The 72,089-nt window shown below is 40.7% G+C and overlaps 3 protein-coding genes across 7 annotated transcripts in view; all 3 read left to right on the forward strand.

The window, feature by feature from the left end:
- The first annotated feature begins 2,413 nt into the window (after window positions 1–2,413).
- Window positions 2,414–7,589, forward strand: wbp1la (WW domain binding protein 1-like a). The gene is made up of 4 exons (XM_086179743.1): window positions 2,414–2,637; window positions 4,695–4,797; window positions 6,084–6,245; window positions 6,522–7,589. The coding sequence occupies exons 1-4, from the start codon at window positions 2,584–2,586 to the stop codon at window positions 7,007–7,009; spliced, it is 807 nt and encodes a 268-aa protein (XP_086035869.1). The 5' UTR covers window positions 2,414–2,583; the 3' UTR covers window positions 7,010–7,589.
- A 186-nt stretch (window positions 7,590–7,775) lies between these two features.
- On the forward strand, window positions 7,776–37,071 carry nt5c2a (5'-nucleotidase, cytosolic IIa). Of its 4 annotated transcripts, none has more exons than XR_015109342.1 (19): window positions 7,776–8,386; window positions 11,620–11,734; window positions 18,184–18,222; window positions 21,581–21,654; window positions 23,708–23,825; window positions 23,937–24,032; window positions 24,837–24,928; window positions 26,646–26,703; window positions 26,901–26,994; window positions 27,086–27,139; window positions 27,997–28,080; window positions 28,237–28,278; window positions 28,381–28,488; window positions 30,013–30,079; window positions 31,175–31,345; window positions 32,076–32,127; window positions 32,481–32,541; window positions 33,415–33,716; window positions 33,949–34,092. XR_015109342.1 is itself a non-coding variant. In XM_086179739.1 (19 exons), exons 2-19 carry the CDS (start codon window positions 11,634–11,636, stop codon window positions 34,429–34,431), a joined length of 1,716 nt encoding a protein of 571 aa, XP_086035865.1. In that variant the 5' UTR covers window positions 7,776–8,386; window positions 11,620–11,633; the 3' UTR covers window positions 34,432–37,071. The 4 variants fall into 4 exon arrangements, 3 of the variants coding, with proteins under 3 accessions (XP_086035865.1, XP_086035866.1, XP_086035867.1); XM_086179739.1 differs by lacking the exon at window positions 33,415–33,716 and adding an exon at window positions 34,204–37,071 and having other exon boundaries at window positions 33,949–34,125; XM_086179740.1 differs by lacking the exons at window positions 18,184–18,222; window positions 33,415–33,716 and adding an exon at window positions 34,204–37,071 and having other exon boundaries at window positions 33,949–34,125.
- A 2,272-nt stretch (window positions 37,072–39,343) lies between these two features.
- LOC147247712 (ras and Rab interactor 2-like) overlaps window positions 39,344–72,089 on the forward strand; it is a 35,219-nt gene continuing 2,473 nt past the window's right edge. Inside the window, exons 1-12 of one of the 2 annotated variants that reach the window (XM_086180527.1) lie at window positions 39,344–39,602; window positions 43,253–43,344; window positions 45,439–45,536; window positions 46,976–47,186; window positions 48,022–48,133; window positions 51,825–51,897; window positions 52,229–52,320; window positions 59,844–61,403; window positions 68,110–68,418; window positions 69,534–69,665; window positions 71,029–71,192; window positions 71,398–71,772. In XM_086180527.1, coding sequence (XP_086036653.1) covers window positions 43,285–43,344; window positions 45,439–45,536; window positions 46,976–47,186; window positions 48,022–48,133; window positions 51,825–51,897; window positions 52,229–52,320; window positions 59,844–61,403; window positions 68,110–68,418; window positions 69,534–69,665; window positions 71,029–71,192; window positions 71,398–71,772 — 3,186 coding nt within the window. In that variant the 5' untranslated portion in view covers window positions 39,344–39,602; window positions 43,253–43,284. Of the gene's footprint in view, window positions 39,603–43,252; window positions 43,345–45,438; window positions 45,537–46,975; window positions 47,187–48,021; window positions 48,134–51,824; window positions 51,898–52,228; window positions 52,321–59,843; window positions 61,404–68,109; window positions 68,419–69,533; window positions 69,666–71,028; window positions 71,193–71,397 lie in introns of both variants that reach the window. The other variant, XM_086180528.1, reaches the window with a different exon arrangement.

Raw genomic sequence — 72,089 nt, forward strand, 5'->3', positions numbered from 1 at the left:
TCAATTAGATCTACTTTACTGTTTAAAAGCTTCATTATATCTTCAAGCGAAAATTTTAAAAAAGCTTTTTTACAACTAGAAGAGTGACTGCTACTACTCAATCATGACCACCTTTTTACAGCACTTTAAAATCACACAAATGTATAACCTTGAACCTTGAAGCCTTTATCTAAATATATTTGCCAAATATAAATTTGACTGTATTTTTCATATCTACAGCATTAATGCCTTTGAGTGCATAAAATGCTAGAATAATTAAAGTGGAAGTTAAAAAGGTAATTGATGAATTAAGAAAAAGGACTGGTAACCATCACCTTATCGTGGTGAAGGAGTTTGACTGCCCTAAGGACCCCGGGAGCTATGCTGTTGGGGGCTATTTTGCCCCGGGTAGGGTCACCCAAAGCAGACTGGTCCTCGGCGAAGGGCCAGACAAAGAATGGTTCAGAAGACCCTTCATGGGAAGAAAAACAAAGAGTCTGTGTCCCCAGCCGGTAGGGTTACCAGGGCCCCGCCCTGGAGCCAGGCCTTAGCATTACAAGAGTGCCATCATGTGTTACCTGACATAGAATATGACCCTGTGATGTGTCATCATAGAGAGATGAAAGAGCTTGAATACGAGAAAGAATGGCATCTACAACAGTTGCTAGCTCTTGGGATGAGAGCAATGCCAAATTTTTGAAAAACGTCAAAGTAATTCAACACTGTTCCATAATCACTGAATAGCTAATTGAATTACTATTTAATACTATTGACCCAGTTTTAAATAAAATAATTATTCTGAATGTAATAAAGTGATTTCAGATACTGCTCCTAGGTTGAGACAAATAATGTTTTTAGATCAACAAATTAAGAGCATTTGCTTGTGGGACTATAACAAAATTTGGAAAAGTCTCTCTATTTAATCATCACAAAAGCACACGTCCAAGGCCTCCCTCCATAAAGAAAATAGGAATGCATATTAAGTTCAAAAATGTGTGGGATTGGTTAGAAACCACTTTATCAAATTTATTTAAATGAATTATTTCAAGTAGTAAAATCTTGAAAATGTTGTTAACCATGATGAGGATGGGCAAACTTAATCATCCTTATTTATGCTTTATTCCATCGTCATCTTCCACTTATTCCTACACATTAAGGGTCGCGGGAGGCTGGAGTCTTTCCCAGCAGCTACGGGCGAGAGGCGGGGTTCACCCTGGACAGGTCGCCAGTCCATCACAGGGCCAACATAGAGAGACGAACAACCATTCACACTCACATTCATACCTACGGTCAATTTAGAGTATTCAATCAGCCTAGTCCCCAATTGCATGTTTTTGGACTGTGGGAGGAAGCCGGAGTACCCGGAGAGAACCCACGCAGACACGGGGAGAACATGCAAACTCCACACAGAAAGATCCCGTGCCCGAGCCGGGACTTGAACCCGGCACCTTCTTGCTGTGAGGCCACAGTGCTAACCACTGCACCACCGTGCAGCCCTATTTATGCTTTATTGAACATCCAAAATATTGTTACATGTAGAAACATCTTACTGAGATGGCGTAAACACATTTATGTCACAAAAAAACTAATTTAAATGTAAACAATGTATTCAATGTACCATAGAAAAAATTCAGATTTGTCAATTCAGATGGTGCAGCACTGCCAACATTCCCACAAATAGCATGCTGAGCCACCGAGTATGGAGGCATGAAGACATATAAGTAACTAAAGTGATTACCTATAAATGTAACAGGGACAATCACATTTCACAATCTTAATTTGTTCCAGAGGGGCGAATTAAGTTTCACACCCAATTACTTCATACAGATATCAAAGATATTCACAGTTATTATTGGTTGAACATAATAATGACACACATCAGAATTATACAAAGCGCATATACATTTGATTGTGTATGTACGCTGAACTTGAGCAGTCCATTGTCCAAATAGAGATTGAGTGAAATCCCGTTCTCAAAAACTTTATCCAAAATACTTTAAAAAAAGAAGATTCTTTGTTTATAATGTTCTTCTTCTCTTTTCTTGATATATTTTAATTGCTTTTTCTTCTTCCACTTGAAATTGAGCTGTGGTAACACACAGATTTCCCCATTGTGGGATCAATAGAGTTCTATCTATCTATCTATCTATCTATCTATCTATCTATCTATCTATCTATCTATCTATCTATCTATCTATTTCTGAATGATGAAAATGTTGTGATACAAACAATCATTATATTTTTTGTTTGTTCTTCGGAAATCATACATCCTTTTTCATTTCTTTCAGTAAAACTGGAAAGAGGAGTTTGCTATTTGAGAATTTACTCAAGGACGTGCAAACTGTTGTGAAATGAAAGAAAACTGTCGTAAGCGTCAAGGAAGACATCATTTTAGAGTGACAGCAGAAGGAGCCAATGGCCGCTCGGAGGCGGGTCCGTACTTGAGTGGACCAATAACAGAGAGCTGGAGAGTCAGAGTCAAGGCACAATTGTTGAAGTTAAGCTGTTATTGTTTTGATTTGGTTAGCCACCGAGGCCGACATTGTTGTGAACGATGTGACGGTTAATAACCCCTCGATATTATAAGTTTGTAGTTGTTTGGCTATGGAGTTCACCGCTGGGCAAGAAAATCCGGCGACGGCGGCGACAGTCGCAGAGGTAAGAGTCAAAGCTAACGTTAGCCGACATACTTTTGTAAGAGTCTGGTTGTTAGCTGACGCTGATTGAACTGCCAAAAAGACAAAAAACAAAACTATTTTCATGCTTCGCTGGCATGTAGCGGCTGATTATGAAAGCTAGCTTGTAATTTCTGTTGTTCCTAGGGTTGTTGTTCTGTGGTTTCAGTCAAAAGAATAGATAACAAAGTTTTCCCAGGGCTTTTGTTACATAGAAATTGAAGGTTAACCCAAATTGTACAACAGGAAACATCAGTAGAGATGCCCGGTCGGTAGCGCTTTTAACTTTCCTTTCATGTCATGGAGCGGATAGCACAATATCTAGTCAGTTGTGGCACTTCCTTTTTCTGTGTAATAATGAGTTATTTCTAATAGTTACTGTGATATTATTGTTGTGTTGATGTCACTGGTTTAAGAGAATCAACATTTGTGACCATATGGACACACGTCTACACAAGTTAGAGGGTGGGTTATCACGTGAAGTAACTTATCTGCACAAGTTGGGAATGAACATTACGATAAAGATGATTATCTCACTGTTATGGTTTCGAACCTGATAATGGTTGACATCTAGAGGCCACAAGTTTAAAATAACATCGAAGTAGTGATCCACTCTGTTGGCAATATAAGAAATTTTACTGCTCAATAATGTGAAGAAACAAATGCCCTTATCATATTAACACTGCCTTAAGAGGATTTACCCAATTAATTTAAATTATCTGATTTATATTAGCTAGGTGACAGGAGCTGTAATGAGTTAATGAAGGTTAAATGTGTATCAACATACATTTAAAGGAGCTGTGGAAGTACTGGCTTAAAAATCATACTGTAGACATAAGGGGTGGTGCTTCGCACACATGATCTATGGATGCTCATGATAGCAAGGTAATGAATATTGGTGTTGTGAAATTTTGTAACATTACAAAGTAACAACTTGTGATGCAGTCTCAACAGGAAGTGGTGCAATAAAAGCTGTTATCAACAGTCCCAATACCTATATCCCACTGAACCATGATGTAAAATTATGCAAACTGTCAGTGCCATCCAATCATCCATCCATCCATTTTTTCCCACTTATTCCTGTTAAGGTCCACGGGGGGGTGGGGGCTGGAGTCCATCCCAGCGGCGACGGACAGGTCGCCAGTCCCTCGCAGGGCCAACATATATAGACAAACAGCCATTCACACTTACAGTCATACCTACGGTCAATTTAGAGTATTCAATTAGCCTAGTCCCCAATTGCATGTCTTTGGACGGTGGGAAGAAGCCGGAGCAAGCACAGGGAGAACATGCAAACTCCACACAGAGAGAAAGATCCCATGCCTGAGCTGGGACTCGAACCCAGGACCTTCTTGCTGTGAGGCAACAGTGCTAACTACTGCACCACTGTGCTGCCCTTATGTCCAATCCGCACCCAACATTTCACAGTAATTCATACCAAACTGAGAATAAGAAGAAATGCATCACTTGTCCTCTAGTTGGAGCACCCATGGAATATCTGTTAATTTCAGTTCAGACAACTTTATTTATTCCATCCATCCATGCTGAAGGATACTTTGACATGATCACCAGGGGAAGTGAGGATCGGACCAGCAACCCTTCGTTGCTAGACGGCCACACTTCGTCTGAGCCATGCTGCCCCCCACTTAATTTGTTCTTAAATGGGCAATTCATTTATAGCTTTTCCCCATGCATACAAACATCAGTCAGTGTAATGATCAGTAAGGAGACATTAAGATGCATGTGGGCACATATAATCAATCAAATCAATAATTTAAATCCTAGAAATAAATCCTCTAAAAATAGATGAATTTCATCTAAAATGGATGGGATCTGTTTCTTGATCCAGGGCTATGACCCCACTCAACTCTCACAGTTCTGCTTTATATGTGTTTATCCTTAAAAATCCATCAAAATGGGAAGACATATGTCTGATAAAATAATGTCAGTATGGCTTTTACAAATGGTTGAACCCCCTGTGACAGACAATGTTTCGCGATCTATTGTGAGACATGGTGGAGTTTTTCTTTATGGTTTCAGGACAAGTTGGTGTGTATGGGAGTCAACAACCAAAGCTACATCTGTGAGTCGGGTCACTGCTGCGGAGAGACTCAGTGCTGCAGCTTCTACTATGAACTCTGGTGTGAGTTGTTGTGTGTGTGTGTGTGTGTGTGTGTGTGGTGTGTGTGCGCGCAAGCGCACTTGTGCATGTATATATATATGTATGTCTATGCGCACATGTGCAGGAGAAGCAGGGCTTGACAGCAAGACCAATCCAACAGCAAGAGACAAAAGTGTCTGGCATTCCATATAGCTTAATAAGAAGAATTTGACTACTCATATTCTCAGAATCTTTTCCCCTCCCCAGCCCCTGCCTCTACCCAAATATAAGGCAAGGGTGGTTGAGAAGAGACTGCAAACTGACAGAACTGGCTGGGCTGGGCTGGGCTGCGCTGTGAGAGCTGCTTACTCATCTCTCAATAAAGTTTTGGCCTCTGCTGTAAGATCAGTCGTCCTGTTGATGTCCCTGAGACTCTATTTCACTCCTTTTTTTTCTAACAATTTACATGTATATGATCTTACATGAATTAATCTATGCTTGGTAACTCCCACCAATCAGGGAACCCTAACATGAACTGCGCAAGTGCGACCGTGTTCATAAACAACTTGTATCTTCACATTTTTTTATCGATCATGGCAGCGAACTGGCAAGATAGTTAAGTCCGCGAGCTGCTCGCCATCCGCAGTGAAGAGGAGATTCAGCGGCAGATTTCTGGAAACGTACAGGACACTGTGATTTATGGGAACATCACCAGCATTTTGAGACATGGCGCACTTTTATGTGTAATGATGATGTTGTCAGCGGGATGAGGTACGAGAGAGAAAAACACAGGCACACACCCCGAGCTCAGACCCACATCTACTGGAAGCTTGAATCTGCCCGAATACCGAGCAAATGTGGGTACAAAAACCTGCTTTGACCCACGTGTTTCAGTGTGAAAGGGGTATTAGACAATGGAGTCCATCCTATCTTTATCTGCCTACCTTGACAGGTTTTTTTTACCCCTTTGCCAATGGTAACAGACTGAGGTGGATGTGAAGGGTTGACATTGTGATTTGAGTTCATATACTGTATATCACACTGGTCTTTGATCAGTTCATCCGTCAGAATTGGCTTTTGGATCAGAGTGTCGCTGAATAAACGTTTTTCTATTTTCTTTTGTACAGCTATTACTGTCTCAACAAGATTAAATGGTGATGCATGTAAGAAGTTTGGCTCATTTTTGTTACTCAGTGTTGGAAATATATACATTTATATTATGTAAGAAATGTAATTATATTCAGTAAATTCAGTCTCCAGTGACTGTGAATCTAACTTGGTAGCATTTGTCAGGATATGTATCCATGTGTTCTTTTGGCCTTCTGCAGGGTTCTGGTTGGTGTGGGCTCTCATCATTATCCTTACCTGCTGCTGTGTGTGTCAGCACTGGCGCTCCAAACAGCGTTTCCAGCAGCAGCGCCGGCAGAACGAGATCAACCTCATCGCCTATAGAGAGGCTCACAACAACTCTCAACTGCCCCTGTATCTCAGTAAGGAGCAGTGCCTCGACCCAAAATTATATGTTTGTACAGTTTTCGACTGTTCATTGCTAAAGTTCAGATTATTTAAGGTACCAGCAGGCAAGAACTAAAGAATATACGCAAGTCAAATTAAGTCATATCAGAAGTTCTTCATATAACTTCAGCTGGCCAATCAAAGTGTGCCTGCTGGAATAATAAACAAGAAGTACAAAAATAATCTTCATGAGGGCGCTGAGTCATACTGTGGCCACTCCTTCATACTTGGGTTGTGTTTGCATTTCGCAGGATTCTTACCCACCTATCTGCTACCCGACTATGAAGAGGTGGTTGACCGACCAGCCACACCTCCTCCTCCGTACACACCTCTCCAGGCAGCAGCTATACCCACTCACCCACCTGATGGAGCCACTTGCCCACATTCAGCTGTCTCCATGGCCAGTGAAGCTGATGACATGTGCCCAGCTATGCCAGAGACCACACTAACCCCACCACATAGTGCTTACAACCTCAACAAGGACTCAACGCCGGGCAGGTATCGGCGCTTCACAGGGGACTCTGGGATTGAAGTGTGTGATGGCCATGAACTTTGGGATCAGCATGGCTTTTTAGTGAGAGAGGAAGAGGTACAAGAGGAGGGGGTTGGGCAAATTGAGGACACTTGTGACCACTTCGGTCCCCAAACCTATGAACACGATGTTAGTGATGCAGTCGTCCTTCATGGAGACATGGATGGACACACCAGTATGGACACAGAGGCACAATCTCGTAGGTAGTCTACAGCTGTGGGTGACTGTGGGTGTGATCATAGCAGTATGTCAGTACACGTCTGGCCAGCCACTGTGTTTCATCTGGGATGTCAAACTTGTCTCTTGAGTAAAGCTTAGTTCAGCACTTCAGTTCAAACCCCTGCACCTCCCTGGGAGGTGCTGACGTTGATGGATCCCCTTCCACTGGGCCTCTGCTCCAGTTTCACCAGCTCATAGCTCCTGATCATTTGACGGTGTCCAAATAAACTTGTCAGTGTGATGTTTCCTGTCACTTGCCGGCTGACCTCTGAACTGCATGCTCTGACCTGAATATTTACCTAAATGTCATTGGTGGTAGGTGATGTGTATTTGCAATTGCCTAAATCAACTAACATCTTTATTGTATATTATTAAGTAATAATCTTGAAGAATTATATTTCAACAAATGTCTTTGTTCACAGACTGATGTTTGTCGTGGGTTCACTGATTACAGCTGCTGGTTTTGGTTTGATGAACATTACTGCTGATACAAACTCAACAGTAAAAGAAACTAATTCAGCACTGTCAACCTTGACTCTTGGTGCAGATGATTGTAGGAAGTCAGATGAGTTAAAAAAAATACAGTCATTGCACATTAGAGAGCTGAATCAGTTCCACTGTAATTCATCTTTATGAAAAACAAAAAAATAAAATCAGGTAGAATGAAGGATGTGTTTCACACATGGCTTCATCTGGTTTATTTTACAAAACATGCAGTACATTACTGAAAGTAATAAAAGCAATTCATCATGTAGTCTTACTGTCCCAGGTTGGGATGGCAGTTTTATTTCACTTCAAATGGAGCCAGCAAATCTACCATCGGAGATCATGTTTGAAGTACAAAAAGGATTCACTTCTTATTCAAAACTGAGAACTGGAGCTCTAATGTAACAACATTATGATAAAGAGTTTTTGCACATCCTCAACTGCTTAAAATACTTGAACAGTCACATTTTTTAACTCAGTCATTTACCTTGTTCATGTTTCACACACTTGCAATGCTGGGTTTTGAAATGTCGTTCTGGGATACAGTGGGACCGAGGGAGGTCATAAACTGCAGTCAAAGATGTGTGTATAGATAACTGGATGTAACGTCGGGGGCGGGTGCTCGGCTCATTCCTGTGGATGGTTGCTCAGACAGCTGCATAGACCTGCGCATGCTTCCTGGATCTTTCCCGTTCCAAAGGAATCTGCTGAGGGAGAGGACAAACACACACACACGCACGCACGCACACACGCACGCTGGCGTTCAGATTTGGAGTACCGCCTGAGGGAGGCAGTAATTCACCGACACATTGTTGTTAAACCCCCCACTGAACCTCAATAACAGAAGAAGAGTGTTTGGACATCGATCGCAACTGAAACGTGGGTAATTAGTTGTGTGCGTGTGTGTCCGTGTTTGTGTGTCAACCGCGCATGTTCATGTAACTGTTTATTAAACTGAAATGGCTGCAGTTGATGTCTTGTTCTCAAGCGTGAAATAAAGTTGTTTTCGCTATTACAGTCTGCTCGATAGCAGCTGTGCTAACATGTCATGTTCCAGCTGGCTGACGTCATAAAGCCAGCTGATAGACGCTAGAAGACGCTGATGTTAGCTGTTAGCTGACCACCGGGCGAACTGAAGCGCGGAAGCTTGACTGCTCCTGCGCTGGGATCTTAAGAGGCCCTAGCGAACAGTCACGTTAACAGACAGAAGTTGATTTGACCAACACGGATTAACTGTGTTGATGGGAGCAATAGCATGATTGAGATTGTAGGAAAGTGGACGTTGTAAATCAGTGTATCATCTGTTCTTTTTACATTAAATAAGAAATTCAAAATCTGAAAATTAACTTTGAATATTGACACGGAATCTGCTCCATTTGGGTAGCAAGGACGTTGTTTTCTTCCTGTATTACACTTCCTTGAACGCCAACAAAAGTCTGTGTGTGTGTGTCTGAATCTTATTCATTAGCAGTGATAAGAATCAAATCGAATTAACTCAGTACACCTTTTTTTCTAGTGCATCATTAAAAACATAGCAATAACATACTGACTTTAGATAGCAAAAACACATGGTATGGACACTTTTGTAGAAAGTGGACCTCATGCCTTTACTTTGTTGACCACACACACACACACACGCACACACACACACGCACACACACACACTCATATCCTTGTACTTATGCCTTTGTGAGGACTTTCATTGATGTAATACATTCCCTAGCCCCTCACCCTAAACCTAACCATTTCAACTGACAGCCTGATCCTAACCTTGACCCTAAACCTATCTAGAACCTAATTCTAACCTCAACCCTAAAGCCAAGTCTTGACCTTCAAATGGCCCTTTGAAGATGTGAGGACCGGCTAAAATGTCCTCACTTTCCAAAAATGTCCTGATTCTGTTGGTTAAATACGCATTCTAGTCCTCAATATGTAGCAAGTACAAGAACACACACACACCCACACACATACATATAAAAGTTAATACCATCACCCAAGAGTATTTGCTGTAGTGAGGTTTTCTTAAGATAACAGGTCTGAGACATGATAGGACACAACCAGCCAGTTTAGGATGTGCCTCTTTTACAGGAAGATGTGTTTTTTCAACAACTAGGTTTTTTTTTTCTTTCTGTCATTAGGGAGCTAATAACATGACATCCACTCTCATGCTTCATGATTCAAATTGAATTGTGCAATCTCAATGTCAGCCCATATAACTATATAACTGCAACGAAAGGCAATTATTTTGAGCAGTACTGTAAAGATGTTGCAGAAATGACTGTATTCATGTAAAAGATACTGTTTCATATTTGATTAATTTTGTAAAGCTTTATTGTTTTGGGAACAGCACTGCAAAAATCATCTCTTTATCCTATTTTAGGGGTTGCGGGTACTGCAAAAAAAATTTCTAATGCTAATTTAAATCTGTTTTATTTGGAAAATAAACATTTCAAAATGATGAGCCATTTGTGTGAATATTTCTCTAACTAAGGAAGTGGACTCACGATACCATTTATTTAATATGTCCGAGTGCAGTATTGTACTTAGACACTCATGACAACATTTGGCTGCTCTTTTTTCCTCAAATCATACAGTTTTCAGCATGACTGTCCCTGAACAGTGCCGGTCGGTCAGCGTCGCATATTTCCAATAACTAGCCGGTCACTTGCCTGCACACCACTTCATCAGGAATAGCTTTGAGTCTATTTTTGGTGGATGGCATATCATTGTACACCGAGCATATCAAACCAGACAAGAAATTTCCACGAGAATGGCATTGTATATCTGGTCAAGCGCTCGATGCTCAAAAGCAGACCTGAAAATCCTTCATTGGCTGTTGCATTCAACTGCTTTTGTTTGATAAGTAAAAGATATGTCAAACATGGCCGAAAATACAGCAACTGCGTTTTAGTCGAATTATATTTGTTCATTTTTCCAGGAGAGTACTTTATTTATGTATGTAATTTTTAGCATTGTTAAAGTAAGAAAAGATCCATTAACTAATGCAATTTGAGGGAAAACTCTGAGTAATATTTTCTGTAATTATGATAATAAAATTTTATGTTGAAGAAAAGCTGGTTTTTATGTTTTTTATACTGTATGCTGTCAAGTATAGTTCTAAGGCTGAATATCAGGGGAAAAAATTCTGTTAAGGCAGGTCACACCAGTTGAAATCAGTTTTGGAGTTGGCTAAGAAAAAAATACAGTGCATCTCTACTGTTAAGCCCATTCCCACTGGCCAAACAACCCTTTAACAGCCACTTACACCCAGGTTTTTTCTGCATCATGAACATCTTTAATCAGCATTCAGTCCCATGTTAAATAACCCTGCAATATGCATCGGTATTTATCGGCTAGACTCCAATTGGCATTGATTGGAACACTTTACCTGCCTTGAATGCATTAATTTTCAAGGCCAGCCTCCAGCATGTCTAATTGAAGCTATCCTCAATCAAAGATTGTCACCTCTAACAAAAATTTGAACGGCAGTGCTCTAACATTTTCCGGTCTGTGTTGAATTCGAAAAAAAGAGAGGAACCAAAAAACACCTTCACTGTCCTCCACTTTGATTTTTTACAGCTTCCCAAGATTGCATACAAACCCAAGTTGCTACCTCTTTTGGGGCTTTTTTGACAACACATTTCATTTCTTTCTGGTACACACCGGAAAGATGAGGAAGGTGTCTGCTACTGAGTATGTGATGTAGAAAATGACAGATTTTATTAGCAGGCTGGGTCCACAGGAATGTGCATTGATAATGGGGTCTCATGTAGCCAGTGTGTTTTAATGGAAAGTTATTCATCAGGAAGCAGACTCTGTTAAATCTGACAGAGGAGGAAACTAAAAATGATAAATGCTTAGGTTGGAAATCAGCACTAATTGTCGAGCTACTGCTTTGCCACGTCTATGCTTCTTCGTTGGTAACATAACTGCTATGCATAAAATGTTCATTATTTAAGTTCAGCTTATCTTTTTGCAGGTATTAAGTTTTAGCTGAGAGTTTTTGATTTTTTTGGCTGAGTGTAGTGCAGGTATGTTAGTAGAGGGTCTCATACAGACACTTTGAGTGTGGTTCAAGGTTTAATCAGCATCACTTTTTCTCCCGGAAACAGTTTCGCTGATTAATATGACGACTTCGTGGAGTGACCGACTACAGAACTATGCTGACTTCCCAGCCAACATGGACGGTGTGACCATGAAGAAATATCAGCGTGAAGCTCACCACAGGTACAGAGTAGGCTGCTGCAGAAATGGCAACAAATACCTTTTGCATTACTGGCACACATTTTAGTCAGGTTTGAATATTTACTGGATATTTGAGTTGTTCACGTTACAAATGATGAGTTCCTCATTTCCAGCCACTAGACACCAGCTGCCCTCGCTGGTTGAATTTGCTATTGTAGTCATCTGCCCGTGTTCAGTATTTAAGACAAATTCAGGTGCAGAGTGGAGCTGTATTGAAAACGTACTTGTCATTCTTGTTAATGGAGTTACTGCGTCGCTGCAGGGCAATGCTGCAGCAGAGAAAAGTTGAGCCTGACACAACTTGAGGGGAAATGAAGCCTGACATCACACTTTGAAAGCCACTTATGACAGATTCCATGGAGAATGTGGTGGTAGGGCACCAGAAAGCTTTTTTGCCATCTGCAATTAAACAACCAAAGAAATCCTCCCATAAAGCAAGTCGGAAGTACTCTGAGATTTATTTATATGGAGGAACAGAGAACATGACAGAGACTGATTCTGTTGTGATGCCTGTTCCTGATCCGTACTGCCTGCCCAGCGCGGGGACACAGATGTTAGTAGCCTTGCAATTGCTTGCATCGCTATTGAAGTAGGATTTCTAGTTAGTATTTCTACTTGTGATGATATCAGCATGGCTAGCCGATGCTAACATTAGCAGCATAAATGATGAAAACATTAGTTACTTTTCAGTCTGGGTGTACAGCACACAACTCACATAGTTTATCATTGACCATAATCAGTCATGATGTACACGAAGTAGAGATTAGTTGACTGTTGCAAATTGCTCAATTATATTTTGTCTGTGTACTAGCTGCATGACTCGGGGAACACAATGGACACTGTATTTAATGTCAAGTTTCATGTACTCACTCTCAGTTTGGGCTTGTGATGATGCTGATGACAGTATATACAGTTAATACATCATATTTAATGCTTAATATGCAACAGGCCCCCAATTTAGTTTGAGGAAATCTAGCTTGAATACATTTTATTTGATAAGAAAATTGATTATTAAACTGTGATTTAGTTTGTTATAAGTTCAGGTGACCAGTGCACTCCCCTATTTTGTTGTATTGCAATCATGGAGTACAATTGATTTTTTTTTTTCTTGGATTTCATATCATGGACCTACGCAAAAAAAGTCCAAATTGGTGATGTAAAATGAGAAAACAATGCAACAGCATTAAGTTTTTAAAAAGTAGTGTGTGCACACGTTTTCACCCCCTTTGCTATGAAGCCCATAAGTATGATCTCCTGCAACCCATTACCTGCAGAAATCCCATGATTAAAATAAAAAAAAAAACAAGTCCACCTTTGCACAATCTGTCACATGATGTCATCACATACACTTGTTCTGAAAGAGCTCAAGAGTCTGCAAAACCACTGGGTAAGGGGCACCACCAGGAAATTTACACCATGAAGACCAAGGAGCTCTCCAAACAGATCAGGGAAAAGTTTTTGAGAAGTACAGATTAGGATAGTTAATTTGAAAAAAAAAATAAATAAAAATTGGAACACCTCACAGAGTACCCTCTTTTAATTGATATAAAAATGGATAGCATATGGCAACCAAGAAAGGGCTGCCTACCAAAACTAATTGACTTGGCAAGGAGGGCATTCATCAAAGAGACCTGAAATAACCCTAAAGGGGCTGGATTGCACAAGAGCAGGGTGTGAAGCATTTGTACCTCGGACCACTTTGAGCTATACCCTTCACAGGGCTCGGTGTCATGGCCAGAAAAAAAAAAATCCAGTTCGTATGGGAAAAAAAGAAACACATTTTGAATTTGCCATAATCATGTGAGAGACTCCTCATACAAATGGAAAAAGGTGCTTTGGCCGGATAAAACTAAAATGAACTTTATGGCTGTCGAATAAAACGCTATGCTTGTTCACAAAGCCATGACCTCTCATCATCTTGAGGACACCATCTCCACAGTGGGGATGCTTTTTATCGCCAGGGGTCTGAACTGAAGGAAAGGTGGATAGCGCTAAAATAATGGAAGACTCTTTAGGCGGCATGGTGGTGCAGTGGTTAGAACTGTTGCCTCACAGCAAGATGGTTCCAGGTTTGAGCCCCGGCTCGAACGGCACATGTTTGCATGTTCTCCCTGTACCTGCGTGAGTTCTCTCCGGGTATTCCAGCTTCCTCCCACAGTCCAAAGACATACAAGAGGGGACAAGGTTAATCTGATACTCTAAATTGACCGTAGGTGTGGCTGTGAGAGCGTCCAGTTGTCTAGCCCCCCAAGACCCTTGACAGGATAAGGTGTAGAAAATGGATGGATGGATGGATGTTTGGATGGATGTTTCAGTCTTCCAAAGATTTGAGGCTGGTCCAGATTCTCCCTCTAGCAGGACAATGAGACATAGCATTCTACTAAAACAACGCTTTAATGGTTTAAGGAGAAGTATTCCAATGTGTCAAAAGGCTAGAACTCAATCCAGTTAAGAATATATAACTTCAAGGTTTTTGTACACAAGCAGAACCATGTCCAACTTGAAGTAAGGAGCAGTTTTGTGTCGAATAATGGTAAAGGTCCCCTTTGGCTGGATGTGGCAAGCTTATACAGACATACCCCTTGAGAACTCCTGCTGTAATTTCTGCAAAAGGTGGTAAAAGGTTTTGACTTAAGTGGGGTTGAATAGTTCTGAACCCTCAAGTTTTCAGTTATGTCTTGTTCATTACATAATACAAACTATTTTGTATCTTGAAAGTAGTTTTTTTGTTGGTTAAATCAAATGATACAAACCCTCAAATAAAACATTTTTCTTCCAGGTTGTAAGACAACAACTGCAAAATGCCAGAGAGGGGTGAATACTTTATACAGACACCACATATTAATTTCAGTCAGCCTGAAGATGGGTCTGTCTTCAGATGGTTATCAAGAACAGGTGTACATTGCAACTGTCCATCTCCCTGAATAGGACAGCAGAGGTGCAAATATGTGTAGCTCATGTCAATTTGAATTACACAACAACTTGAGGATGGTTTCCAATTAAAATACTATTATCTGATTAAAAACTACAGTCACAGCTTATTTCCGTAACCGTGTGGGCAAAATAGAAGATGTGTGAGATGTTCACCTTGTTAGGCATGAAAAGATCAGTATAAAGCTGAAACATATTCACAAATGTAGGTCTAAAAAGGTAACATGCTGAAGCAGTTGTCTGTTTAGATACTTAGAAATTGTACTTTTTTTTTTTTTTTGCTCAAACATCCAGATGCTGTTGGGACACCGCACCAACAGAGGAAAAATACTCTGCACACTTAAGTTGCAGATGGAGAGAGCCTCTGAAACTGGGTGCTTTCCAGGCAGAGTTCACAGACCAAATAATGACACTCTGTATGTCCTGTCAACACTTGGTTTCTGTCGCAACACCCATCTGGTAACAGTCAGTAATCAGTCATGTTCTTTGGTTTGTGTCCATTTGTTGTGAGATAGAGGATAGGAACAGGTTTGTCTTCTCATTTGTTGTTTAATGAGGGTTGATGTACTGGTTGTGTTGCTCGCCTCCTAATGATATCCACTTTAAGTGTTAAATGTATAAAAAGGAAAGCTTTTTTTGCAGGGTACCCCAGGGAACTTTTCTTCCTCTGGCCACGATGACAAGCTCTAACTGGGGGATTACAAAGCGCTCACAGGCCAGGCCAGCATAGAGATATAATCCCTCTACCTGGTACTTGGCCGTGGCCTTCGCCCAGTTGGAATGTGCCTGGAGCATCTCCCTAGGCAGCCATCCAGGTGGCATCCTTAGGAGATGCCTAAACACTTCAAGTGGCTACTTTGACACAAGAGAGTAGCGGCTCTACTCAGATAACTGAACTTCTCACCTAAACCCTAAGGGAGATGCCAGCCACCCACGTGACGAAAGCCATTTCAGCCACTTGAATCCCTGAGCTTGTTTTTATTTATTTATTTTTTGGTCATGATGCACAAAAATTGACCACTAGATCAAAAGCTTTTCCCTCTGTTCAAGCTCTCTATTTGTGACAATGATGTGAGAACAAGACTCCAAGATACTTGAAGTATTTTACTTGGTATGAGGGCTCCCTATGGATTCACTCATGGACAATCCATCATTTTTCTCCTGAGAACCATGGCCTAGGTTTCAGAGCTGCAGATCCTCATTCCAGTCGCTTCACACACCACTGCGAACCGATCCATGCTGAAGATCACTGCCAATCATGTCATCAGGACCGCATCATCTGCAGAAAGTAGTAATGCAATCCCAACCCACCGAACTGGAACCCCCACAACCATGAACATGCCTTGAGATCCTGTCCATGAAAATCAAAACAGCATAGGTGAGGAGCTGTAAGCAGAGTCTAATTGGTGTGAACAGTGCAGCCTTCCAAGCAGTCACAATGATCTGGAGAAATTTTGGATCTTGCTCTCAGTTTTGTATGGATTACACACAACTCTTATTTTCCCACCAAACGTAAATGGATGTCAAAAGTCATCAGCTCAAGACTTGGCTCGCTAAAATCCCCCACTTCAACAATTCCGTTAACAATGGCCAACCAGTTCATATCACCTCCCATTTTAAAAGCCTTGATCTTTCTTTGGCCCTTATGTTGACAGTGTTTTACAGATTGCCTTTTTCATTTATGCAGCATTTCAAGACTCTGCCCTCTCTTCACACAACACAGCACTCAGTTGACAACTGCCACTCCATCTGCACCAGTTTACCCAGTAAATTAATTAAATTACTGACACCTATTCTCAACCAGCTCCACCAGCTTCTGGTTCAACACAGTGTCAGATACAAAATTCTCCTTCTTACCTTCAAAGGTCTTCACACCCTGGCTCCTTCATGCCTGTCAGATCTTCTCCATCCCTACACCTAATCTCATGCCTTTTTTTTTCTTCTGGCCGCTCTACTCTGTCCCCACATTCAGACTTAGCATCCTGGGGGGCACAGAGCTTTTAGCTGCTCTGCATCACAACTCTGGAATTCTCTGCCTCCTCACAGCTACAAGCTTGACTATCAGACAGTTCAGATCTAAACTCAGGACACATCTTTATGGATCAGATTAGCCATCATAATCTCAGTTTATTCAATCTTTGTCTTTTCCCTTAATTTTTCACTTTAACTCACTTGATTTTTACCCTTTACTCACTTGTCCTTGGGTGCTTTGAAGGGGATCATATATAACAAACTATTACAATATCATAATTATGAAAGTGTCATATTGGAATAATTTCAATTCGGTTTTGGTGTTTATATTGCTCAGACTCTAAGAAAATCAGGTGAAGAACTGCGTTCCTGTGGTGTGTGCTCACCTTAAAAAATGGTTGCCATTGCTTTTGTCTGTTTCCTTTGATGCGTTTTGACATTGGGGAGCTGCCACACATCACAAAGTTTTCCATTTTGTAGTTTTCACCATGTTTATCTCCTTCTTCCTACATTTAATCCCCTGGTATTAAGCCATGCTTTTAAGCCTGGTCTCAATTGTAAGATTCTTTACAACCTGGTCTTTCAGAATATGTGTGCTGCTGTGGAAAGATGTATAATGACAGGTGTATAGTGGTCAAAGAAAAAAAATCAAGAGAAATGAAATCCAACAAAACTTCATTCAAGAAAACAATAACGAACATTGTTCATTGTGTTTGAGATCAGTGCTGCCATCCAGTCAAAACACAGCCTCTGATTGGTTGATAGACTCAAAAGAAGGCATTATGGGATTGCCAGTGGACAGCTGACTTTTGTATTTAGTAAAGACACCATATTTAACATGGAGAAATGGATCACTAATGACAGGGCGCATTTGGAATTGGATTTATCATGATGGTGGCATTTTGTTTGATCTAAGACAAAAAGTCCCAAGAGGGCCCATAGTGTCAAACTTACCAGCCCCAGATGCTTTTTAGCCATGCTCTGAGTTGGATAACATTTAGAGGTTTGATCTCAAGACTGATGGTACTGGCAAGTGGGATCTGTACTGTGAGCTGTCCATGTATAACAAGATCAGCTTGGTCACCTTTGGGCACTCCAAATCAGAGGCAGAAAGTGAAGTTCACTTCCTATTTGTTCAGAAACACGGCTAGGCATTGCTAGTAGAGCACAAGGTGACACAACATCATCCAAACATTACTTAAGCACCACAAGAGATATAAAAATCTAGATTATAGTCTTCCAGGTGAAAATGTCCAGCAAAGAGAAGAGAAGTGATTGATACACTCCAGCGGGCTTCCTCATGGTCACTAGATTTCTCAATCAAAGCACCAGTTTGTAAGAAGAGCACGATACATAATAGTTACTTGCCTCACCAGCTAATCAAGTAGTAAATGAAGCTGACGCAACACAAAAGTGTGTATGTCTTTTGTATGAGGGTCTGGAGGTGGAGTCAAACTGCTGACACCAGTAGCCCCAGGCTGTGCAGCAGGACACCACTGGTAACACCACATCTATTCTCTATTACAAAGCTTTCCAAGGGATCTGGCTCAAAACCATCCTGCAATGAGGTATGCCATCCTGTTGTTACTGTTGCTGTTGAAACACAAGTGCGACTACTCACTTAATGACTTCCCCATGTTGCTGTACATGATGTGACTTGAACCCCCATCCTACCCATTGAGCGCCAGTCATACTGACACCATAGAGACAACAGCTGCTGGTCTTTGTGATTTCTCCTCTTCCCTCCTGCATCTACCCATCCTCTCAGTAATGCCCATCCTTCCTGCCGCCATCCCTCACACTCTCATCTGAGTACAAGTGCAGTTTGAACAGACTCCGACTGTGTGCATGAAAGGAGTTGATGTGTATGAAAAGCAGACGGTACTAGCTAACAATTGTACATCTTGGTATGGCAAGTTACATGTCAGGATAGAAAATTAACCACAGATGGAGATTTAGCAGTGCTTTCTTCCACTGTCAGATCGACATTCTCGTATGATCTGGGGAATCCAGCTTGCTAAGTCACATAATTTGGGCAGACATGGAGGAGGAGAGTGAAATTCTAAATTTAGAGCAGGAAGGAGCCACCCAAACCAGGTTGAGGTAGAAGAACTTGATTTGTCCACATTGCAGTTCCAAAAACAGCAGAATGTACTGGTAATTGGTAAACCATACCTGAATTCTGATTTTTACAGTTGAATCTCAAATGATGTGGCCTACCCCTAAATGTTCATGTCATTTAGTGAGGGCAGCAATTCTGCAAAAATGTAAAATGAAAATTAAGTGCCATCCTTAGACTGGTGACCTGTCCAGGGTGAACCCCGCCTCTCGCCCGAAAGTCGCTGGGATAGGCTCCAGCCGCCCCGTGACCCTTAACAGGAATAAGCGGAAGAAAATGGATGGATGGATGGATGGATGGATGGAAGTGCCGTCCTTCTTTTGTGTTATGCTGTTAGCGTAATGTGTATATATATAGATAGATAGATAGATAAAATTGTTCAGCACTGAGCCACGGAGAGATTGCATTCACTGGATAAAAAAAATTGACACCTTATCTCGTAATTTCGAGGTCGTGATCTTGTAATTACGAGAAAAGATTTCATAATCACGAGATAAAATAAAGTACGGTCTGAAAGCTATCATTGCGTTCTCGCGAGCCTACCCCACGCGCCTTAATATTCTCGTCGCCGTTTACGTAGGTCTTTCGTCGTAGATCTGCAGCGCACGGGGGCGTTGCGGCGCGACGTAACACGAGCGCGAGAGCAGCGAGACCATAGACAGACGGGGAGTGACGGCTCGCGAGTGACTATGATGGCGGTAATTTGCCGTTACTACCTCCTCGGTTTGAGACACTGGGAAATACTGATGTTTCTTAAAAAATGAGGACGGTGTTAATATTACTATGTCAACATTTCGCAGTCCTCCAAAAATGATCAAACTAGGCAAACTGGACTCAACCTCTATGATTACGATGACCTGGATTACTGAGAATATTCACAAATACAACACTGCGCAGGCATCTCAAGTCGTTAGGATTGTTGGATCTATGCGATCCTGATTCAGCAACTGGAAAAGGTTCTCTCTCTTTCTCTCTCTCTCTGTGTCTCTCACTCACACACACACATAAAATAAGGGTTCAAATGTCAAATTTATTTGATATTTATTGAAATAATAAAAATCAGTGAAGCAGTGTAATTCATCATGGGCTGTTGTACGAAGCCTCCCTTCACACACATGAACTTGTTCCACAACAGAGAAGATGTTGCTGACACAGGTGTATCAGCAGGTGTACTATTGCTCATGTATATACATCTGTTTGCGTCAAAGGAGCTATGACCAAAGACCTACATAAATGGCAACGTGAATACCAAAGCATGCGGGGTAGGCTCGATTTCTTTCAGATCACACTTTATTTTATCTCGTAATTATGAGATCTTTTCTCGTAATTACGAGATAAGGTGTCCTTTTTTTTATCCTGTGAATGTGATGCACTTCCATACTGAGCATTTACATGTGCCACATATGTAATTTCCCCATTACAAGTCATTATTAGCTGTGGTATCCCATGCTTGGTTAGCATCTGTGTCAGGTTTGATTTTTGATGAAACATGTTAATTTGATCTACCTGACAAAGTGAATGCAATGTGATACTTCAGCGATGGCCCATGTCAACCTCCAGGAGCATTGTAATACTTAAAGAGCTTCAAGATTTCAAGAGTATCACCCCAGAATAGTGGTCTAAAAAATATCACCCTGTACACTGGTTCATAATAACTTTATCAGTCACAGTGACTCATAAAGGATGGAAACCAGGAAGCCTCTTTTGGTTTAAGAAACGGTTAATTTTTATTGAAAGTTGAAACTATTTTTTTCATGTATGAGCAAAAAGACTTGAAAATAAGGGTTGTACCAGACAATACTTTTACTGTCTGTCAACACATCATCACTAGGGCTCATTTGAGGGCAGTATGTTCTGTTGGTTCTTTGTAGTTCATATGCGCTACTCATCTTCTATTAACTAGGAGCTGCATGTCAGCTGCTGTTGTGGTTGTTACCTTCCATTGAAGTGATTCATGGTCATTCTCTCAAACATGCCATGCATCAAACCTGATCCTGCAAAGTGTGTCCATCAAGCACACTAATGCAGTCCTGACATTTAGTTTAGCTTTCCTCATTATTCTTTTGATCTTGACGGTTGATAGAAGAATATTAAACCAGGCATATTTGTTGACACGGTAAATTATTTTGCATTCTCTAGGGGTGTCATGATTTCCAGTTGTCAGTTCAGAATAGATTGTTGAAATCACCAGCAGACTGGATTGTTTTGTCCAATTGTTCAGACAATCGGATAGACTCAGACAACGCATATTTTAAGATAAGATAAAACCTTTATTCGTCCCTCAGTGGGGAAATTGGCACTGTTACAGAAGCAGCCACCTCTTTTACTCTACTTGTGCACAGTTAACATACATTGAAACCAGAGTAGCTCTAATGCTTGACATCCTGTCCCACACCCTTTGATTCTGTTAAGTTGATAACTGATGATTTTTGGTGTGGCAACAAATGGCCCTCCCTGTTAACAAAAGGGAACACTATGGTTAAATATTTTCAAAACTGTTTGCAAAGATGTCACAAAACAATTGGGAATAAACTGCTTAGGCACTACATCTATTTAAATGTTGAACATAGATATTTCACACTTGGCGTCATGTAGAAAATTCAACTCGTGCTTGTTAGGACATAAAAGGAGTCACTTGTTGAGACTTAACGCTGACATAATTTCCAAGAAATGTTTAAATACAAACCTGAGTAATATTGTATTGAGACCTTAAAAGTAAAATGACACCATGACACCCCTAGTTGTTTGAATAAGGGATTAGATTCTTGTCATATATTGACATTGCCATTAACTGTTTCCCCCTGTAGAGTGTTTGTCAACCGCAGCTTAGCCATGGAGAAGATCAAGTGTTTTGGGTTTGACATGGATTACACTCTGGCAGGTAAGTACATTATGAGCTTGTTTGTCAGCCTTGATAACCTCTGCATTGTGTTAACCTAGTCCTGCTAGTAACTAACTACTCCTCTTCACTGAATAAGTGAATGAGATGTTGAAATGTAATATCATCCATCCATCAGAGCTGACACAGAATGTGTGAACTCGAGTAAACAATCCTCTTCCACCAGTCCCACACCCTTCTATCCGTCCCACATTCTATTTGTAGCACACACACAAAAAAAGTAATGCATATCAGCTGTAGCGCTATTTTTCCCTGGAAACTTATCATTTAATCCTTTTATTAAAGACTGGTGAGAGCATCTGTATCTGGCAAGCTCATATGTAGAGGTCAGTGTTCATGTCTGGATCCCCTCCAGTTCGTTAGTATAATAAACACTAAATGAAGTTTCAGAAAAAAACTAAATAAAAACAGCTGTTAAACATGCACGAAAGGATACACTTGCTGAGTCTCGCACGAGAGAAGACATTTTTTTATTCCACATTTGACATGTGATGGTGTGACATGTTTTCATTGCCTGATGGAGCTTGACTGTCATTGCTCACTGTCACTGTCAGTGCTCCACCCTTTCACAGTGGCACTGGTGGTCGGTGGTTCAGACATCACTCCCGACTTCATTTTACTATGTGGTTGCCAAATGATCTAACACAGTGAAATAATTGAGCTTATTGGCAGCAGTTGGTCAATATCAAAATGTTTATGAAGTAATGAGGTAAAGCCCCTGAGCCCTTTTAAAAATATATTTTCCTTTTTTTTTTTACATGCTTGAGCTTCACTGCCTTGCATTAGGGGGAATGTTTGTCGATGTTGACTTCAACATGCTGACATGCTCTCATGAGGATGTGACATCACAGTTAGTCTGCTGCCAGTCATAGTAGAGTGTGCAGCTTTCACAGCTTAAAATACCCTTCAGTTGCTCCGCTCTCTGTTTTCATGTTCATCCAAGCTCCTGACGATCACATCCTCATAGCAGACAAGATGAACATGAATCATTACAAACAACTCAAGTGGTATCCTGGTGGGTGTGACGTGCTAGAGCTCTCAGTTCTCTTTGAATGTCTCTCCGCCAAGCATCTGGGTATGTTGGGTATAAGGCAGACTTGCGCTACACTCTCCCTTCTCTCATTACAAGTAACTCTAGTATTAGTATTCCTCCCTGGAGCTGATGGTGTAACCCAAGCTGCTGCCAGACACTTGTTTACCAGATATTCCAGGACAAGAGGCTATCAAGCAGTCTCACACTAATATGTGTAGGGACTTATTTTTGTTTGAATGACAGACTTGTGTGCATTTGGACAGCTCTGTTATAGCTGGTATGAACGAGAAAGCTGCATTTATTGTATATACTAGCGAATGACTAGTGTCACCAGGAGGGAGAAACCAGAGGGCTACTCTTCAGCCTTGTTCAGACTGCCCAACCAAATCATAGTTTTTGTATATCCAGATTGTGTCCAGTCTGAACAGGCAATAACCACATGAAATCTGATTTTTTTTTTTTTTTTCAAAATTTGTTTCAAATCACATTTGGAGTTTATTTCAATTCTGATTCAAATCAGATTTCTATAGATGTTTCCCAATCGGTACACTCTTGACACTCAAAGAGGAATTTGAAATGTATTCTGCTTCACTCGCATTTTGTTTCTCTGTGGATATTTGCTGCCTCAGATTTACGTCTTGCACAAAAGTTGCCTATGTCTGGACACAGTAAATATGAACAAATCACTTGCAAATAGTAGTGTTAACATAAAAGATGTGATGTGAAGGAGGCCCTCCATCAACATTGGCCAGAACCCACCTCAGATCCTACACATATATTCAAATGATCACAGCAACTATGCTAGCTTAAGGTCCATGTAAAGTCAAGAAGAGGAAAAAGCCTGTGATGCTAAGTGGTACATTCAAACTGAAATCTTTATCAAATCTGTAGTTACACCTGCACTCTAAGTCAATTTGGAAGTAGGAAATCTCACATAAGAATGCTTCTGAACAGCTATTGGTGCCCTAAATTGTGATTTTGATAGCTTTTTTTCCTGTTAAGTGTATAAATCTCCAGAGTATGAGTCACTGGGCTTCGACCTGACAGTGGAGCGTCTGGTGTCCATTGGATATCCACAAGAACTGCTTAACTTTGCGTATGACCCCTCCTTCCCCACCAGGTTGGTTAGCTAAATTACATGTTCTCTTTATCTTTACAGAAGTAAAGCTAGCTGAGGTACGGAACTTTTTAATTGAACTGACATTTTTGATTTTTCTCCATTCTTCCTCAGAGGTCTGGTGTTCGACACCACCTTTGGCAACCTGCTCAAGGTGGACGCCTATGGGAACATTCTTGTTTGTGTGCACGGCTTCAACTTCTTGAGAGGGTAAGATCAACATGCCTCACTGTACTGACATGAAGCAAATATCATTCATTACCCTCTCATTCTGAAGCTGGTGTTGTCACGTCATTGTGCAGAGTGACGATGTCTCATGTCTGGCACTTAAACATTTGAAAGTGAACAGTATTTGGGCATTCATCAGTTCTGACCTTTTCAAAGGGGGCAAAGGAACAGATGTGATTTAACAAAGTGACTGAAAATTATGCCATTGAGAGTTTATTTTTCTATGATAAAATGTTTTTATGTCCTCAAGATTGTTTTGAAAATGCATCATAAAAAATCCAATAATTTTAGGGAAAACATTAACAAATCAAAGATTGGATTCTATAATTTAGTACCATTGTGGTCAGAACAATAACTATAACTATAAAAATATTATTTAAGAAAATGTCTTCACTCAAGTGGATGGTGGTGTCACACTGTAACTGCAATGACAACAACAGTGGTGAACAATATGGTCCGGATCACTTCCAGTGCTGCGAAAGTAAAGACTCTGGAGTTTCAGCTATAAAAGGTCATCAAAACTGTGTTTAAAAACTGTGATATTTTAAATTTACAATTGTGCTTATACAATAAAATAGGGGGCTTATTAGAAATATGAAATGATTCCTTTGGGGTGAAAATGTCCCATGTGACCTCACAAGCTTTTTATACACTGGTGGTAGTGCTGTTGAGTAGTGCCTTCATGCACAGCTTCTTGTGTTGTTATAGACAGAATACACATTTTCCTTCTGCAAACCCCAATTGACCTGCTCTATGTATATATGTTTCTGCATTCACTCTGCACAGGCCTGACATTCGAGAGATGTACCCCAACAAATTTATTCAACGTGGAGACACAGACCGCTTCTACATCCTCAACACACTCTTCAACCTACCTGGTACGAAAGGCAACTATTGACATCACAACTTTGTCTCTCTGAGAAGCAAAGGCACAACTAATCTTCCCAAACTAATGCTCGGCATCAACAGGGGGTAGCAAATAAGCAGGTTCACCGGTACTTTAAGAAACAAAGAAAGTCTGTTCTTAAGCGTGTTGAAACTCTGAATTTAGCAGCTTATATTTGCTTTCACAACAGCTTTGCTTCACTACTGCTGTCATCTCTCTGGTATATATTCATCACAAGCATCACTCTCATCAAATTTGTGCTGTCAACCAAAACCTGTTTCCTATGGATACAAATATTTCTTATTGTTATTACCAACACCTGACATCCGGAAAAACCTGTTTCACATATGCTTGACATATGTATTCCAAAAATGGAACCAGCCTCTCTTATGTCTTTTCTTTTTGTCTTTAAATGTATTAGCATATAGAGTGGCCTTAACTAAGACCCTCTCACAAGTGCTCACTGGAGAGACATTCTGTTGGCAGGTGTAAACATTAGTACTTGTGATCAGAAGACCAGGTCTGAACAGGACCCAGATTCCCTAGGTGTCAGGAAATTATTTCTGTAAGATAAAGACTGTTAACTTGCTGTTAGTTCGTACCACAAAGTTTCCCAACACACAAGATCAAATTCTCAAAAACAGAGATCTCAATTAAAGTTTTACTTGCAGCAAGGAGTACAGGCAAAGGTTTACATCTGCACTGAACAGTGTCAGTCTTCCAAACATACATATATATATATATATATATATATATATATATGCAAAGTTCCTCCTCTCAGTGGCTTTCCATCACGCCTTTCTTCTTCCTTCTTCCATCAAGGACAGGTGCGGGGGAGCGTGGGGACGCTGACTCCTCACTGTCCAAGGCCTTTCCCAAACTCTTATCTTAGGAGGTGTAAACACAGCCTGATACATCCTGCACAAACTTCATTACTTTGGTCTGAATAAAGGTTACAACACTATCATACTATTCTACATCAGGCTGAAACTTCATGATAATAAAACATTAATGTAACAAAACATAAATTTGTCTCTACATATTTTCTAACACTTGGTCTAGGATGTTTTCCAAGTTAATTCATATTCCAGATCACCTGGATCTGGTCACCTGCCACAGAGCATGATTGGATGTGAAATGCTTACTGTGGTTTTCAGAGGACATAGGCTGTATTAGCGTTAGCACAATGAGTACTCTATGATATTGGTGTTAGCATTCTAGAACTGTATTTGTGTTAGTATTAAATTTATTATTGTATTTATATTGTAATTATTAGTAATGTATTTGTACTGGTGTTCAATCATACTAAGATACTTGTATTATGTTTGTATATGTGTTGTTACAGTAGCTGGTTGGCGTTATTATTGTTAGCTTTTATTTATTCTCACTACTATTGTCATAATAGTCTATTGACACGCCGTTCCTCGATGTGTTTGTCAGTCTCTCTCCCTTTCTGTCTCTGTCACCCCAACTAAACTAAATTAATTGAAAGATTGTAATTTAAGTCCTGCTCTATTTGTCAAATCTCCTGAGACAACTTTTTAATTTTGATTTTATGCTTTATAAATAAAAACTAGCAGGACTGCATCACATTTGCTTTCTTGAAGCAGATGACTCCACACAGGTGAACTTCCCATTAAAATAAAAGTGTATCACAACACTGGGAGTTGCCTGACACACCTGTCATTGTTCACGGTGTTGTTTTTCAGAAACCTACCTCTTTGCCTGCCTGGTTGACTTCTTCACTACCTGCTCCAGATACACCAGGTAGTGTACGCTCTCTTTTTTCCTCCATGATAGTTTTACATTTTAAACATGAGCCTCTGGGAAATCCACTGGGAGTGGTTAGTAGTCTTTGACTGCCCCATATCCTGTTTTCTCTGCATGTGGTTGTTGGGGAAGCTCCAAAGCCGGGTCGTTGTTGAAGGAACACCCCTAATGTTTACGTGGGTTTGTCTCTGCAGTTGTGAGACTGGCTTCAAGGATGGCGACCTGTTTATGTCCTATAAGAGCATGTTTCAGGATGTCCGAGATGCTGTGGACTGGGTTCATTTTAAGGTAGCCTCTTTGGCTTTTCTATGCATCTGTAGGTCACTGGAGTCAATACTTCATTAATTCTCCTGTTATTTTCTATGTTTCCTTTTCAAAGGGCTCCTTGAAAGAAAAGACAGTTGAAAACCTGGAGAAATATGTTGTAAAGGATGTAAGTTGCTGGCTTACTTATTCATGTCTGGCCTCAAGGCACAGACCAACTAACTGTGGCCCAACAATGCTCATGTCTGCACTGCTTTGCAAAAGCTCTGCACTGATTCAGTCATTTGTTTTGTTTTCACATCATAGTGACGACCTTTTGGACTAATGTGTCAGTCGTTTTACGTCAGTCAAACTATTCTGCTGTGTTGCGAAGTTTGAAAGCAAGGTGTATTGATGTTCTTGATGGCTTTCAAAGTTGCACTTGAGTTTGATACGATAATCAGATGGTCCTTAAATGGGTCCTATTCAGTGGTTCCCTGTTCAGGATGACCCTGTCAAATAAGGATGGGTACTGGCGTTCATGATTGAGTCAGTTTTGAAGTTCAAATATGCTCCTTGGCAAATTGTATCTATCTATTTTTATGATGTGTAAAGTTAATTCAACATAACCAGTGCCGCACAGACGTGTAGCACTTCGGAAAGATCTGTATCGCTGACTCTGTCTGAGTATTGAACTAAGTGTTTTAACTCTGAGTCATGGCAAAAGCCAATGTGTAAACATTCAGTGTAAATAGAACAACACAAGGCACTGAGTTGTCAGGTTTGTGGCAAGATTTAAATTTTTTTCACAGATTGTCATATCGAATCTGTATTTTTTCCACCAAACTATTGAGGCTAGTATTGATGTAACCCCAATGTTACCCATCCCTACATCCCTAAATGTCACTCTCAGCTTCTGAGAAATGCCATGTGATTTGAGCTGATGAGCTATGATCACGTCAGCCCCAAACTTGTTCCAGAGCACATGTACAAATAGAAGAATGTTTTCTTTATTGATGAAGCTTACCATGTTTTTCTTCTTCCCAGCCAAAGCTTCCTCTCCTCCTCAGTCGCATGAATGAAGTAGCCAAAGTCTTTCTGGCGACCAATAGCGACTACAAATACACCGTGGTGTGTTGAGAATTTACAGATCACGCAACAGATTCTTTCATAATATAACATGATCTCAGTTGCATGAAGCATTCCATCTTTCTCCAACAATTAGTGAACAATAAGTCCTCGATGTAAAGGTGTGTCTAAACACTTGCTTCTGTGTGTGTCTTTCAGAAAATCATGACCTACTTGTTTGATTTTCCTCACGGTCCAAAGGTAATGGCCAGGATTTGGAATTGGTATGGATTAACTTTCAGAATATTAAGGGAATCATATCACTCAGGCTTGACTAGCTCTGTGTGTGTGTTTGTGGTGTAGCCAGGTACACCCCACAGGCCCTGGCAGTCTTATTTTGACTTGATCCTGGTGGATGCCCGCAAGCCGATGTTCTTTGGTGAGGGAACCGTGCTGCGACAGGTCGACACTGTGAGTGTGAATCACACAAAATATGCTGAAGACTTTTGTTTCCATTCCCTGGCTTTTGTGCATGTTTTCTGTTTTGGTGGAAAAAATCATGTAAAGTACTTATGAATTCTGCAGAAAATCTATAGCTCATGGAAAAAGAATGCAGAATATGGAGTGTCTGGGGTTTGAAGGGACATTGTAGAAGCCTGCTTATGGAGGCAGCGCATGTGGATGCTATTCAGGTGTGGTAGAATGGGAGCAGCACTCCACTGGGCCATTTTAAGTGCCTACATCAAGCCCTTCAGCTCTGCCACAGTACTGCTGGAGTACCAGACTGTATAGCTGGAGTACTGGAATGTTCAGATGGAGAACCAGACTCTGTAGTTGGAGTACAAGAATGATGTTAGAAATATACAACTGGACTCAGACTGTATAAATTGACTGTCATGACAAGCAGTAACACTTACTGAATCTAAATCAGTCAATTGCTTTTCAAGGTCTTTGTGTAAAAAGAGATGCATCCTGGCCTTCTCGGACATGTGGACACCCAATAACTGGCAAGCTGCTCAACTTTCTCCCAATTGATCCATAGCTCAGTGCGATGTGTTTTTTGTTTTTCTCCTGAACCTCATGATTAACTCCTTGGCTTTCTTTGTGTTTACCACAGTGTTGGAGATGTGGGTGAGGTGCAGTCACTTGCAAATAGGGGCAAGAGGATTGGACTGAGGTCACAGTAATTGACAATAGCAGTTGAAAGAAAAGGCCAAGTTTAATTACTGTATAGACACTTGACGTAGAAGTGTTACCAAATTGAAAGACTAAGAAGACTTTGAAAGTGCAAGGAAAGAACAGCTAAAAAAAAAGGAAGCGTTATAATGACATTGCAAAGATAATGAGAACAAAATCCAATCATGAGAACAGGAGGGATGTCAACCCAAAATGCTAGTTCACTAGTGCAATGGTTCTCAACCTGGGGGTTGCGTGAAAGGAAGAAAATTTAGGCTGGAAACCCTTTTTTTTTACATCCTAGCAACAGTGGTGTAATTTTTTCTTGGCTTAGATTTTAGTTTGTGTGGAGGAGTGCCTGCTCTTGAGCTATGTGCTGTTAAGAACAGGCCCAAAGGAGTAGCGAAATGATGGGGAGGGGCCTGGCTTGATTGGAGCTCACAAATACAGGACCTGAGTATCAGTGTGGGCCCTTTTCCCACTCCCTGGTAAAATTCACTCCACTGCCTGAAAAAAGAAATGACATCATAATGTGTGGATTCCTCTGCTGTCGTTGTGCACCACTTTGTCATAAATACTACAGTTGTGCCTGACCCCACAATCATAGGGTTGGACTCTTTTTTTTGTTTCAATGTTTCCATTTTGTTTGAATCACTTGACCACTCTATACAGTCCTCTTATTGTGTATTTTATACAAAGAAAACAAGTGTTAAAACTAAACAAATGCTGTGACATATCAGACTTTGTGTTATTTGTCCATATAAACAGGCCCTGTTACTTAACAACATGACAAAATAGACAAGTTTGTCTTCATTTCAGGCCACAGGTCGACTGAAGATCGGCACATACACTGGACCCCTCCAGCATGGCATTGTTTACTCTGGGGGTAAATGCACAATCTTGTTTTTGCTCTGCTTTACTAATTGGAATATTTTCATTTGTATGTGAAGCGATATTTGTGCCCAGGATGTCTCTCTTCACTGTGATACAACAGACTTTTTTGTCTAATGAGAATATTAAGGTCAAATTCGAAGTGGGATGAACAGTACCAACATTATTAATGAGATGATTGGTCAGTAGGTTGTGCTTGTATATGTTTTAACCTTGTATCTTATCCTGCTTAGAAAGCATTTTGGTCCAAAGTATATGTTACCTTTGTGATGAAAACTTTGGGTTGAACCTGAAGCAATCTGGCTTCTTTGGACCTGCAACAAGTCACTGTTTATTTTGCCAAAATTCCTGATGTTAATAATCAGAGCATGTTAAATTTTGGTTCAAACCACTTAAGTTGGATTTGAAACCATCTGATACAGTGGTCACTTCCTTCAGGGAATCAATAGGAAGTAATGTAATGGCTGCAAAATTGCACTGTCAGCATTTCGCTTGATTCCTGTGGAATAGTTTTGCATTCACTCGAGAAAAAAAAGATTTGGTCCTGTTTTCCCTGAATGAATGAGATTATCTCAGAATTTCATGAGATATTTCCATTTAAACCAAAAGTAATCTTAAACTCCTGCTAGAAGCCTTGAGCCCCCATCAGTTAAATCAGGGTTTTGAGTGCAGGTTCAATACAAGTATTTATTTATCCAAATGTGGGCATTTACAACAAGCTGTGCTACTTGACAGTCTGTGTATGCTTTTGCCTCTCTTTTTTTTTGGACTGTGCATACAATTTAGCAGATCAACGCCACATCACTGAAGGAGGCTCCGGCTGATGAGCTGCAGCAAACATATTAGATGCAGTTAAGAGCTTCTTGGAGAATATTGAGACATGTATTTCAGAGAAACACCAGATGTTTTTCCATGAAAAAATTTGTTATACCCTTGCAATAATGTATAACGCCAGTACAATTATGCATCTTTAAACTATTGGGCTGCTGATGTTCAGAACTGAATCCCATAAAACCATCACGGAGTGTTGTATGTATGTACATGTACTGTTTTGGTTTAATGTGTTAAAATGCCTTAATTATTCTCTCAGGTTCTTCTGACATCGTGTGTGACTTATTGGGAGCGAAGGGAAAAGACATCATCTACATTGGAGACCACATTTTTGGTGACATTCTTAAATCCAAGAAGCGACAGGGCTGGAGGACTTTCCTGGTGATACCTGAGCTGGCCCAAGAGCTGCATGTGTGGACTGACAAGAGCTGTAAGACTGGGGACACACACACACACACACACACATATGTAAAATTGTAAAGCATACCACTTGGAGGTGTTTTAGCGCTCCACTCATGTCTGCATGTTCTGTCCCAGGTACAAATGTGCCTGTTATATATCTGGCATTACCCTGTTATACACAATCAGGAGTGGTGGTGTGGGCGTAGCACTGTATGGCCCATTTGTGTGACATATGTTGGGAACAGTTTGCCACCTACAATTAAGCAATAAACAAAGGGAAGAAGCTTCTCAACCTGTATCTGACCCTTTTCCTTCATCTCCTCTCCTCAAACTCAAACCAAATGGTCACAAACTGAAGGAAGGTGATCATGTTTCTCTTTTTTTTGCCTGGGAAACTGCAAAAGGTGTCTACTGGGTTGATCGGCTTGCGTGACATCAGCTTTTGTTTTTTTGAAAGTTCTGACCCAACAGCTAAAATGCACTCTCAAATGAATGAGAAAACCTGCAGAAAACATTGTTGCAGTACCTGATTTGGACAGAATTTAAACTGAATGGACAAAGTCTATGTGAATCAGAAAAGGGGATGACATCAAAACACATCAGTACTCTCTTTTTCTGTTTCTTTGTTGTGTGTAAGCAAGGTTTTATTTAATTGCTATAAAAAGAGAGTGATCAGAATGAGGCTCATTTCTCTGTCATTGTGTTGCTGGCTGTTCATTTAATAATGTCATGTTCTCATACCAGTGTCTGTTTTTCAGCCATATTTGAGGAACTTCAGTCCCTTGACTGTTTTCTTGCTGAGCTTTACAAGTGAGTTCAACAGCTGGCATGTTTGTCAAACCTGCTGGGGGAGAGGATTTCTCCACAACTCATCTGTATAAATATGGCCTGACTTTTGAAGAAAGTTTCCAATTTTTGAAAATAAAAATTCTTGTTTTAGATATCCCAATTAATGCAAAAATCCATTTTTTGTGATAGTGTCCAGATTACTCCCTGGTCACTGTCAATCCTTATGATGGACAGAAAACGAACTCTGTGAGATACAGGAGAGACTCTCTCTTACTGCTTTAACTCCAGGTTGACCACATCAACTAAGGAGAGTTTCTCTGGGAACTGTTGTTGTTTTTTGTGATGCAGCCCAGTCTGCTTGTCTCTGTCTTTAGACATCTGGATAGCAGCAGCAATGAGAGGCCTGACATCAGCTCACTGCAGAGACGCATCAAGGTACACACCTTCACTATTGCTCTATTGTTTTTCACAATGCTTTTACAGAACTGCAGCTCAACATGCTTTCTCAGGTTGGACGGCAGGTTCTTGAAGGCAAAGTTTTAGATTGATAAGAGAAGTAATGCAAATGATTTTTCATTACGTGCTCTGGTTCAGCATTGTCATGATGATGTGCTGGTACCATTTTCACTGCCGTCATGCCCCAAAAATGGATATTTCCAAGGCTCAGTGTAACTGACACATACATACTCTAGCACATGCACACATATAAAAAGTTTCCCAAAGCAAGCAGGCAGTTCTGCTTTTCAATGAAACCCAGTTGTGCGTTGTACGATTGTTTGTCTCCTCTGAAGAGTACAGCCTGTGGCAAATTGCATTAAAAAAACAAACAAAAACTTCAAATGACCGAAAAGGTTCATTATTAAAAGTAAAGGCATAACTAATAATTATTTTTCTCATTGATTGATCAGTTGATTATATTCACAATTAATCAGTTTCTGACATTTGAGTAATGCCCGTCAAAATTTCATACAGTCCAAAGTGATGGGTTCCAATTGCTTCTTCAATCTGTCCAACATTGAAAACTCTTCATTTTCTGTCATGCAGTAAATGACAAATAAAGCAGTAAATTGGCAAATGCTTGAAATCTCTGTTTGGATAAGACTGAATGGATTAATTGATTATCCATATGGATTAATTAGTTAGTCAAATGGTGATTGCTGCTCTACTTAACAGTAACAAGTAATGAGAACTTTCCAGAAGAAACAAATCCTCACAAACACAGGAAAATGTACCTAAGTAAATTACTGTATGTAACGTTGTTATATCCATCCATCAATACATCCATTTTCTACCTCTTTTCCTGTTAAGGGTTGCAGGGGGGCTGGAGTCTATCCCAACTGCCTTTGGGCGAGAGGCAGGGTTCACCTTGGACATGTTGCCAGTCCATCGCAGGACCAACACATATAGACAGACAACCATTTGCTCTCACAGCCATGCCTACGGTCAATTTAGAGTATCCAATTAACCTAGTCCCCTCTTGCATGTTTTTGGACTGTGGGAAGAAGCCAGAGTACCTGGAGAGAACCCATGCAGGCACAAGGAGAACATGTAAACTCCACACAGACAGACCCCGTGCTCAAGCTGGGACTCAAACCTGGAACCTTCTTGGTGTGAGGCGACAGTGCTAACCACTGCACCACCATGCCACCCCATTGTACTATCCATTACTGTATATTTGTACAACATAGTAGTGTGCTATAAGAGAGAAAATAAGCAGCCAATACATCCTCCACATCATGTAAAGCACCTCTGTCACCATCACTCTCCTCTCTTTGTGTGTCATGAGAACTGGAGAGATCCTCCCTCCTGAGAGTTGTTCATGAAATCTTGTGTTTCTTCCAGAAAGTGACCCATGACATGGACATGTGCTATGGAATGATGGGAAGTCTGTTTCGCAGTGGATCCCGTCAGACTTTGTTTGCGTCTCAGGTGATGCGTTACGCTGACCTGTACGCTGCCTCCTTCATCAACCTGCTCTACTACCCCTTCAGTTATCTTTTCAGAGCTGCACATGTGCTGGTGAGCCCAACAACATTTGTCATGTTTTTGTTGTCACTCTTTGATTTAGGGTAATACAATACAAATGTTCTCTCGCAGATGCCTCACGAGTCAACAGTGGAGCACACCCATGTCAGCATCCTGGACACAGAGTCCCCACTGGCCACACGGAACCGCCATGACCTGGACTTGAAGGAGATGGAATGTAAACGACACCAGTTGACCCGATCAATCAGTGAGATCCAGCCCCCCCATTTCTTCCCTCAGGCTCCTCAGGAGATCACTCACTGCCATGATGAAGACGATGATGAGGAGGAGGAAGAGTAGAGGCTAACTTGACAGCACATCCTGTTTGAATCCTTCTGTCTCTCTTTCTGAGGACAGGGACGCTGTGTCTGTCAACCTCTGAACTTGCTGTATGTTTGATATGGACGCCGGCACTGACATGCTCATGGCTGCGCACCTGTTGTGTCAAAGGGTAAAAGAGTTTGGACTCTTTAAAGCTGGAAAATGGGTATGTGAGAATGAGCCCATTGATGATGGCTCCATTCCATTAACACTTCCAGTTGGTCCAATCAGTAATTGAGCCCCACAGTGCCCCCACATAAATGGAATGCAGCCATTGGCAATGGTCTGCTTCATACTATCACGTTTTAGAGTAGTTATACAAGTGTTATGATTGTTCTAAACTGCTGCAGCACCTTTATTCCCCCTCTGCTTAAAGCTATTTTAGGGCCCATCTCTTTAAGCCAGATCTCCTGAAAGCAGCATCCACAACTTAGTGACCAGCTATGTTCATGGATGTAGAAACTGTTTCTGATTCATTTGAATCATCATCTGAATTGTTTTAGTGTGAAAATATGACTTCCCCTATTAGTTTCTTGATTATTTACTGTAGGTTTGACTTTGACACTGTACATTTCTGCTCATGTTAAATTTCTAGATGATCAAACATCCAACCCAAGATAAGCCTACGTTTTCTTGACAGTCTCCTAAATCAAAATTCAAATGTCAAAATTTTGACCCAGTGTCACAGAACTCTGACTCATTATTTTCACTTTTGTTAAAGTCATGATTTAAGGAGTCATAATTGAGTATATTGTGTGTATGTAGTTTTTTTTTCATTTATGTATTTTGGTGGTCAGTGATTCTGTATTTTCAAAGTAATGATCACTGGCACCATACTGTTACTGTAAGAGCTCATCGGATTATGTACACTGAATGGAAACACAACATTGTAGTTTTCAATTTACTGTGTTTGCGTTACAGCCCAGACTGTAAAGAACGTATGATCTGAACCTGTTTGCCAGGTCACAACCTGTCAGTGCTGTTGTCAGCTGCCAAGTTCAAAGATGCAATGAATGGGTGGTGATTTTTGTTTGCACAAGGAGTTACCCAGTATTTAATGTTTAAGAGTTGGGGCAGATGATTGTTTTCTGCCCTGTTGCACCTCTGCAGTGGGTGTAAAAGTTCAACCATAACCTCGTTTGAACTTGAGGTCAACCATATGAAGGGGTTTACACTGTCTTAACATTGTGAGGGTTACACTAACACAAGTGGTTCCAACATAGATTGAAATCTTGCACCACATGTTTGGTAGAAAAGACCTACTTCGTGTTTTGGATGAGGAAAAACACTGGCAGTGATCACCTTATGTTGTAGTGTGACACTTTAACCACTCGATGTCACTCTTGATATTTTGTATCAGCGGAGGTTGTACACGAGTAGAGATCTTTTTCCATTTGTATTTAAAGTGCCACTGTGATGATGTTTTCACCCTCTCACCAGAATGAAACCAACAACAGGCTTCAGCTAATCAAATGATATCAAACAAAATGATGACACATGATTATTTGTAATCCACAGAAACACCAAAGAATTCTATAATTTTTGATCTTGAAGAATGCTCAAAGGCTGGTCATCACAAGAAAAACTTAAATATGTATGGAGCCATAGTTTGGGACATATTATCTTTTACTTACATGTCTTTTTCTAGTGCTCAGCACCTCGCAACAACACTTGGTATGCGTTCCCTTCCTTTTCTATATTAAAATGATCATCTATTTATAACATTGATCCCTAGCATACAATAAGCGAGTGAGCCCCAGTTGATGCAGTGGGAAAACTTGTCTGGACACAGAGAAAACAAAGCTGCTGTAATAGGAGGGCAAGAGTACACCATATGTGATGTGCTGTGTGTCTCAGTACTAGAAGGAGTTTGACTCCTCACTTAGATCCTGTATCAACCTCCATAAATGCATTAAGTAAGTGTTTCTACACGATCTCCCTCCAAACTTTGCCATTCCAGTGAGCTCTGTAATGAAGGTGCTATGTATAAGATAAGACTGGTTACTTCTCAGCCTTGTAAATTTGAATGCTGACGTAACAGGATGTCTGATATATAAAAAAGATGTTTAGCTATTTAACTGTGGTGTAAATGGGCATGGGAGATAGCACTGCAATATATTACTGTAATATTTGGGTTAGTTTGGCTGTTCCACTAAACATTAACTCATTCATTTCAAATTAGTTACTGTCAATGTAGCATTTAGGATGGACTTACACCCTGACTTAGTTGGTGCAATGGGCTGCAGATGCCCACCTGGCTTCAGTGCAGCTGTCAAAAGTAGCAGTATCCCCCCCCCGGGCCATTTTATAACTGTTCAGCATGCTTCTTTTACTGACCAAAATTGTGGTCAGTTGCTTGACATGTTTATCAGACTAATGCAGTGTAAAGTTTTATTTCAATGGCGCCTCTTTGTTCAGGAAAGTTTTGAACATCCGTGACACTTCAATTGAGCTGGTTTGGCTCATGGCTGATGTTTGTAATAAATATTTTAATCTGATTATTTTATTTTTTCTTTCTTACTTTAAATATCTCAAAAAAATACCAACATTCTGTTTTCCATTTATGTATATCTGTAGAGAATTACTTTGTTCAAATAAGGGGTTTTTAATTTATTTTTTGACGGTAGTGCATGAAATCCAATGTCAAGGATTTCATGTGCTGTATATTGATATCAGATTATTTTTGCTTTGTTCTGCAAAAATAATCATATTTTGTTTATGTTTACTTTATAAAAATCTCTTAAGTTCTTTAAAAGTTTTTTTTTTTAATAATTGTTTACTTCTTACCTTATATTTCATACCAAATCACCACCCCATAATTGTCAAGATGTTCCATCCTGTGGTGGAGGGTGATTGTACACCTTGTGAAAAAACACGTCTAATTACTTCCTCGTCCAAAAGAAATAATAATAATAATAAAAAAAAAACAAATAGAAGCAGCATCTCCAGAAAACGGGAGACACATCAGGTAGGTCAGTGTTGTAGTTGTCCAGGGGGCCTGTCATGCTACACCAGGAAAACTTAGGACCACCTAACCTTACAAGAGCTTTTAAAAAATGTTTCCACTGGCCCATGCTATTTCCGCTGCTGTCCATCACCTCAAAGCAAAGTACAGTTCCCCACCCATGTTTGGAGATTCCAACCCTCCAAGCCCCACTTTCCTAACTTTCTCATCAGAGCTGTTGGAACTGTGGTGTCTCAACTCCAGCACAACACTGAATGCTCCGTGGTGTTTGCCTTTCTGTCCCTCTCCCCAACTAAACAAAAATACTCATTGGCGAGCTAGAGGCACTGGGCTGTGTGTATTCATGCTGTAGGCAGACCTCACCGCTCTGCTTGGTACAACTGGGTCAGGGCACAAACCACTGAGGATAAACCACTGGTCGGAGAGATTCCAGCAATAAAATTTCACCACACTGTTTACCCCTGGCAGCGAGAAAGTGGTGGCAGTCCTGTTCTCTTGAGTCACTCCCAACTTTGCTCTGGTCTTGTGCCCAGACACAACAGAGCCCTAATTTATCCCTTTCCAGGTCATAGCTTTTCTTCAGGACTTACAGCTTGCTTCTGAGTGGCTAGTGCCTATGAAAGTTTCCCAAGAACTACTTCCCTTCCAAATGGGGGTGGGGGCTGATTGTGTAGGCTGTGGGTCGCGAAACTTTTTGAGGCATAAAGTGGGCCCTGAGTTGGAAAAGGCTGGGAACCACTTGTGTAGGTCATCCCTGGTACTCCCCATGACACTTGGGGGCATCTAGGCATCATGAGGGAGGACTATACTATAGCAGGTGCATAGTATGGAAAGCAGAGACATACAGACTATGATGAAAGACTGCATATCTTTGGTCAGTTGAAAGAATTGTAGAAGTTACAGAAAAAAAATCATGGAGGAAAAGGCAGAGGTTTTGGGGAAAGGCGTACAAAGGATAGCATTACCAGACTGTGTTAAAATGTATGGACTCTGAGGCTCTGTCATTGAGGGTTGAACCTGTTCCTGTACATTGTAGATAAACAACCTTCTAGACTATGTGAGCTTGGATGTCCTGAATCAGTTAATGATTTATTCAATTAAGAGATACATCTCAATATATCATTAACTGAGCAGGCTCACTGTCATCAACTTTGGTTTCAACAGTATTATAGTCTCCTCCTGCTCCACACTACTTTTCCTGATAGCTCCTGTTTGTAGCCACGTTTGTAGACGAGTTGCACCTTTCATATTAACCTTTAATTTGACATCTGATCTTTAACAAGATCTTGCCACGTCAGTGGCTAGCTAGTGTCACCCCTTCAGCCATGGATGACGTGTGCGCGCACAGCGCGACGTGAATGAACGTGATCACATAGCGCCCTTATACAAAAACATTACAAGAAATACAAAACATATTGTGAATTAGGCCTACAATACGGTATGTGTATTCCATTGGAATTATTTACTATTTTATTGTATTTTTCCACGTTTCATATTTTTTCACCTTTTTAAACTTGGTTTTTTTGTGTGTGACTACTTTCTTTTCTTTAAAAAAATAAAATTAAAAACTGGGATTCCTCTGCGTACCACTTGAGGGAGCTCGGTTCGCGTACCACAGTCTGAGAACCACCGATAGTAAATATAGGCCCAATGTAAAAAGAAAAGGTTTCTGTAAAAGTGTGTCAAGAGTCTTATGAGAGTCGTCCTTCTCTATTTAATCCGTCCTATACCAAAATGAGACTCTTTAGCTTATACAGCTCAATCACAGTAATCAGTCCAGCAAATACTCTTTTACTTCAAATTTTAGAATTAAAATACTTTCTCGTATATGCAATCGGTGGGCTACTTTACAGTAAAAAAAAAAAAAAAGTATTTTATTGTGAAAATTTTTAAAGCGGAAGTCCTCTCTTCTTGTTGTGAATTTTACACAAAGAGAGCAGTATTGAACACAAAGGATAACTTATCTACTTTCCGCCGCCTGGTTGGTCAGGGATAATGGACGGTTCCGGGCACAAGATTGACTGTCTTCTCTTTCTTTCCTTTCAAGAAACAATAAGGAAAGACATTCTTCATTATCACAACTTATAGCAGCAACCTAAAGCAGCGTCGAAATGGAACTATACTGGCCTTTACACATTCATTAACTCGTTGCAACAGTGCGGACTTCGCCTGAAAAACAGATACGGTAAGTAATGTGCCGCTCAAGTTAGCAGTCGTTTATGTCTGTATCGTATATTGCAGTCTCTATTAAACTTTCAAACTCAAACGTGGCTCTGAATCTTGACGGGAGCCTATACTGAAGTACTGAAGGGATTTAGTTATTATTGTGGAATCGCCAGTATTTCCAATGGAAGTGTTAAACTAGTTATCACCACCTGCTGCTAGACTGCTTTGACCATTCACACACCGTAAACGAGCTTTCATTTTAGCAGGTAAGAAATCCTTAACAAAATGCAACGTGCAGAGTGAGTTTTTTTTTTTTTAGTTAATTTCCCGTAAACATTCTAAGACCATGTATCCCACTGTAGTACATATGGACAAAGACTTTAATTGTGTGAGAAGCTCTTTCAATATGAAATCGACCATCTTTATTACCATATATTATTCCCGGAGAATACGGTGTAGATAGGCCGTATGGAGAAACTTAGGTCTGCTTTCGAATAGTTCCTCCTGTCACCTGATTCCTAGCTGCTTTTCAGTACTGGTAAACGTCATGGGGACAAGGAAAGATCATAAGGATAATTTATAAGTTGGTTAAAAAAAAAAAACAAAGTGCAGAAAAATTAGATTGCACTTCCCTCAGCTATGTAATGAAGCAACGGTGCATGTTGACGTGTGTTTTCCTAACGAAACTTCAATTTTTTGGGCCTCTACTCATTTCACTAATTTCAGCATGGCTCCTTGTCTCCTCTCTCCTCCGTCTTCCTTTTTGTGACCTGGAATTTGATCATATTTGAAGCCTTGTTTTGAATGACGTCTCAATCAAACTATGAGGAGAGAGGATGGAGGAGAGATGAAGATCGCTGGAGCAACTATGAATGAGGATACAAAGGTGTATCCTTGGAAAAGTCTTCTCAAATCTCCTAAAAGCATCAGTGATGAAGAAACAATATCATCTTCCCTGCAACAAACACTCATATTAAAGCACACACACACACACACACACACACACGTGCTGCCCAACACAGACAGCTCATCAGGCCAGACTGGTTGTGCCAATGGGACCACTCAGACTAGTCTTGGGAATGGCAGTTATAGTCTAAATGCTAGCATTCATAAATTGTAATAGTGATTTAAAGATGATCAGATGTGTTACAAACTCTCTGCCAAATAAATCTTTGTGTGGAACTGTCGGGTTCTGTAACCTCTGTGAATGAAATTCCACATTATTCATGTTTTTATCAATTATGTATTTATATGATTGTCTCACATTATGGTTACAAGTACAAACAACAAATAAAAGTATCAATATCAAGTGCAAAATACTGTAAAAAATGCTGTCAATGAGAACATAATGCATTATTAGTGGGATGATATTTGCACTATGTATCAAATATTTTGGTCAGCTAGGTTTTCTGCTTTTAATTTCTGCCTGATTGACAGAAAGCTGTGCTGCTCCTTGTTTAAAGTCAATCTAGCTAGCCTAGCAGCCACTCTCCATCCAGTTCTGCGTTCAAATAAACCAGTAATGGAAAGGAACAAAAATTCTGTATAAACATCTTACAACTGGGGCCTAACAAGCAGGATAAAATAGTTAGTGAGGTAACTTCAGGGTCATTATTAATTCTGACATTTAGGTTTATAAGTTATTGACTATTAAAAATGTATATGTTCTTGGGCTAACGTGGTCTGTACTGCTTAATACACATATCAAATTGTTTATTCAAATCAAAGCACACATGGCTTGATATGAAAGTGTCTGGCTAAAGTTATCCACCCATCCATCCATTTTCTTCCGCTTATCCTGTTAAGTGTCATGGGGGGGCTGGACCCTATTTCAGCAGCCTTTGGTTGAGAGGCGGGGTTCACCCTGGATGGGGTCACCAGTCCATCACAGGGCCAACACATAAAGATAACCATTCACACTCACAGCCACGCCTACAGTCAATTTAGCGTATTCAATCAGCCTCGTGCTGCACGGTGGTGCAGTGGTTAGCACTGTGGCCTCACAGCAAGAAGGTTCCGGGTTCAAGTCCCGGCTCGGGCACGGGATTTTTCTGTGTGGAGTTTGTATGTTCTCCCTGTGCCTGCATGGGTTCTCTCCGGGTACTCTGGCTTCTTCCCACCATCCAAAAAAACATGCAATTGGGGACTAGGCTGATTGAATACTCTAAATTGACCGTAGGTGTGAATGGTTGTTCGTCTCTCTATGTTGGCCCTGCGATGGACTGGCGACCTGTCCAGGGTGAACCCCGCCTCTCGCCCGTTGACGCTGGGATAGGCTCCAGCCCCCCTGCGACCCTTAATGTGTAGGAATAAGCGGAAGATGACGATGGATGGATGGAATCAGCCTCGTCCCCATTTGCATGTCTTTGCACTGTGGGAGGAAGCCGGAGTACCTGGAGAGAGCCCCCGCAGGCACAGAGAGAACATGCAAACTCCACACAGAAAGACCCCGTGCCTGAGCAGGGGCTCAAATCCGGAACCTTCTTGCTGTGAGGTGACCGTGCTAACCACTGCACCACCACCAAAAGTTAACATTTTTGTGAAAAACTGAAAAGCAAGTTTCCCAAAAAGTTGAAACCAATATATTGCATTCCTTGTAAATAAAATGCCTCAGCTGAAGTAGTTCATGAATACACGTTAGGGAAAGCATCAACTGACCCAATTGACATGACCAAGATAAAGCCAGTGAATGGGTCTTAATGTCAGTTTTGATACATTTTCAGTTTATTGCACAGCCCTTGTGTGCCCCCCCCCACCAAATATTTACGTATTTAAAGTGATACATCACCATAGTTACCTTTCAAAGTGGTCTCAATTTTTTGTCCTGAGTTCATGTTTTTCATTGCTGCATCACTTCTTCGTGACTCCAGTATGCAGGCATCACGTGTGACAACAAAAATAGAAGAGCTCATACTGTTAGTGTCCAGAGCTTTACAACGTGGCTCTTTCACCAATTTGAAGTATTCTACTTGAACATAAAACCTATTGAACCTATGACTGAAACCTTTTTTTCTTGTGTAATTATGTTAAAGACAAAACCATTTTCCCTCAAATTTTGTTCAACAAATACATGCCATAACAGACATTTTAATAAAGTGTAAATGTTGTAGTGGGTAAAATAGTCAGATGGACATTTGGGGAGGCTGTCCCAACCACTTTTAGAAACATTCATGGTGGGGCTTTCAGGAGGAATCCCATTGTGGGGGTGGTTTTCAGCATAGTCACCACATGCTGGTGTGAAGGTGTACATTTTGCAAATGAACCATTGCTTTAAAGGGGGGAATACACCCTCATTTTGAAAAATGAATTTCAGACACTATAAAGTGACTAAGATCCTTTCCTTCATTATTAGATTGTATTTACAGGAGTAACATTAGCGCATGCAGAGCCTGGCCACTCCGTGTGGGTGGAGAGTGAACTGTGGAGAACTAACTTGAAATTATGGAGTCTTTCAGGAGGTTATGTTCAATCCAAAAGTTTCAAATTCTTGCAGGGTTAGAGAGGATGCATGCAGGACTGTAGCCTATGACACAGTCACATCTCAGTTATACCAAACAACTTAAGTTCCTTATTTTTTGGAAACAAAGTTGCAGATTGGTTCTTCTTGGAAAATTGAGCCAGTTGTGTGTCTCCATATGAGGAACATAATATATTTTTTCATTCTCACAGACCGTACATCGGACAACCATCCAGTGGAGAGCATGTCCGCCAGTAGTACCAGTCAACCCTGCAAGCAGGAGAAAAAAGGCAGCTTCTTTAAGGTACATATAAGTCAGAGTCCTTATAAGTAATTTTTATGAATGTCAGAGGTTCATCGTTTTTACATATAGAACCAACAGTTTATTATGTTTTTTTTCTTTTAAATAAGTGATAGGGAACACTTTTTGACAACTGTTACTTCAGGTAGAAATGATAAGGTAGACAGAAGAGGAGGAGCGGGGGGAAATAAATCTGGAATTATGGTTTGTTTTCCTTTTTTGTTTTCAGTTTTCTGCATATTCGTGTAAATATCTGTTAACCTAAGATGGCTGCAGGGACATTTTTAAGGATGGTACTCTCCATCCATCCATCCATACATCCATCCATTTTCTACCGCTTATCCTGTAAAGGGTTGCTGGCGGGCTGGAGCCTATCCCAGCTGCGTGGGGCAGGGTACACCCTGGACGGGTTGCCAGTCCATTGCAGGGCCATCACATATAGACAGACAACCATTCACACTCACAGCCACACCTATGGTCAATTTAGAATATACATTTAAGCTAGTCTCCATTTGCATGTCTTTGGACTCTGAGAGGAAATCGGAGTACCCAGAAAGAACCCACACAAGCGAAGGGAGAACATGCAAACTCCACACAGAAAGACGGTGTGCACCAGCCGGGGTTCAAACCCGAAACCTTCTTGCTGTGAGGCAAAAGTGCAAACCACTGCATCGCCATGCCACGTGGATGGTATAGTAATGGGCATTAAATTAATCAAATCGGTTAATGTTAAACAAATTTTTACATTCTCACTTGGAGATGTATCAACTTAGCATGTAAGCAGTCATTTTTTTTAGTGTGATTATAAATGACTCATAATTTTGATGTGTGTCACAGGAGTGGTCAGTGTCTTGAATTCCTGGATATTAAATGCCCATCTTCAATTTTCTGCTGTGGTGCCAGTTATATTTATAAATCACACCATCACTGCTGTGAGAAACAGCTACATACAGGTTGTATACGAAGTTCCTCCTGCATTTTGAGAACTGCATGTACCTCAAATGATACAATCTTCTGTTTAATCTTTATCAGTGATGGTAAAATTCTGAACACTTAAATTAATTTTGTCTAACAATACGTATTTCATGAAGAGAGCAATGATCCAGTGCACGAATGATGTTGGGATTGACCATTTAAAACAGCTATAAAACGGTTAACTGGCACTATAATTACATGCATTAGATTTTGTCAATTGTGGGACATCTGAAGTTTGTTCAAATTCAAGTTTTTAACAAGAGTCACAGCTGTAATATATGTCCATTTCATTCAGTAGGTATATATAGGGGGCGGCATGGTGGTGCAGTGGTTATCACTGTCGCCTCACAACAAGAAAGTTGGCTTGGGATCTTTCTATGTGGAGTTTGCATGTTCTCCCTATGCCTGCGTGGGTTCTCTCTGTGTACTCTGGCTTCCTCCCACAGTCCAAAAACATGCGAATGGGGACTAAGCAGACTGGATACTCTAAATTGAATGTAGGTGGGAGTGTGAATCCATGTAGGAACTGAATTGAATTTAGTAAGTACTGGGTACCCATGAAAAGATTATAATTTCGGTTCTGCTTATCGATTCCTATATTGGCTCATTTATAATGGCTGCTTACGGAGCCGACAGGACCTGTCCGTTGCAATGCAGCACATTGGCAAAACAGCAGACAGGGGAGCTAGCAGGAACTAGGTAGCCTACTGGCAAGAGAGATGGACCAGGGAAAGCGGTCAAAGGAGTGCCTTTATTTCTCTAGAGAGAGCAGCAATCATGGAAAATGCCACACATGGGAAATTAATAAATTGCAAAACAGGTTGCACTTCCAACTTATCATCACATTTCTTTTAACATTTAACATTTAATATAAACAGTTGTTTAGTTTGCAATCAAGTGTCTATTAAATATACATTTGGCTTCCTATTTTTCACCTTTTTGGGGGGGGTGTGTCAGAATAAGGAACCGGAATCGATAAGCAGAACCGAAATCAGAATCGGATTCCTAACAATCCTAACAATAACTACCCCTAGTGCAGGGGCTCTTATGAGAATCAAAGTTGAGTTTAATTATAGCTGAGCTTATATCTGAACAAATGGTCATTGTTCTATGTGTATGTAGCTGATAGACTCATTTGCCTTGGAAATTGGCACACTGAAGAAGGAGATGGAGAAAAAGACTGAAAGGACAGAAGACCACAAGACAGATACATTCCTTAGGTGAGTTCATCGTCTTTAATGTGTGTGTGTGTGTGTGTGTGTGTTAGAGCTGCAACGAATGAGTAATTTTAGAATCGAGTATTCTGTAGATTATTTCTTCGAGTAATCGTGTACTCTAACGAATTATACTTTTTTGTTTTTAAATAAATAAATCAATTTGTTGGTGTTCAAAACAACCCATCCAGCATAGCTTGGATGTGTCCGTCAGTCACAACAGTCCGGGTGACACACACGCACGCGCACCTCATCGCTCTCTCTCCGTATCGCTCACACACGCGTGCGCACCTCATCGCTTTCTCTCTCTCTTGTTACAATATCGTCACGTGAGGTTAATTAAACGAAGCGTTGAGGTAAAGAATTTGCCTCGATCATTTTTTGTACTCTAGGTACTCGAGTAATCGTTGCAGCCCTAATGTGTGTGTGTGTGTGTGTGTGTGGGTGCTTGTGTGTGAGAGAGAGAGAGCTTGTAAACAAAGTGCAGTTTGAAGTGTGTGGCAGGTGTTGTGTTGTTGTCAGACCATATGACCATGTCCAGTGAAACCTTTAATAAAACCAATGATAGCGGCTGAGCTGCTAGGGTGACGGTTTAATGAAAACACAAAATCACATTCACCTCATCAAGGTCTCAAAATGGTTCAGACCACATGCAAGGTCACTAAAAAAAAAAAAAACAATCATCACCCCTTTGCTTCTATTATAAAATTTGTTATAATATTGTCTCTGAAACATCATAAAATCTATGTGGAGGGTTTTTTTTCCCCCCATGGTGCATGGCAGGAAACACTTTTTAGACCCCTACAAAAAAAATCACTCAGTTTGTGGACTTACATAATGCTGATATGTTGCAGTAACAGATCGCTAATTACACATAAAAATCATAATTTTACCTAAAACAAACTGATGAACAGGCTTTTGCCTGACAGAGGCTGCTTTGACAACAAGAAGTACAATACTAAGTTGGTTTATAGAGTTTCCTGATGGCCAAATAGATTTTCTTGTTGCAAGCTGTTGCAAGACTAAATAATTATGCTTGCTTAGTCCCATGTGCACGCTCAGGGATATGCAGTTTCTTGAGAATATGAGTTTAAATCTTTACATAATTCACTACAAAAACATGAAACATATGAAAACAAAACAGCAGGAGTTAAATTTAAAAAGCTATTAAAATTTTGCGACTACGAATATGTCTAGGGAGCAAGGAGGGAATATCGTTTGTGATACAAATGATTTATGAGCATGTTTATGACTGGTTTAAATTGGTGTGTCTGAAGCCTTGAAATTGTGCTTCAGGACGAAAAATGACATATTACTGTATCACATCCAGTTTTGGTACATTGCTTAAGTGGACCATCTAATTGACATATGCACATTTGTGTGAATGTGTTTTACATTGTAACACTTAAAATGTATTCTCATTTTTTTTTCATTTTCATTTGCAGGCTGGCTGAAGAGATGGGAGGTTTCTTCTTACAGGCTTCACCCTGTCCCGATATCAGCACAGGTCTAACTGGAGCAAGAGATTCGGGCTATGACTCCCTCCAACGGCGACTCAGTGTTTTGGACAGATTGGTGAAAACGCATGCGGTGTGGCTACAGTTGAACCTCAGCCACCAGGATGCCACACGCATACTTCAGAGCCATCCCACAGGGGTGAGGAAACAGCAGCCAGTATTTAATACTGATAATTTAGAGATTGGACCTAACAGATAACATCTGTATAGTACATGTTGCATGATTTAGTTTAAATCCAAATACCCAAATATCATTGTTCACAGTAAGACTTTCTGACACTCAGTTCACAGATTGTCTCCAGAGAAACTAATATCCCTCCATCCATTTTTCCGTTTTCTATACCGCTTATCCATTAAGGGGGGGACTTGAGCATGACATTGGGTGAGAGGCGGGGTACACCCTGTACGGGTTGCCAGTCTGTTGAAGGGCTATCAGGAGCAATTAGGAGTTCAGTGTCTTGCTCAAGGATACTTGGACATGGTCACAGAGGGAAGTGAGGATCCAACCAGTGACCCTTCGGTTGCTGGAAGGCCACGCTACCTCTGAGCCATGCTGCCCCCCAAGAAACCAATAAAGAATGGCAATTACACTGATACATTTTTTAAAGTGCAACAGAAATTCAGAAATTATTGATGCAGTTACAAGGCAGATTGCCCCCTACTTTCCAGGAGGTTCTCCTATATAAAAACCAGTTTGGAGATACCTTAGACTTAAGATGCCTTTAACCAGCTTCTCCTATCTCAGAGGGAGTTAATAAGTAAAGTACAACATGTATAGAATAAACAAAGTTAATTAGTATTACTAAATATCCCCATGTTTTGCAAAGTAAGTTGATTTTGTATCCTCTTCCATCATTATTTCATCAGTTTGAAGTATTGTTGCAGTTTTTTGCCATATTCAAAATCCCTTGGGGAGCAAAACTCCACACTGTTTTCAAGTAACGTGTTATTTGAATGGATGTCCTTTTCTGTAGACATTTGTGGTGAGGAAGTCAACCAGCCAACAGAGGAAAGTAATATCTCTCCGTATGGACAAAGAGTCTGCAATTCCTGTCAAAGACTACCCTCTCAAGGAGAGCCAGTACAGTAAGTGTCAAGTAAACATTTACTTGATTAACAGGCTGTTCTCTTGTTTTGCTATTACACTTTTTTAAGGGCATGCAGCTCCCAACAGGTTTTTAAGTCCTTCATTTCTTGTGTGAAATGAATAATAATAATATGTAACGAGCTACAAAAGAAATATGTTTCTACCACACTCACATGAGATTATACAGCTTGCTCAGTGCCTTGAATGATATTGCCAGTCTGCTGTTGTCATGCAGCAGCACGAGGTTAGGTCTTCTTCCATGTATGGACATACAGACATAGATGTATTTCTCATCTTGATTTTCAGAGGAACTCACCGTAAAGCACAGAAAGCCTCTCGATAATTAACACTGGCATAAATGGCCAAGTGCAAGAAAGAAGTATATTTTACCCTGGTCAAAATATGTCACTAACATTTCTGACTTTGTAGGTTTCAAAGGCCAACATCTACAGACTATGAATAATGACAGCAGAATCATCAATGGCATTTAAGAATACCTTCCACATTAAGAAAAAGTTCTAATCAAAGTTATATGAGCTCATACTGCTCATAAATCTCCCTAACAACTTTCAACAAGGCCTTCCAACTAAGAATGATCCCAGTTTGTGTGTAAGGAGCAGAGATAATGTTTTGTTAGATCGGGATGTAACTGTGTTTCATAAATATTACAGCAGTCATTCCACTTATGTAAAATTTAAATCATTTTGAATGCACAATTTTAGTAAAACTTGAAACTGGTGTTTTAAGATTTTTATTCAAATTTTAGTCTGTGACAAGGTTGACACGGAGCAAAAATATACACTGACATTTTAGCTGTTGCCTACTGAATGTAGGCTTCAGTTTTCCATCTCCTCTCCTTTTCAGTTGCTCCTTTTAATTAATTTTTTTATTTTTATTCTTTTTACAAGGATTTACAGGTAACAACAGGAGGGTTGGTATGAGACCATTCTTCTGTCTGGGATCTGAGATTAAGCCATATATTCATTTAAAAAATACAGTTTATGACAAATGTAGGGATTCACCTTCTTTCTGAGTAACTTTACTACCTTTACAATAATATAATATACATTTACTATTTGGAAATCCCTGCAACAGAGCAGGAGCTCAGGTTTAACTGATGTGCAAAGGCAGCCGCTCTAGTGAGATAGAGTTTGTGACATGCCTGAAGAGTTTTGCACAATATTGCAGGACTGGATGTTAGCCGATGTTCTGATGATTGTCATCAATCAAATCAAATATTAAATCTTAAGCTGGTGTTTGATACAAGATGCAACTCTGTTGACCAGTTTCAGCAGTGATTTCATTCTAAACTGCATTTTTACAATGTGAAGGTTTCAAGCTCTTTGTCTTAGATTGCGCTTTTTAAACTTGAAGGGTGATACCTCTAAAGTAAGTATATATTGGGGCGTGATAATTAAATGCCAATGGCACATTCACCCTTGTGGTGTCATTCTAACACTGTAATTGGAGGGGCACAGCAAAATTAGTTCCATAAATCACACGTGAACCCTATTGTAAGATAATATCTATGGTCAGATCTACACTGGGTTCTGTGCACAATTAACAAATGAGGGTCATTGTGAGTGTTTGGTGTTTCTCTTCCTATTTATTTAAGGAATCTAGGTAATAAGACAGTACAACAATGAAATGAATGGCTGGGGTTATAGTTAAGTGTCATGCAGGAATGATTTCAGTGATGATTGGCCTCACCTTGTTGCAAGTCAGTGTGAGAAAGTGTGAAGAGTTCAAGGTTTATGTTCATTTTAATAAGTGCACACCCAATACACCCTGAGATGACTGTGGCATTTATTGGCACCCTGTTTGTGTTTCTGTTCATGTTGTTAATTTCATTATAAGTTAATGCTACACTCTTAAAGTGATGTAGGGCAAAGGACTCAAGAAATGCAGCTCAAAGTGAGCTCTCTGGCTTCTCCTGGCAACACTTACAGTACCTATCAGTACCTATCTAAAACAGGAAATACAGCTGCTCTAAGTAATCAGGGAGAAATAACTGGCAGACAATATCGAGCCGACTGAATTTGTTAAATGTACTCTTACTAACCACTGCTCCATTGAAATAGTCTAATTGATAACTTATAATTGCACTGCAAGAAGATACTTGTTATTACCATCCATCCATTTTCTACTGCTTATCCTGTTAAGGGTTGCGGTGGGGCTGGAGCCTATCCCAGCAGCCTTGGAGCATTGCAATTGAAAAATAAATAAAAGAAAAATTTGAAAAAAAGAAAAATAAAAGAAGAAAGATAATATTGATATGCACCCTATTAAAATATCTCAAATTTCGAGTGTAAACGGATGTTTGTGGATGACAAGTTTTACTAATATCAACAGGACTTACATAAAGAAAAATGCCTGCTTTAATTAGACAGGAGCAGTGAACAAAGAGATAGGAAGTTTGTAGAAAAGAATCTGAGATCAACACGTAACAAAGGACCCTTGGTCACTTTTAAAAACTCAGAGAATTAAACTTTTGACACTTAACCAAGGTTGAGACATTGCACACAGACTTTTGACAGAATAGTGCTATCATGGACTGTCTCATCTAACATTAATAGTGAAAATGTAAAAAAAAAAAAAAATTAAGCATGCCTCAGATGCTGTCAATATGGTGGTTTAGAGGACCGCAGAGTCAGCAAACTAAAGAAGAAGTGGTGATCCAAAGGTGGATGTGAAACGGAGCACAGCTCAGTGGTTGTGTCCTCACGCATGCTGTTTCTGAGTGAATAAATTCCAATAAAGTACACAGAGTGACAGAGACCACATTAATACTTTTATAATCTCACAGAACTTCTTTGTCTGGCCTGAAAGAGTCCGTATTTCCACAACATAGCCACATTTCATGCATGTCAGGTCCAGAACAACCTCAGCTAATTACTTTAAAATGTCCCTTTATGAATCAACCAAGAAATTCAAAACAGTCATTCATAAGTGGAATGCAGCAGTGTGCCAGGGGAAAAAGTGAGAGTATTCAAACAGCAAAATTGCAGTAAATCACACTCACACACACACACACACACACACACACACAGAACAGAATCAGGGGTGTATTGGAAAGATCTGATTTTATAGTTTAATTTATGTCACTAACTTAAACCACTAATGATGCTGTAAAAACAGTATATTTAATGTCAAATAGTGGTATTTGAAAGCACTCATACTCAATGCTCTTCAGAGGATTTATTTAAAATCAGTTTAACTAGAGGATTTATTTTTCACCAAGAATCTACCTATCACTCCCTGCTAACTTTAACCTGTTCCAAACTGTGCTGTTTGCTAGGATCAGTGAATTGTGGCTTGATCCAGACCTTCTCCACACAATATTTTTCAGTGTGCATTTGCACATCACAAATGATTTATATGTTGATGGAATTAAAATGCTTCGATTTGATTGATTATAAAAATATATTCGTCACCTGTACTGTTTTAGAATAAATAATTTGGTTGAATACACATGGAAGACCATGGAATAAGAGTGCGGTGTGACCAGAGTGACAACTGACTCAACAGAGAAGGCACTGTATTTGTATTATGAGTTGTAGAATGATTTAACATTTCTTTGATCCAAAGAAGAAACAAAAAAATCATATTGGCATTTTAATGAAATTATCTGACCTCTGACACTTTCCTCTATCTTCATCTTGATCATGTGGTCCTCTTGTGCTCCTGCAGCTTTCTCTTTGGAAGGATCAGGCCTCAGCTTTGGTGACTTATTTCATCTGGTGGCTTTCTGCTGCATCAGCAGGTGAGGTCATTCCTCAGAGCCACTTATGGTTTCAGAAGTGCATGCAAACCCTACTGATCCATGCCTCACTTTTGTCTTTAGTAGGGATGCATGATAGTATGTCGGCTTTCACATTGGTGTCCATCGAAGTTAGTCCTTTTCTAATATTTTGGTATCAGTCTGCTGAATATAACAAGATTATTACTTTTATGACAGTGTTCCAAATATTCTCAAGTAAAAAATATAAACCCAGCACTTAAATTTTCACAGCTCATGCACATTTCCAGGGGGAGGAACATGGCTTTGCTTTGAATCTTAAACAATCTGACAATCCGAAACATTTCTTTTTTAGGGATGTGTTGCCCTTCACTCTGAATCTTCCAGTGGCCATTGCTTTGGCTCGAACCTCTGAAGATCTTGAGGAGGTCGCTAAACTTGGAGCAGGTTTGTTTGCACACTAAAGCTTGGAATCTATATGCTGTAGTTTAGATGCCAACTGTAAACATTAATTCAGGCAGACCATGTAAGTTTACACTCATCAGCCAATCACCCTGTCAATTGCTGTACAGCACTGTTGCAAATCAAGTGTTTAATCAGTGGTGCTGTGATTTCACTTGAATAAATGGTGATCATTGTTATTTAAAACTTCTTACTATGTTCAGTCATGGTATTTAAGGAGGCTTAGTTTGTGCTTATGTTTTAAATCTATTCTTTTGATCTATTTCATATTATATTGCTGCTGATGATGCTACTTTTCAAAGTGATCCTACTACTAGTTTGGCATAGAAGTCCCCTAACTAAACCATTCAGCCAGAGATAATTTCTGAGTTGCTTCAGAAGATTTTACAATTCACTTAATTTATTTTCACAAAGATTGTGAGGTTTTGGAGATTGCTCTTTAAGTGTCAAACTGTTAAAAGGTGCTCTGTTTTCCATGGATTGCAATCATACACGCAAATATAATACAAAATGTAATAACAATGATAATATAATAGTAAAAATCATAATAATAGAAGTGTCAGAAAAAATGTACACAAACATCTGGGATTTATTCAGTGAAGATTTGCAGTGACCAAAACATTTTTATACATTGTAGGTTCAATATTTGATAATATTTGTTTTCAAGTGCCATATATATAAAAGAAATGCAAGATAGATAAATACACACACACACACACACACACACACACACACACACACACACACACACACACACACCGAGTAAAAGTTCCAAACAGGTCTCATACCAGTTAATTAATGCCAGTTGAAAAAGATTATGTTTGAAGCTGTCTACTGAGTCATGAGAGTCTGATCTCCTCTGGGAAGGGACTCTGGGGATGTGGGCTGGCAACAGAGAATAAAATATTACTGCACTTCTGGAGCCTATCCCAGCTGACATTGGATGAGAGGTGGGGTACACCCTTGACGGGTCACCAGTTGGTCACAGGGCCATCAAGAGCAATTAGGGGCTCAGTATCTTGCTCAAGGATACTTTGACATGGTCACCAGGAGAAGTGAGGATCGAACCAGCGACCCCTTGGTTGCTAGACAGCCACTCTACCTCTGAGCCATGCTGCACACTAATTGTCTAATTTTGTTTTGTTTGGAAACAATAAAATCTTGGCTTGCGGTTTAACATTTTTGTTTGGGATTTCAAAAGTTTTGCTCTCCATAACACTAAGGTAAGTTTGGTTTTTTTATAAGTTTGGCATTATTATTTGTAAGCAAAGTCAGCAACTTTTGCCTAAATTGTTAGATGAGATGAATATAGGTATCCTCAGCAGATGTTCTCTCTAATGATATTTCCCAGTGACAGTATGTAGAGGTTAAAGAGAGTGGATCTCAAAACGGATCTCTGAGGAACACCATCATGGCTTGAATTTTCATAGACACCAAGTCAGCCAAGGATGCCACAAAGTCTCCCTCAGTCAGAAAAGACTTGAATCAACCTAGTACTGTGCCTGTGTTGTTCACATGGGTATAAAGCCATTTTACGATATTTTTTTCAGAAGTGTCAAAAGCTGCACTTAGATCAATGAGAAATTTATTTTTTAAGTTTTATTTTAAGAGGGTTAACAAGTTTTACTGGTGCTGTTTTGAGGGCTGCGTAATTATGGCAAAAATAATAATCGGTATTATGTTAACAGATATTGAAATTGTGAGTATTTAACACCATTAGTCTTTTTTAGAACACCATATGTGTTCAATGTCAGATTTTAATGGGAAACTTACTGAGCTGAGGGCGGCATGGCTCAGAAGTAGAGTGGCCGTCGCGCGACCGAAGGGTTACTGGTTGGATCCTCACTTCCCCCGATGACCATGTCAAAGTATCCTTGAGCAAGATACCCTTATTGTGCCAGATGGCCCTACGACAGAATGGCGACCCTTCCAGGGTGTACCCCACCTCTCACCCAATTTCAGCTGGGATAGGCTCCAGCCCCCCCAAGACCCTTAAAAGATAAGCGGAATAGAAAATGGATGGATGGACTTACTGAGCTGCTTGTCTCTCATTAAAAGTAAGTATAGCTCAGCCATAAGCTTCCCCCTCCAATCTCTCTCTCGATCACAATTCTGCAGGGTACCAAATATATTCAGTGACAGTGGCAAAACCAATAATAAATAAAAGGGTCGGGACTGGTATTCTTTTAAGTTTGTGTGAATGCTCAGTCATCCATCCATCTATTTTCTATTGCTTATCACGTTAAGGGTCGCAGGGGGGCTGGAGCTTATCCCAGCAGCCTTCGGGTGAGAGGCGGGGTACACCTTGGACAGGTCGCCAGTCCATCACAGGCCCAACACATATAGACAGACAATCATTCACACTCACAGAGTTTTCAATTAGCCTAGTCCCCATTTGCATGTCTTTGAACTGTGGGAGGAAGCCGGGGCAGCCAGAGGGAACCCACAGGGAGAACATGCAAACTCAACACAGAACGACCCCGTGCTCAAGCCAGGGCTCGAACCGGAGCCTTTTTGTTGTGAGGCGACAGTGCTAACCACTGCACCACCTGAATGCCCAGTCAGTTATTTTATCTTGAAAAAAACAACAACTTTAAAGTCCTCACAACTCAACATGTGATCAAGCACGTTGAGGTCAGGGTTAACAAGGCAGAGCATCGTGGATAAAATAAGCTTTGTTTAGCAAAGCCTAATGATCTTAAAATAGCCCAGTGTGCTTCCAGTTCAGATTGTCTCCTCCTTCCCTCTGGCTTCCTATTAGCTCTTATAGGTTGACACACTGTATGTGTTATATTTCCCATGATGGTTTTTTGCTTAGAGGAAATGTCTTACTTTTACTAATCAAAATTAAGGTTAAGTTGGTCTCAATGTTCTCATTGGAGGTGGTGATGGGAGATTTGTTGATCTGATCTGATGAATGTGTTTTTCTGAAGTGAGATGTTGCTGCTTTATGTTTTTCTGAAGTGAGATGTTGCTGCTTTATGTTTATCTTGAAGTGAGATGTTGCTGCTTTATGTTTTTCCGAGAAATTAAGAACTGATTGATGGCCAGAATAGAGGAAACAATACTGATCTGAAATAGTTATTTCAGCAATTGTAGTGGTGGTAATGTGTAGAGCATCTGCAACAATAAGGTCCAGTGGCCACGTTTGCGAGTTGGGTTTGGGACATGCTAAGTATAATTTAGTGCAGAAAGGGTGTGAAAAGGAACATCATCTGGTATCCTCTGTTTGAACTTTCTTGGTCGTAAAACTTTTTTGATCTGCAGCATGATAGTATGAGTCAAGCAGCAGAATTATTGTCCTTTGCATCTACAATATATTTTCCTGCACCTCTTTTCATTATCTATATAATAAGACATTGTCTAAGTAGTCTTGTCCTGTAAAAGTAATTGTCTAATTCTTCAAGCAGTTATTATATAAATGGATAATAGGAGGTTCTATTGGAGCAGCTCATTAACAAAACTCTAACACAACGCAAACAAGTAGTTCATTGTTAGGACTGTAAACTTAGCTGAAAATTTTAAACTATAATACATGAACTTGACCGAGTTCATTTTAATTCAGTTTCTTTTTTTTTTTTATTTCAGACAAGACAAAAACAGTGATTTCAACTCAATAGTCAGAAACATAATGTTATGATGAAACATAGTTAAATGACACAATCGGTAGTCAATAAAGTCAGACCCAATAAGTATCATATCCATGTCCAAAAGGGAATAGGAATAAGCAGTTGCTTATCAAGTCCTATCCCCAGTCACGCAAAAAAAGCACTTTAACATAGGATGATTGCTGTATCTTCAAAAATGTACTATTCGTATCTTCAAAATATTAAATCAGTTAAATAGTTAAATAATCAGCTAAATAAAGACAAATTATTCATTAAACCAGATTTTAAATCAGAATACTACAGTTAAAGAGAGTACAAAACCATACAGTCAAACAAAGCATCAAAACTTAATCAGCACATAATATCACATACATAAACAGGGCATACTCTGTCACCTCCCTGCTATATCTAAAGAAATATATATTTTTGTACAAGTTTTTAAATTGCCTTTCACTGGTACACCTTTGTAGCTTTACGAGCCCATTCCAAAAAACACCACAATTTGAGATACAGAATCTTTTCACATCAGTCCTTGCCTAATGCTGTCTCGTGTTTAGTTCTCTCCTTAAATTATAATTCCCCTCTCCCTCTGTGAACAATCTCTGTATATTACTTGGCAGCAGTTTGTAATTAGCTTTATACATAATTTGTGCAAAGTTAAACTCTAATTGTGCTTTAGTATGGCTAAGATCACCAACATTATTAATTATCCTTATGGCCCTTTTTTGTAATATATATATTGGTTGCACTGTAGTTTTATATGTGTTTCCCCATACTTCTAGGCAATAATTCAGGAATGGCAAGACAAATGAAAAATACAAGGTATATAGAAATCTCTCATTTAACATGTATCTTGCTTTCCCTAGTACTCCAGTACTTCTCGCCATGTTAGCTTTGACATACTTCATATGGGATTTCCAGCAGATTTTGTGGTCTAGAATCACACTCGGAAATTTTGTTTAAAAAACTTACAGTTACCAAATATCATAAGTTTATTTTTTCAAAATTAAGTAATAACTTATTCAGATCAAACCAATTTTTAAGATTTTTCATTTCTGTAGTTAATGCCTCCAAGAGCTGCTGAATATTATTCCTCCAACATAAAATATTTGTGTCATCAGCAAATAAAATAAATTTCATAATTCAAGATACTTTACAAATGTCATTAATATACAGATTAAAAAATTTGGGACCCAATACTGACCCCTGTAGGATACCGCATGTTATCCCCAAGCATCTGAATTCTCCTATCTGCAGAAATTGATGTCTATTATTTATATAGCTCTTCAGCCACTCAAGCGCACCTCCTCTGATGCCATACTTCTCCAGTTTTTTAATTAATAAATTGTGATCCGTTGTATCAAATGTGGTTTTCAACCTTTTTTAATCTGTATGAACTGAACTTTGAGTTTCTGTAGCTATTAGAATATGCAGACTTGCACAACACTGGTTGGAAGCGTGGACAGAAAAGTGGATTCTAGAAGACAGCCAACAAACACAGATTCTAGATTAGTATTAAAGTGAATCATTGTCATCTGCCTCTGCAGGCAGTTATATTTTCGAAAATGCTAAAGCTCATGTGGTCCTTTTAAAATAATATTTTTTGCTCCAGATCAATTTTCATCAGCTATGGCTATGACTGTTGGCTTTCACAGTTCTTACATTATCACACAAAACTTGTGAGTTTTTAGTCCCAGGTGTACAGCATGTGTGTGTTGCGAATGTAAGTAATTGCTTGAGTTCCTCAAATTTAAAGTGTCAAAAAATAATACTGGAAAAACAAATGATTAGTATTAACAGCCATTTTGAGTTATTAAGTTAAAGTATATAACAGAAGACTTTATCAATAGACAAGGGTGGAGGAACAAAACAAAAGTGGTGGGTGTCAGACACCAACAGAGAGAGAGGCTGCATAATTTCAACTGAAAGGGAGGGAGAGGGGTGGGAATACGGGGTCAGAAACCCGCCCACACACACACATACACACACACACACGCACACAATAACATGAGTGAGTCATAAAAAATACTGAGGAAGAGTGAGCCAGAGAAGCAGTCAAGTTTCAGCTTGCGCAGATAACAGTGTGCAAGAGAATTCAGTGCTAGTTTCATTTTTAACAGCTCATCTGGTCCATTAAATATTAGGATAGCAGTAAGTATTGTTATTTCCTTTTTTCTTCTCTGTTGTCATGTGAAGGAAGAGCTCTGTGTCTGGTCCAAATATTCTGTATGCGGTATTGTTTCCACTGTATTGGTCGTGATTTCCTGTCTGGTACGGCTTGGGCTTTGAAAGTTTTACAGTTGGTTGTATCTGTTGTTCTTCTGTGTCATATTCTGATGGAAGACCCCTTAAATGTTGAGCCATGTGGCTTGCAAAAGTAAATAACTGTTATTTTAATTTATTTAGAAGTATAAATTGGTAATAGTTGCAGGGCTCCTATTGACTGATGAGGAATGGATGAGAGGAAGGTTCATATTTGTGCTATAAAACAGAAGAAGTGCTGTCTTTTTTCTGAATATCTAAAGACAGAAGAAGTTTAGAACCCTATTCAGTTTTATTTATATAACAAAGAGCTGATTGATTATAGCGCAAATTGAAATGTAATGAGTCGTAATAAGCATTTTGTCTCAACTATTGTGTATTCATGATAATTGTAAGCTGATGTATCTGTGCTAAGTCATTACAGAAGATTTTTAGTTAGACCAGTCTTTAAGCCCTTACAATGCAAGAAAAACAATCCATATGGACTTTGTATGTTGTCCCAATGTTTGCGTGAATTTTGTCTGGGTGCTCCAGTTTCCCTCACAACAAAGACATGTCTGTTAATACTCTTGTTGGTCCTCCTGGTACTGGCAGAAAGGCCAAGGTCTTCATTTATAAAACTTTGCAGAGGAAAGGTGAATAATCACACCGATGGCTTCACGCTGTTAAAAAAAAAAGAATTACATGAGCTAGTGGTGTCCCTGTTACCTGTGTTTGAATTTTAAATTTATTTTTAGATTCAGGCTTCATCATTGTGAATTTTACTGTATTATGATAAGGTCTGAGAACCAGGGTCTGGACTGTAAATATTTTGACAACCGTAAAAGGCTTTATTGATAGACCTTGCCCAAGTAGGCAACACAATTGTATGCTGAGTCATTGTAGAGGCTGACACACAAATAACAGAGCATTATGATTAATTTTATTAGTTACACCTCTGTTTACCACATATGACATGCAAAAATGGTTGCTGTTAAAAAGGCCTATAGCCTCTCCATTACTTAAACCATCAGATCAATCTGGGAACAAACGTTCATGATCATATGCTATGTTACTTGAAGTTGCTGTGGTGTAGAAGATTTTGTATAATAGATAATGTAAAGTGTTTTGGTGTGGTGAGAAATGCTGGATCTTACTAGGGTAAAGCAGACAAGGGGTTTTGTACAGTTTTTTTTAATGATTGCTTTAGTGCAATTTTGAGAACAGGGCACATTTTTTACCAAACATGACAAACAAGTAGCAGAACACATCAAATTTGTTGCAAAATGAAACTGAAATGGTGTATACCAAGGTGATGAATATTCAGTTTGGCCTTTTTCCTCAAAATCAAATCTTTTTTGACACTCTCCTTGATTTATTTTGCCTTGCTTTGCCTTCAGTTTGTACCCCCCGTGCCCCTAACACATTATTATTATTAAATTGAATTCTACTAATCACATTATAATTGACTAGTTTATAGCGCAGCACACCAAGCTATGCAAGCCACATATTGTGACTGAAATGCTTGACCTCATGAACAATCAGTTACTAAATCGAATGTCTTCAATCTAGAGATTACTTTGGACAGGACAAAATCTGTCATTAATTTAGATCTTGTTTTAATTTTATATTAATTTCATCTCTCACTCTCTTACATAGGCTTCTGGGGCACTCCTACCTTGGTGAAAGGACTTGCTGCCCCTGACAGACCACACCCCCCTCTTCAGAGAACAGTCTCTGTGACAACCATCCCAGAGTATCATCAGCTCCGAACTCGCACCCCATCTGAGCTTGCGTGTTGCCAATCAAACAGGGCTCTTTGCTTTATTAATCCCCTCTTTAAAAAGGTTCACCAGCAAGATAGTGTACAGATCACTAACTCAAATTCCTCTGACACAGCTAAGCATGATCTGAAGGAAGACCCTGTTAGCAATTCCCAGGTTTGTAGCTCAAGCGTCAGGGACAGCAGGTTGTCAGGTCAGAGCAACGTGCAGAGCCTTGGCAGAGACACGGACCTACAAGACGAGAACAGTCAAAACAGCAGCCAGAAGCAAAGTGGCACACACAGTGTGTCCCCACCAAGCCGTCCACCCCCACCGCGCTTTTCGCCACAGCGTTCAGCCCTTCATCTGAGACAGCGCAGCATGCCAGAGAAGATTCCCTGGATCAATGTTCCCAAGGAGAAGTCGGAGGAGCGAGACAGAGGCAGTAGCCTCCTTTCTCGTCTTGGGTCCTCACTAAGCATCAACTCCTCATCTTCCCCCCCTAAGAGACGCAGCATTAGCTCCCCTATATCTATCCCCCGGCCCTCCCTGCCAATCTCACTATCATCTCTGTCCTCCTCTCCACGTTGGGCCAAAGCCTCACCCTCTTCCAGCCAGGAGGATGCACATTGCCACTTGGCACTTGAGGATCAGACTATTGAGAAGGCTGTGCGTAGTGCTAACCTATCTCGTCAGAATGGTGCCACAACTTCAACTCAGCAGTCAAGTTGTCCCCAAGACACTTCACTGATGACAAGCAAGCAAGTAGAGGAGCAGGGAGCAGAAGAAGAAACAGGAGAGGAATGCAGTGGGGGCAGCCAGCGTTTAAGTGACATGAGTATTTCTACAGATTCCTCAGAGTCTTGGGATTTCTCCCAATCCTCAGCCTTCTTTCTTCCTCCTCTACATGACCCAAGCCCCCCCACAGTAGCTGATTTTAACACCCACCTCCCCCTTTCCCTTCCCTCATCCCACCTTCATTACTGCAGCTTGGAAGAAGATGATGATGAAGAGGTTGAGGATGATGAAGAGGAGCCAGACTTTGGTGTTAGTCTGGAAAGTGACCAGGATCAGGACCAGGACCTGACCATGGTGCCGCCTGGGCACAGCACAAGACGCCGCTCCAGTGCCAGTGCTTTGGTCCTTCAGAAAGCCTTGCGAGGGCATTTGCGCAAAATGAGTGGTGTTTTGAACTCGCTGCTGACTCCTGAAAAGAGAGCCATACGCAGGGTGTTGGAGCTGTCCAGGGATAAAGATTCATACTTCGGTTCCCTAGTGCAGGACTACCTGAGCTACATGGGTGAGGGTGCTGGCACCCAGGCTTGGCAAGGCTATGCCTCCGGACTGGAGCTGCTTCAAACTATCCGTCAGTTTATCACTCAGATGAAGAGCTACCTGCGACAGAGCTCTGAGCTAGAACTGCCTTTTGAGAGTCTTATCCCCGAAGACCAAATTGGTGAGTCAAGTCCAAATATTTTCTTCAATACTTTCTTCTGTTACCTATAATCTCGCAAAAGTATCAATTTAATGCTTCAAATGTATTAATTTCGGGTGTGTGGGGAGCTGTTCATTGAGCTCCTGTTAAATTTTTATTGACATGCTTACACTGTTCTTGTACCATTTTGCAAATTTCTAACTCACATTATGAGCTAGTTTCTCTGTTTTTATCAATACATTTGTTATGTGTATGTACGTTGTATTTATGGTGAAATTGTATTTGGAGAAACATAATCTTACTCAGAGGGTGCTCAATGTAGACGCAGCAGTTTCACTTCTATATTTCAGCTTGCCCTCACATGTTTGCAGCTCTGTGTTTTTCGATGTATCTGCTTATATTCCTGGTGACGGCATAGCCACAAGGGGAATCTCTGTCTTTTCATCACATAAAGACCTACTTTTATGCTGGCAAATCAGCATTTAGATTTGGTGCAGACTACAACACTAATATTTGCAGTTCCCTTGGAAGATAAAAGCAAAATTCAGAAAGTCAGACTTTGTACCACATACTTGATATGATATCACCATGTAAGAATTACTCTTTCAACATGATTAATCCTGAGTCTTACCTGGAACACTAACATTTATGATGATACTGTCAGAATAACAGTAACATAATAGGAGATAAACCAATTACAAGATGCAGGGACCTGGTAGAACACTCTTCTGTATCATTTAGGCCAGGTCCCCAAATTTGTTTCACTGGGGGCCACATCAACTGTCCTTTATGTGATGGAGGGGCGGGATCTGTCAGAAATGATAAGAGCCATGGTGACAACCAGTGTTATTGTTGAGATTATAATGATCATTTGTTGGATCTGCCCTTCATTTTGAACCACCTGTCAATTTACATAGAAAGTAATAAGTCTTCACCTGTTTATTTGAAGTACCAGAGATACTCCATTTATTTCATAGAAAGTAACAACACAAACTGATGGTAATGTCCAGGTAAGAATGAGGTGATGTAATTTTGTAAGAGGTACAGTTGAATAAACAAACGGTAAGTGTATTGTCATTGCAAGTACTGAAATAATATTAATACAGAATAATAGTTTAAAAAAAACAGGTGAAGTAGTCTTGTCTATGTGAGCTGGCTTTGTATGTACAGAGTAACGACAATATGATGTATCAACAGGTAAGCATCTCATCTTTACAGGCGGTGAAATAACATTAATACAGAAAAATTGTAACAGACGGTGTGTAAAGTGATCTGATTTTGTATTTACATGACTCTTACATGAGGTTTTTGTGCCGTGAGGAACCACAATCTCTCCTACTCACTTTGGGCTTGCTTCTGACTGGTGAGAAGATTGATGTCAGGTTCCATTACAGTTATAGCCAGTCTCAGACATTGATGCAGGTGTTGATCTGTGAGTCTTGATCTCCTCTGCTTTTTTTTATCAGCTTCATGTGTGAAAAAGTTTGTTCAAAGAAATTTGTGTGCCCAAAAACTGTGGACATTGTCATTTTGTGCTTTCTAATGCTTTGGTAGGTCTCATTTGGGAGGGTGGCATAGTACTCAATGAGACATTGGGGCTGAGTATGTCTTTCAGAACATTGCAGTTCTGCAACTCAGCCAGTTCAAATTGAAGTGAAGGCAGGGTGTCATTTATGTCAAAAGCAAAAGGGTTCTGTAATATGCTAATTTCTTTAATGTGGACGTGAAGGGCGGCATGGTGGTGCAGTGGTTAGCACTGTCACCACACAGCAAGAAGGTTCCGGGTTCGAGTCCCGGCTCGGGCATGAGATCTTTCTGCGACACTTCTTTTGCCACTAGATGGCAATACCTGTGACCAAATCACAACTGAAGCACTTTTGCGCTTACTATGGGTTTTTCCTTAAGTCTGAATTCTTGCTTGTGTTGTACGTCGCTTTGGACAAAAGCGTCTGCTAAATGAAATTGTAGAATTGTAGAATAAGTGGAAGAAAATGGATGGATGGTGGACATAAAGCTCACAGAATCACACACAAACTCTCCCCTCAGTGTTTCCTGTGTGTCCCTGCATTTCTGGGTGGGGAATGGGACCACTGGTTTCTCAGCTCAGAGGCTTTGAGTATCAGGGAGATGGGTAAAGTCTTTTTTCTTAACTTGTTCCACAAGCAGCTTGAGTTGAAGCTCAAATATTTTGATGTTGGAATACATGTCACAGATGAGTTTTTCCTTGCCTTGGAGCTGCAAGTTGAGGCTGTTTAAAATTTATGTCAAATCTGTCAGAAAAGGCTGTGTCCCTGCCCCTATGTCTTTGGATTTCCCAGTACCAACCTACGCCTGAACCTTGGCCACACTTCCTTCTGCCCCTTCTCCAGAATCTGTTTCAAATAAAGAGTTTGTGCTCCAGTTGGTGCGTTTGGGTCCTGCTTCACGGTTCTTGACAGTAAGATCTGACCAGAATGGACCCAGCATTGCTAGAACCCATCTGTGCAGCCCTCTGAGCACAAGGCAAGAGGATGAACACCAAGGATGATCAGCTGGGATCCCTGCATCGCATGTTTGGAGAGGTGGCTCGCAGCCAGGAGGCGCTGTTGGCTCGTGTGCTTGACAAATGGATCTCTGTAGCCGCTCCAGTCGCCACTCCACCCCAGATCCCACCTTCCTACAACTCCACTGCCTTAACTGCTTCGCCAGGGCTTTCTCGTCCCGGGCGCTTCTCGGTGACTCGGGGGGATTGCCATCCCTTCCTCACACAGCGCAACCTCCACTTGGAGCTCCAACCTCATCTCTACCCCACGGATAGATGCAGGATTGTGATTGTCATCTCCCACCTGTCTGGATGAGCGGGAGCATGGGCTACTTCAGAGTGGAGCCAGGTCTCAGGGTTTAGCTGCTCCTTCACAGTGGCACTCCTGGCCAACTTCCAGCATCGACAACCTGTGAGGGAGGCAGCCAGAGTACTGGTAAAGCTGAGACGAGATGATCAAACTTTTGGTGAATATGTTGTGGAGTTCCGGTTGCTGGCAGCCAATGGAATCCCAACACCTTGACGTATATTTTGCTGGAGGGGCTGTCAGAGGAAACCCAGGATCAATTAATTCCCATGGACCTCCTGCAGGACCTGGATGAAGTGATTGGATTGGTGGGAAAGATTGACAAGCGACTTGGGGAGAGACGCAGGTGTCATGACAGCTACAGTCCATTCAGTCCTCCCAGTTCAGCAGCAGATACAGAGAACATCCTCTGTTCACCTCCCTGAGGAACCTATGCAGCTGGATCGGACCTGGCTGACCCCTCAACAGTCGTCCAGGCGAATAAAGGAGGATCTCTGTCTGTATTGTGGAAAATCTGGCCACTTCATCTCGACCTGCCCAGCAAAAAGAGCAGGCTCACCAGTAGCTAGGAGAGTACTGACAAGCCAGACTAGAGAAACCACCTCTTCCCAACCTGACCTCTGTTTCATGTCTGCACGTACCTGCCAACTGAACCCCAGACAGTGGTGGCCTTAATCAATCCTGGGGTGGACAGTAACATCAGGGATGAGAACATGGCCAAGCAGCTGTGCTTTCGCACCATTCCCTGGGGCTGCGCCATCTCTGCCACATGATGGCCACCATTACACACCAGATGGCGCTGGTACAGATGGTGGTCTCAGGTAACCACACTGAAACCATCAGCTTCTCTGTGTTTTAGGCATCTAAGGTTCCGCTCATCTTGGGACACCCCTGGCTACACCAGCACAACTCACATATTGACTGGATGACCGGGCCATCTTGGGGTGGAGCTCCGGGGGTCATCATCGTTGCCTCCGACAAGCTTTGGTATCTGTCCCCTCCTGGACTCCTGAGCCTGCGCTAGACTTCTCTCGGCGCCCCCCCCCCCCCCGAGTATCATCACCTGAGAGAGGTCCTCCCCAGATGATAGAGGTCCTCCCCAGATGATAGAGGAAGAAAAGAGGTTTTTGGTGCCTGCACGGCACGTCATGGACCAACATCTGATCCCTGTGCACCTTGCCACTGCCTGCGCCCCAACCAGCCGGGTGGATCCTGCAGGGGTATGGCTCCCTGCTAGAGACCCACATGGTCCCCTTCACAAGAAGACCAAGACAGCTCAGGGATGGCGACCACCTCAGAGGGGGAAGTCGCTGAAGAGGATGGGCAACTTTTGCATCCACGTACAACAAGTGTGTTTATACAAACTAAAGAACTATATTTTTATTATTGAACATGAAAAGGAAAACCAAAACTAGGTTTCTGGTGCTCTGTAATGAAGACATGCATCACATGCAACCTTACAATTGTTCCTTTAAAAAAAGAAAAGGGTCACTTTGACAAAAATGGTATGGTTAGGTGAAGGAACACATCACCGTCTTTCTATTAAAACAAGAAAAATATTTCTACAAGACTGTGGTTCAATTGTTAATCTGACAAATATATGTGGCACTTGTGCCTTGAGGAAGTAGAGTGCTGAGTTTGAAGTCTGGTATCTGAGATGAAAAAGTCATTGAGATGACAGTCAGTTTGACAGACCGGACTCTGGACAGCTTTCATGCTTTCTGTCTGCATGTATATGGTGATTAAAACACTCAGGGATGAATGACAATGTGATATTAGGCCTTGCACTGATGTGGGTCACTAAGGCTCTGACTTATAGAGCTACCAGAGGCAAAAGTAGGAATGTTTTTTCCAAATGTCTCTTTGGCAGGTTACTACCCTGACCCCTCCCTCCGTCTGTTTTTGAATGGACTCTTTGCTGGTGAATGACACAATGGGAACTGCTGCAGTTTTCTTGGAATTGTTGTACAATATTTACTTGTGTTTTCTGCTCAGCTCAAAGCAAAGCCCAGCTGGCCCTGATGCTTCTGAGTGGCTGTCTGCCAAGTCATGCAATCTCTGTCTAACTCCAGCTCCAGTTCTTTTATACTGACTGTCCAATCGGAGGGAGAGGACTCGAGGCAAGCCTCCTCCTCTGTCACAGACTGTCCTTCTCAGACACTCACTTTGTGTTTTGTGTTTTCCACTCTGTATTTATCAGTTTCTTTTGAATTACACACACACACACACACACACACACACACACACACACACACAAACACACACTCACAAAGTTGCATTAAATTCCCCCCAAAAAGTTTTGGATTATTTTAGTCCATTTTGATTTGACACTAGAAAGCTATATGTAACATAAAGATCTATTACCACACCAGGGCATCCATTTTGAGGGAAAAGTTGCAATCCTGGCAATATGTCACAATTTTTTAGACGGTTATATTTTCATATATTGTAGGCTGTTGTAGATCCTGCTTCGTTACACTCAATCAACAACCAAGCCATGCGTATGTTTGTGTTCAAACTGGGCAGGGGAGCTGACAGTGATGCACAACAGAGTTCCTTGTATTCAGCTCATCTCAAAAAGAAAGACTCTCCTCTACCAGATAGTCTGAGTTACTCAGACATAATGAGGCTGTGTGTGTGTGATGTTTTTACAACACTCTCACATTTTGTCTATATTTTATCTCATATTAAAAATCATGGCGGCACGGTTGTGCAGTGGTTAGCACTGTCGCCTCACAGCAAGAAGGTTCCGGATTTGAGTCCCGGCTCAGGCACGGGATCTTTCTGTGTTGCATGTACTCCCTGTGCCTGCGTGCGTTCTCTCCGGGTTCTCCGGCTTCTTCCCACCGTCCAAAGACATGCAATTTGGGACGAGGCTGATTGAAACTCTAAATTGACTGTAGGTATGAATGTGAGTGTGAATGGTTGTTCGTCTCTCTATGTTGGCCCTGCAATGGACTGGCGACCTGTCCAGGGTGAACCCCACCTCTCGCCCGTAGATGCTGGGATAGGCTCCAGCCCCCCCGCGACCCTTACTAGTAAGGAATAAGCGGAAGATGACGATGGATGGATGGATGGATGTTGGCCCTGCGATGGACTGTCCAGGGTGTACCCCGCCTCTCGCCTAATGGTTGCTGGTGCCTATCCCAGTCGACACTGGGTGAGAGACAAAGTACACCCTGGATGGGTCAACAGTCTGTCCCAGGGCCATCAGGAGCAATTAGGGGTCCAGTATCTTGCTCAAGGATACCTTGACACAGTCACCAGAGGAAGTGAGGATCGAACCAACGACCCTTCGGTTGCTAGACAGCATCTTTATCTCCGAGCCATGCCACCCCTATGTTCCAACTAGTGAACACAAAAAAAGGCTTCATGCATATACAGAGACTAACATGGAGACACAAGCCAGAGTTATGGTTTATTGTTTAAATCGTTTGCTTTGTTATCTTATGACTAGTACAATGCCTGACTTTTTATTATTGTTCTTATTATGATTATTTTGACTATTATTTATTGCAGGTTTGACATTACTATTTTCCATGTCTTCATTTATTTCTTTAATCCAGCATTTTTTTTTTGATTTAGCGTCTCAAGAAAAAAATAAACACAGAAAATGTGATTTTCAGTGCCTGAGGTCAGAGAACCTTTTTGACAATCTGTTAGTTTCTCTGACTGCTTTGATCCCCCCCGTGTATCCACTGAACAAACACCATCCAGTCTTATTGCTTCGCTAGACTAAACTTTGCAGAGTAACTTCACAGTGACTTTGTGGCCCTTCTTCATGATCTCTTGACCCTGGCCTGACCATAGATTTCATAACAAAAAGTTAATTAGCTTTTTTAGGCTTTTTTAGGAATCTGTAAAATTATTTTACATCTTACTTATTTCCTCCTTTCTAGACCAAGTCTTGGAGAGGGCCATGCACAAGTGTGTCCTGAAGCCCCTTAAACCAGTGGTGAGCACAGCCCTGAAGGAGTTCCAGGTGCGCAGCGGTGCGTGGCAGGAGTTAAAAGAGAACTTGGCGTTGGCAAAGGCTCGGCAGCCACAGGAAATGGGTGTGGCAGACATGATGCCTCCTGATCCTCTTGCCATTGAGAAGATCAGACACAAGTTCCACACCATGTGTAAGCTGTACTCGCCAGAGAAGAAGGTCACCATGTTGTTGAAGGTCTGCAAGCTCATCTACACCATCATGGAGGACAATTCAGGTAAACAGCAGAGATGTACACAACCTACTTAAATCAACAGAGGGACTCACTGTATAGCACAATTTTCACTCAATAACCCACTGTCAGATGAACCTCACAAATTTTGCTTCCCAAAATTACACTTCAATGGCCTCCAAGAGAGTGTGAAAGAGAGAGGAACATAACCTTGCTATGCACCTAGATTTTTATTAGGTTCATTCTTGGACCACAGTGCATCTTTCTGCACAATTTGATTTGAAATTGTCTAGTTGTTTTGTGTATTCGTGCTGACAATCTTGAGTGCGAAAATGAATCAACAGAGCTATTCATAATTTGCAGAGAGATTCATAGGACCAAACAAAAAACAAAGTTCTACCTGGCTTATAGCAAAAAGACTAATTCAAAGTGTTTTCACCACTGAACAACAAAAACCTGATCTAAACTCTACGCTGCAATGATTCTCTTGCTATTTGAAGGGTGCTCGAGCCAGGGCTCAAACCCGTAACCTTTTTGCTGTGAGGCAACAGTGCTATACACCATGCTGTCCTTATTTTCTTAATTGAAATACTGTTATTTTGTTCTCCATTTTAGGAACAGAGATGCTGTGTTCTGTGTTTGTATCCTATTCATGTGTGCAGTAATGCTCCTGCATGCAGTAAATATCATGAGACATGTACTAAGGAAATCTAAAAATTGACAAGACATAGGAAACTCTCCAAGGGAGAATGAGCTACAGACTGTTCTTATGGAATATTTTTAGAGAGTAATAAGTTGTTTCCTCATCAGAAAATCAGTTCTTTTCTTTAACTTGGAACTCTGGATTCTCCACATAAATAGCAATACACCATGCAGTCACACTTGGCTCTCATAGTGAGGTAACACTCTGGTTGGTTGTATTCTTTACACCCAAAACACACCTTGATTAATTTTGCAGTACTACAGTCTCTTTGCACCTTGCCACAGACTGCAGGCTGAGAATATTCATCTTTGAATTGATCTGAATGGAGCTTACATCATGCGCATTTGCTCACTTCAATTGGGCCAAGTTTTGAAATCTCCAGTCAATCCATAGAAATGAGACCAAGAACCTTGTAAACCAAAAATGATCTATTTAACCTTCTCTGTCTGTCTTTCAGGTCGTCTGTACGGTGCTGATGACTTCCTGCCTATGTTGACCTTTGTGTTGGCTCAGTGCGACATGCCCCAGCTGGACAATGAAATACTTTACATGATGGAGCTACTGGACCCATCGCTTCTTCATGGAGAGGGTGCGTTTGCTTAAACTTTATGTTGGAACTTATAACCGCCACTTTAAAAACTCCACATTTATCAAGATGCAAAATTAATTGCACCATATTAGAATAATCAATTTCTGTTATTTAATCAGTTATTACGGTTTATTTTAACTTGCAAGATAATTTACAATATTTTAGGTTGGATAGATTTCAGACGGTTGGCATCAAACAATTGGCAGCACATTAGATTTATTGATTACACTTTTAATGCACATTGATTAGAGACGGACCAATAATGCTTTTTCAGGGCCAATACTGATACTGATTATGAGAAATTCAAGAAGGCCACTAACTGCAACTTTTGGCCAATATTCTGTTGTACTAAATGTTAAAATTGGAAGCCAAAATTTACAGAAGCACTAACACTAACAAAGCAGCCTTTAAATAAATGATAATAATGCTTCGTCACTCTGCGCTGCTGGAAATATATGCAGCCCACAATGGTTTTGCACAGCAACGAAACATTATCCTAATTTGTTCTGGTTTTATCTAGTCTGTTCTGGTAGCACGCAGCTGCTTGAGTGAGCACAATATTATTTGAGGTACTGTAACGTTACAGTTACATCATTCATGGTGCCGTGACCGACTTGGTTACATAGGTTAGCAAGGTAGCTAATATTTAAGCTAGGTTATACTAACTTTTTTTAGCTTGCTAACATATCATGTCACGCTCGACTGATAATGTCAGTGAAGCGTGGTAGACACAACGAGGCACGTTGTGGGAAATGGTAAACTTGTTCAGTTAATTTTTTTTTATTTTCACATACTAGTTATTATAAACTTACGATTGAGGCAAACTGCTCAGTTTTAGTACGCATGCGCTGTTGGCTTTTCAGTACCATACACTACTTCCCACTCACTCTTTGAGGTTGCTGTTGAGCGTGACGTGAGAGGAGTCAGAGTGCCCTCTACTGGATACACAAGGTTATCATTTCTAAGAAAAACACCATCGTAACGGCATTTTATTACTGAAAATTTTGTGTTAAAGTCAGCATCAATCGGCCAACTTTTTGCCAAATACCGATTATGCTCTAATGGCTATAATCGGCCAATTAAATCAATCCTAATATGTACAAAAATATGTATATATATTCTATACTTTAAATAAAATGTTATTGTTACTTGTGGTGGTGTTATGCCACACCTGTCAGGTGGAAGGATTTTGCTCACTAACTCACTGGATTTCAACATGTCTGTAAACCATTTTTTGAGAACGACCTATGTGCATATAAATCTTTGATCAGTTACTTCAACTTGTGATAAGTGGCAGTCAAAGTTTGCATTTATATTTCTGACAAGTGCTTCCACTTAGGTCAGTGTCTGTGCTCATATCCAGGTGGCTACTACCTGACCAGTGCCTATGGAGCAATGTCTCTTATCAGAAACTTTCAAGAGGAACAGGCAGCCAGAGTACTGAGCTCTGCAACCAGGGATACACTCCACCAGTGGCACCGCAGGCGCACCACTCAACGTTCTGCACCATCCATTGATGACTTCCAGGTGAAGATCTTTCAATACACAATTAAATATATTCTCAGTGTAATACAAAAAGTAATGTCAGTTTATGATCAGATGTCACATGTTCTGATGTGCATGATACAGCCAAAAACTGCAAATCCAGCCTCAATACTAAATGTGTCATATAAGTACCAGTAGTGCCACAAGTCAAGCATCTCATTGGGCCTTTGTTTGGACTGTTCCTCAGAACTACCTGCGGGTGGCACTGCAGGAGATAGGCAGTGGCTGCACTGCCAAGACGCTACAGGTCCGACCCTACACAACTGTAGAGGAAGTGTGCCAGTTGTGCGCCTACAAGTTCAAAGTATCAGAACCTAACAACTATGGCCTGTTCCTGGTGATGGAGGGAAGCAGCCAGCAGCTCTCACCGGACATCCACCCACAGAAGATCAAGGCAGAGCTACTAAGCCGCCCGAAAGTTGTTCCCTTCCACTTCGTTTTTCGCCGCATGGCTGACAGCCACACCTCACCGTCACCTCTCCTCAATTTGTCATCTACCCTCAACAACCACCCTGATCCCCAGGTCAACTTAAATGACCTCAGCATGGACCTCTCAAACCAGGTGAGCCTTGCCACTCCTCCGAGTCTCAGCCTGCCACCCAGCCACCTCAATGGAACCTCCATATCTATATGACTCCAGGTCACAATCTGAAAAACAAAAAAACAACTGAAAAATCTAAAAAACTGTGTGGGCTGGCATCTTGAAGAAATTCTGCTGTGTGGTTGAATGCCTTGGCGTTCCAGTCATGACGAAGCTGGACTTCTCCTTTAGGGTGACACGTCAGTCTCAGTCAACATCCCTTGCATGGAAAGTATTGCTGGACAGACAGGGTCAGAGAGGACAGGAAGGAACCAGGGAAGGAAGTGAGAGGATGTTTT

Source organism: Aulostomus chinensis, chromosome 16, assembly GCF_037954235.1.
Source record: "Aulostomus chinensis isolate RoL2024-O1b breed Wild chromosome 16, RoL_Achi_v1.0, whole genome shotgun sequence".
Taxonomy (NCBI): domain Eukaryota; kingdom Metazoa; phylum Chordata; class Actinopteri; order Syngnathiformes; family Aulostomidae; genus Aulostomus; species Aulostomus chinensis.

Excerpts from the sequence above, each read along its gene's own strand:
- nt5c2a (XM_086179739.1), top strand. The coding sequence starts at position 11,634 with ATGACGACTTCGTGGAGTGACCGACTACAGAACTATGCTGACTTCCCA. Across the intron at positions 24,033-24,836 it reads GGCTTCAACTTCTTGAGAGG|GCCTGACATTCGAGAGATGT; the intron begins GTAAGATCAACA and ends CACTCTGCACAG. Across the intron at positions 26,704-26,900 it reads ACCTGCTCCAGATACACCAG|TTGTGAGACTGGCTTCAAGG; the intron begins GTAGTGTACGCT and ends TTGTCTCTGCAG.
- wbp1la (XM_086179743.1), top strand. The coding sequence starts at position 2,584 with ATGGAGTTCACCGCTGGGCAAGAAAATCCGGCGACGGCGGCGACAGTC. Across the intron at positions 2,638-4,694 it reads CGGCGGCGACAGTCGCAGAG|GACAAGTTGGTGTGTATGGG; the intron begins GTAAGAGTCAAA and ends TTATGGTTTCAG. Across the intron at positions 6,246-6,521 it reads TCAACTGCCCCTGTATCTCA|GATTCTTACCCACCTATCTG; the intron begins GTAAGGAGCAGT and ends TGCATTTCGCAG.